At 41.5% G+C, this 72089-nt stretch overlaps 3 protein-coding genes across 13 annotated transcripts in view; 1 reads left to right on the top strand and 2 right to left on the bottom strand.

Annotated features, from left to right (window-relative positions):
- Positions 1-902, bottom strand: part of LOC103697822 (squamosa promoter-binding protein 1) — a 2601-nt gene extending 1699 nt beyond the window's left edge. The window contains 3 exon segments of the mRNA XM_017840754.3: positions 388-400; positions 403-539; positions 541-902. Coding sequence (XP_017696243.3) covers positions 388-400; positions 403-539; positions 541-731 — 341 coding nt within the window. The 5' untranslated portion in view covers positions 732-902.
- Positions 903-6293: 5391 nt separating this feature from the next.
- On the bottom strand, positions 6294-28038 carry LOC103714895. 11 transcript variants are annotated; one of them, XM_039131829.1, is made up of 10 exons: positions 27186-28036; positions 26535-26989; positions 12499-12686; positions 11406-11472; positions 11280-11314; positions 10944-11032; positions 7720-10197; positions 7558-7618; positions 7180-7405; positions 6294-7104 (listed from the first exon to the last, which is right to left on the bottom strand). In XM_039131829.1, the coding sequence occupies exons 1-6, from the start codon at positions 27937-27939 to the stop codon at positions 11023-11025; spliced, it is 1509 nt and encodes a 502-aa protein (XP_038987757.1). In that variant the 5' UTR covers positions 27940-28036; the 3' UTR covers positions 6294-7104; positions 7180-7405; positions 7558-7618; positions 7720-10197; positions 10944-11022. The 11 variants fall into 11 exon arrangements, with proteins under 11 accessions (XP_038987757.1, XP_038987752.1, XP_038987755.1 ...); XM_039131824.1 differs by having other exon boundaries at positions 7180-7618; XM_039131827.1 differs by having other exon boundaries at positions 7558-10197.
- A 16175-nt stretch (positions 28039-44213) lies between these two features.
- Positions 44214-50052, top strand: LOC103714909 (auxin-responsive protein IAA10-like). Its single transcript, XM_039132136.1, has 6 exons — positions 44214-44286; positions 46640-47255; positions 48048-48376; positions 48708-48810; positions 49106-49167; positions 49525-50052. The coding sequence occupies exons 1-6, from the start codon at positions 44214-44216 to the stop codon at positions 49563-49565; spliced, it is 1224 nt and encodes a 407-aa protein (XP_038988064.1). The 3' UTR covers positions 49566-50052.
- The last annotated feature ends 22037 nt before the right edge of the window (positions 50053-72089 follow it).

Genomic DNA, 72089 nt, shown 5'->3' on the forward strand with positions numbered 1-72089 from the left:
CAGCTAAGCATCAGCCAAAAGGAGAAAACTTGGGGACCAAGTAATATCTAAGAGCTCCAGATTACCGCTCTTTCCTGCTTCCTGATCATCCTTTTCTCAATCTTCCATCCTGCCCTTCAGGAAACGATTTTATTTTTATTTTTTTTAAAAAAGAAAACAAGAAGAAGACAACTTGGAAAGCAATCATGAAAGCTATTGAAATCATCTGTGCATTAAAATTCCCCTCAAGATCAATTATAGTTCACAGTGATGCGTCTGTTTCTTTTGTATTTGTTTTATGTATGGCTAGATAGAAAAGTTGGCAGCCAATGAAATTGATAGAGTTAGAAGAGGAAACGAGGGGGAAAGAGGGCCGGCGGGCGAGAGGCAGCGCCGAAGAGAGAGGACCTGCTGCATTGCTGCAGAACCTTTGGCGGAGGCCGGCGACGATGACGACGGGGGCCTTGGAGTGGGCCTCGCACACCTTGTGTCGCCGGTGGTACCGCTTGGCCTCCGTCAGATCGGCGGTGCACTTCTCCGCCTGGCAGCACGGCTGCGAATGTTCCCCCGCCACCCGATCCCCGCGGGCCGGCGGAGGAAGGAGGAGGGGGCCGCCTCTTCCTGTCCTCCTCCTCCACGGCCGCGACCTCCTCCTCCTCCTCCTCGTCGCCATCGTCGCCCACAGCCGCCGCGTCCTTCCGGGCCTTCTCCATCCCGCTCCGCTTGGGCTCCGCCGGTGCCCGTCGCTCCATGGGGGCGCGGAACTCGTCGGGCGGAGGGGGAGGGAAAGGGGAGGGGGTCGTAGAGAGGACGGCTGGGGGGTAAACAAAAGCCGAAATTGTGAAAAGGAAAGGGGAAGACAGGCCGCGGTTTTGTGAGGACCCACAACCGCTCCTTCGCCATCCCTGCCCATATCTTTTCCCTCTTCTTGTCAGTTGATCGCTCGGTAGAGACCGACGCGGTAACCAAGCACCAAAAAGGTAACCGTTAAGGTTCCTTAACGCCGTTATCTAATTTGCAAGGTCATACAGCAGAATAATAGTGAATTGGGTTGTCCCTTTTTTTTATTTTTCTAAAAATTTTTAATAAAGTGAAAGCTCTAGATTCTTAAACAAGAAAATGGTAACAGTGATTTTATGTTATGGTCTACACGGTAGACACATAAGAATCAGACAATATGAACAATATGTAATACTTATCTTAATAAATTGTATACAAGTGTTATTTATAATAATGTGGAATAGGATAATAAAGTTTGGTATTTTATTTAAACAACAAAAAGAAAATCAGATGGCTCACTAAATCACTTCCAATTCATTAACCCAATACAAAAAGTTAGGGATTGGATAAGTAGTCAGTAAGATCTCAAGGACATTGCCAATCCTTTCATACATCATGCCAATTTTGGATTTCCACATCATTCTGGTACATTGAGCACCAATAAGTGGTTGGTGGTGTTACAATACACGAGTCTTAATTGTATTGCATATGATATACCCAAAAGTTTATCATTACAGTAACCATTAAAATGTTATAACAGCTATTGCTATGCATTGGTCGTAGCTTATAAACATTTTGTGGTGACTGATTGGATAAAAATCTGACTTCCACCGAGAATTATACAGACAAACTAATTATCTTTTAATTTTCGCATAAAAATATCAATGCGGAGGTTGGGTTGGGGGGTGGGTTGCGGTCGTGTGACTAAACGCCCGCGCGAGGACATTACTGACTCAAACTCTGCCACTCAACCACCGACACGTGACTTTACTCTGCCACTCAACCACCGACACGTTGACTTTACATGCATCGTACACGTGCTCACTCTTTTAATGCATTCCGCACCTCCCTCTGATGCTCTCCGTGCTCTCTCTCCGCTCCACTTTTTGACGTCGTCAGAGCCATGCCATCCACTTAGAATTTAGAAGTTGTTTTTTTTTTTTAATCCAAAATGGACGAACCCAGCATCGTCGATGGGTCCCACGAAGATCGAAAGTGGCAGCGATTTTTTCCTTATTCTCGCAAAATAGGGCCGGAATTTGTTTGATCCATCGATCCTTTTGATGGACCATGTCTGCCGTAAATTATCCAAATCCAAGCTCTTTTGCCCCAATCGACCAGATCTAGTGCTTCAAAGAGATGATGACAATAGTAATAAACTGACCAGCAAATCCTAGAATATCTGATCAGATTCTGATGACTTCATCTATAGCGACCAGAAAATATATATCTATCTATTTTCGCCAAAATCCGACCCGATAAAGATAAGGTTAGGCTGATTGGTGAACTATGGTTGGTCGGTGTCTGGCATGCTTGGAATGAGAGGTTTTGTCCATAGTAGAAAATCCAACCTGCGAACAGAAAGAAAAAACATCGAAGGTAGCTTAGAATTGATTTGGCGGGGACCCTCCAATACTTCAATTACGGCATTACTTTTGTGAAACAATGGACATCTGAGATGAGTGTGTAGAGTGGAGTAGAGAGAGAAATAAGCCTATCTAGAGATCTCCAATTTCTTTAAATATAGAAGTGTGGGTATGAAGTCATTTTCCAAAAAGAATGGATATGTTGTAACCATCAGATATGTAATAACAGCCGAGACGTGCAATAACTATCTAACCATGCTGAATGAATTGTAACCATCTCGTAACCTGCCTCATAAGTATATAGGACAGCAACCACCATTCTTAATGAGTTTTAGCGGTTTTTAATCTATTAATCGATCGATCTGGTCGACTGACCTGGCTGATAACGCTATAGACCAACAAATTTAGGTCACACCAATATCTATCTAAATTGATTGGAGAAAAAAAAAATTACTATCCTTATATTTAATTTATTTATGAAAATTGGGTCAAATTAAAATATGTTATGCCCCTTGAAAACAGGCTCGGATCAGTCAGCCCGCTGGTTTGTTTTCGGTCAGCTATTTTTCCCATTGCCACAACTTTAGCGGGGTGAGGTGAGGGGTGCAAGCAATGGTGGAGGCGCGGTAGGAATACAAGGCACATGCGCACCTTCGTACTAGGTCAAGCGGTCTCTATCCCATGTTTCTGTCGCTCTTTGTACCTCCCGCTTTAAATGGGTTTCAATAGGCTGGCTGCTGCATTGCACGTGATCCGAGGGGGATCCGAAGCCGCCATCCCAACCACCCCAACCGCAAAGATCTCTCTCTTCGCCCCTTGGTTGTTACTTCTTGGTGCGTAGGCTTAGGCAATGTTGATCATTGGGTTCCATTATATATAGATTTGAAAATATTTTAAGTTTTTTTATTTATTTATTGTATAGGTTTTAAATTAACTATTGCATGATTCAATAGTGGATTTACCTAAAAGACAATTCCTATCCTATTTTTATCGCCAACCAGTTGTCGCTAGAAAGTGAAGGGTGCATGGAGAACGTCATCGACATGGTCATGAGATTCCAAACACTAATATAGTAGAACAATTTTTGCGAACAAGAATAATAAATATATGGTTAGTGCCCAATTGATCATAGTGAAGGATCAAATGCATTTGATGGTGATCCCCTATTTGCAAATGCAGTAAAGTTGCTGAACTAATTCATTTACCATTTGCAAATGTAGTAAAGTTGCTGAACTAATTCATTTGATGGTGATCCCCTATCAATTAACTTTTTTCACTCTTTTCCTGCTCATGTTTCAGGTTGTAATTCACTACAATTAGATGAAGTGCATACGGGGTTTCAGAAATAAAATGGCAATAATTTTGCATAGAGCTTCTTATTTGTGTTGGCCCTGCTGGTGCCATTCACTACAAATGAATTGGAACTTATCTCAAACTGTTTAAATGTAACATTCTTTGAACAGTTATGTAGTTCAAGGCTTCCAAGGGGTAAAGTGTTCGAAGTACCCATAAAGGTGGATAAAGTTAAAAAGATGATGAATTGTGCATATGGCCATTGGGACATGCTCATGGGAAAAAATAACATCAAGTACATATCATATTTCAATTGAGGCTGCTCAAGTTATGGGATGGATTTGTAAACATGTTGGATGGGTCCCACTTGAAAATATGATGGTATCAACCATTGGAAATGGGTATGCATGTATGGTTCTTCACCACCCAACCATCACAAACATTGTGCCTACCAAAAATGGAGAATCAAAATCACTTGTTTAAGCAACCTCTCTTTTAATTTTCTTATTATCTACGAATCCACTTAATCCATCTCGTTATTATTAAATGGCTGGTCGGTGACCCAGCAGTCCTGCGCTCAACTTGTGGCCCAAAATGAGCCACCCAGCAGTGCCCAAGAAATGCTACATATATTTCTATTACTAAATCATGTGCTGAAATTGTGCTTGACCAAATCTGAAATACCAGAGACTGCCCCAGTGGAAATCAAACCACCTTAGCGGAGAAAGCAACAACCAATAGAATTTTTATAATCCTCTCTTTCCAAAAGAAAGAACGTGATTTTTTTTTTTTCGAGCGATGGACTTCTAATCTGATTAGAATAGAAAACAAGGGGCCTAAGCACGGCAGATGCCATACACTTGAGTGGCAAAGAAAAGCGAGACTTCACCTATTTTTCAGGTTTGTTTGGACATATATACATTTCCACGAAAGATCAAGTTGGTGAGGGATGGCCCCAAATAGCGGGCAATGTGACGTTCAAGAATGGGTGATGGGATTTTGGCTCGAGAGCCTATTATAATCTAGCAGCGCCTATTCAGGAAAAAAGAGATTTGGAAAACTGGATCGTATATCAATTTGGAGTTCAGCGTTAAACATTGTAAATTATATAATTATTTAAACGAAAGTCTAAACCTCAGTTTTGAATCAAAATCTAGTGAACTAGAGTTGTTCACAAACTGAACCTCATGACAGAATGATGGCATCAGAGAGCACAATTTATAAAGTCAAAATGGCTTCGTTAGTTTTCCGTAATAATTATTGACCCTTTAGTAATGTTAGATGAGTAATAATTATTGACCCTTCAGTAATATCAAAATTCCTTCTTAATCTTTCACATCTAAAGGTTCCCATAGAGTGGACCGGAGTAAGAAAGGTTTTTAACTCAATTTAAAACAGGTTGTTGTAAAATATTTTGCCAGTTAGACGTTGATCTTGAGATTTACATAGAAAAGCTATTATATGCCAAACTTCTTAACCTGTGGGCTCAAGTTTGTTCTGAGCCCTTGTATATTGCGGTAGAAAAGGCTTATAGGCAATACAGCATATAATAGAGACTACAGAATGTGTTCCACAATAAAGAATAGCCCTTTTTTTTTTTGCTTAAAAAAAAGGGAAGGGGGGAGGAAGGGACAAGCCCATCCCAGCGTAGCAGCCCCCACCCCGCCAGGAGAATGTTCGATGCGAGCAGAAATGACCGTGTGTTGAGCACCCCGACTGGTTTTTACACATACCCTCCCCTCCCGTGGGCCCGGCTCGGTTACTCCTCTGGGTTCCGGCACGAATACCACGTATGAGTACGTCATACCTAGCACCACCGAGGCTACTAGCAGTGCGATATGCTCTTTCAGACCCCGTGTCCGAGCAGGGAGCATCCAATCTCCACAATTTAATCGACGCCCGTGCGTTTCGAACTCGAAACCATTTGGTTGGAAGTAAGGCCACGCTTCCACTAGGCTACCACCTCAGTGGTATAAAGAATAGCCCTTTCCCTGTAAACTTATCCCCTCAAATGATAGCCAAGGTAAAAAAAAAAAAAAAACTAATGCCAATGAACATAATTTGCTGGAGTATATTCTATTTAAGGAAATATTGTATGGCTGGTATATAAGAAATATCAAAGGAATTTTGAAATAAGCATTCAGGACATTATAGACATCCACATGAACATGACTCATAATTTTTTTTTGTCTTACACTTTATTCTTTGTCATCATTTTTTATCTCATATTTTGTTCTTTGTCATCATTAATTAGAATTTTTTTGGGAAGTTTCACCTCTTTTCATTATTTTGCAACTATTTCGGATGACAAGGAATAATAAAATCATCACAAAAAGTACAATCCTGTAAGCCAATGCTTTTACCATATTTATGTGTCTGCCAAATAGAACAGTAGAATAAATTTTATTTTTAGCTTATACATTGGAATTTTTAAATTTTTAGCTTATACAAAAGCTGAATTTTTAAATTTTGACTTCTATTCCTTCCCTTCACCATTGGAATGAGGTTTAGATGGAACCAGGTTAATAGCACGACACTGCTGCTTGCATTGGCACCAATTGCCCCATGAAATTAATGGACCTAAATGTTCATCTCTCCTAAATTTCAGAGTTCGCATCAGTAAACAAGATTGATGATAAAGACATCTAGCTGCAATTCACAAAGACTTGGTCACAAGTTGCTCATTTATTGTATGAATTGCAAGTCACGATACAGATTGTTTGCATCATATTTTCCATGACTGACAATAAAACAACGAGGACTACTCATGCAAGAGCAAGTTGATTAGTAACACTTTCAGTGTATTACTGTAACGCCAAGTTTTTATTTAAATTTTTCTTGAAGCACTCCGAAGCAGCAAACAAGGAATCTTCCTTCCCAAATGGCCTTCCTGCACGCCCACCTTCATCTCCCTGATCCTTGCCCTCACCCTCCCGCCTTCCTCATCATCCCCCATCAAGCACTTCACCCCACCTCTCCAACTCATCCGAGCTCACAAATCCTCCATTCCAATGATCCAATCTCAGTTCCAATGCCACATCATTCCCCTTGACATCTCAAATGCATACAGATGCCTCTCAGCTTTAAGTGGCCACGCAGCATTGGCACCCCAAACCACGAACTCTCCAGGCAAGAGTTCCAACCACAATGGGTCGCAAATCCCCTGCTGCCTTGTGAGCTAATACCTCATCAAGGCTGGCATTGGTTGGCGTCGGCAGGTGAATCTTTGATGGAGTGCGCATGGCAAGGCCTGCATGAACTGGTGCCCACTCCGTTTCAGTCCAAAAGCCATCTCCCTCACTTGTGGAGCATTAAAAGCAGCCCAAGCTTCCAAAGCACAAGAACATGACTGACCCTGTTGGCTGCCTGTCAAGCCATTCAATGCACTCGTGCTGCTCCAGGCCAGCCTTGTTGGACCCAGGTGCTAGCAGCGGTCCTACTGGGAAGATTGGCAGTGTAGATTTATCTGCAAAACAATGGCCATCTGTCAAGGACACAGGTGTTCACGGCTCCAACTAGGCAGAAGTGTTCACTATTATACCTTTGGTCTTCCCACACCAGCGGCCATGCTTGACGCATATGGTGTAACCTTCGTCATTCTTGTCTCTCAAGACCAGTGGAATGGAGTTGGGTAGCAGCAGCAGGAGGCGTGGGACATGGACATCCCCTGTTTTGCTCCTTGCTTGTGATGAGAATCAGATGGAGGATACAGAGACAGCATGAGGTTGAGCATGGCTAAATTTGAGGTGAAGATGTAAGATGGGATGCTGCGCTTATCAACACATCAATCATTGTGGTGCAGAAAAACTCAAGGACAAAAGCAACCACTGGAACAGATGATGGGGGGAGATGTGGCAGGAGACAGCACACTCGAGTAGAGGCTTGCGAGCCTCGATGAAGTGAGTAATATACACCTCACCTTTTTTATTCTGCATGTGGAACGTTCAGCCGAGGGAGCCCCTCAAAGCAAATGCCCAAGCCTGAGGAGACGACGGACTCAATTTAGCTGGTGTGGTGGATGACCAAGCAGCGACAAGATGATGAATTATTGAAACAGTGATGGGGAAGTAACAATCTAGACCTTCTACAAGTCGTTTGACTAGCTCAATAGTGGAGATCAAATGCCCAATTCCAAGGCTTCGGCAAGAAGATGTCTCCTACTTTTTCCAGACTTCCAATAAGAGTTATTGATTTGTAGATCAGAATGCTGGCAATCATCAGAATTAGCAGGTTCAACTTGAATGGCTCAAATAAAGATGCCATAACCAAACCTCAAGGTTAACCGATCCATGTGGCTGGGTGGGATGAGGACGCAAGACAGTTCAACACAGTTTGACAAAAGAAGTGCCGGCATAGCCCTGAAAACGGACATTCTAGAAGGGAATAAGAGAGGAAGACAACGCTTTTGGAGCTGTGCTTCTGGAGTCTTCAGCTGAGATGCCCTGTAAAATGAGACTAAATATCCAGAAAGTCTCAGGGAGGCAATAGAAGATATATCATGCCGCCAGCTTCAGTGGTTTAAAGACAAACAATAGAGGACAGGAAAAAACAGAATATGAAAGCATTACACCATCCTGCCAAGCATCAGGTTCTACAAATACATGTAGACCTCAAAACAGATGCCTTGAGGTTCATGCACAATTATTAGTGAAGAGCTCTGTTAGAAGCATGACTAGATAAACCAAGTTTGTCAAGGCTATAAAAGATTTATGTCCACCAATCTGTGACTTGAGAAGGTTTCGTTCTTGAACAAACACATCCTTCTAAGTCAAAGTGTCAATGAATTTGGGGCAAATATTTTACCAGACACTTTACATTTGGTGTGTTTGGTGAACCCTAACATGAGACTGACAAAGGGAACAGATGATGTATTATCAACTTTTCATCAACTAGCCCCGCAAGTCAGCCATGGTGATGAAAATTTGCAAGCCACATCAGCAGTCCTCTTAGCATGTCCCTTTTTTGGGTTTTGCTAGCATTGCTCTCTCTCATAACATAGAGAGAGAGAGAGAGAGAGAGAGAGAGAGTTGGTAGAGGTAAGGTGCTCCCAAGAGGATACTAAGATGATCCTCTCACCTTCAAAATCAATGATAAACCATCTAAATTGAAAATCCAAACCAGTAAGTATGATCTATACTACAAAAATGCCTAGAAACCAAAATTTTTATATTTTGGTTCTCTAATCTATGCATAAAGTTTGTACAAAATGAATAATATTAATTGCACTAGCATAGTAACACAAAAATTGACAAAACCACTTTATGGATCATGATCTACACATCTTAAAACATGGGTAAATTTAAATTTACTTGGTTTTGATGATTAGAATATAGTAAACATGGTATCAATATATCATGTTATCAAAACCTTCCAATTTGATATCTACTTGATGATTAAGTTAGTGACCATTAAAAACATGAATTTTGGTTTTTATACATTTATTATAATGTAGATGATATTCAATGTTTTAAATCTTCAGTTTAGGTAGTCTATCATTGACTTGAAGACAAGAGGACCATATCAACTATCCTCTCGATAGGATCTAAAATCAAACGAGTTCTGCATCAAAACTACAGCTTAGGAAATAAAAAGCATTGAGTACTTGCAACTTTGTCATATAGTCTGATGACACTCAAAAGTAGACAACACTCAAAAGTAGACAGAAAGGAGGTAGGCTTCTACTTAGACTTTAGAAGAAACATATTATAGTGGGCGGGAGGCTAAAGGTTCTAGGATTGATGATTGCAACTTCAGTCAGGAATTGATCCTTAAATATGGCAAATTGATAATTCAACAACAATAAAAAAATGATGGCACATTGACCAACAAGGCCACTTAGTTTCTTAGATAGGCAATGCTAAACACCATATAGTTTGATGACACTCAAAAGCAGATGGAAATGAGGCAGGTTCCGAGCCTGACTTTAGAAGAACCATATGAATTTTCTTTCTTTTTTTTGGCGGGTGGGGGGGCCTAGATCACTGATTGTAACTTCAGTTGGGATACGAGTCTTCAAAATGGCACAATGATAGCATCCCAAAAGATTAGGCAATGCATGACCAATAACGCAAAAAGTTATAAGGGAAATCATGTATAGGGGATAGGGGATGCTAGCTGCTATGATAGGGAGGTAATCATGTATAAAATCATTGTGGGATGGAGCAGCAATCACAGCAAAAACACTGGTGGGTACATGAGGCATTGCAACAAAGGCTTGAATAATAAACAAAAAGTTTGTGCATTCAAGACAGGGTGGACAATCAATAGCAAAAAATGCAGTAAGGCCCTGTTTGGATGAAGCGCTTGATGTCCTTGGATAGTTGGTCAAAAGTGGGAGATCCCTTGCTAAAGAATCCAATGAAGGAACCATATAAGGACAGGGAAAGGTTTTCATCCCCATTATTCCTAGATTTTGGATAAGGATATCTGCTTCCAATGTGACTTCTCCAATCCAGAAAAACCACGATCGTAGGTTTGCTGGTGCTCCCCGTTGGCTCCCTCCCTTTGCCTCTCTGGAGGAAGACTCCCCATGATCAGAACTGTCAGCAGACAGTGGCTTCTGCCATCCAAGCAGGGCTAAAGAAATTTCAGCAGTAATAATGGGTGGCAGAGCATAAATGTAATAAGACCAAGAAAAAGTGACACCTAGAAAGGATTCAAATTACTTATATTGGACATAATTAAGCAACTGAAAATGATAATTTGTAGGCAGAGGATTAAATGCGATGCAGAGACGATTTATGTAAGTATTTACCCTATTTCAAGAAAGGCAAAACCAGCATCAGCATGCAAACACTAGGAAAACAACAAAGGTAGAAATACCAAATAGAGGAAAGAATGACAAGCTATTTCAGTGGTGAGTATGAGCTGTCAATAACCATACCAAATGGTGGAATCACTCAGTTCTTCAAAACATGGGAGGTGATGAAATAGAGATCTATAGACCAAAAAAGGGACAGATAAACATGAATTTGTGGCCCATCCTCTGGTTGAAAGGATCATCAAGCACTTTTCATGACCCAAGAGGATAATCTTTGGATGGTGGTCCTTGGATGATCAAATTACGGATATGAACCCTTTCAATAGGAAGTCCATCTGCCTATGAAACAGAAGCAGAAAACAAGAAATGCCCCTTAAGCCAAACAAAAGGGGGTAACCAATTAGGGTGTGCATGCTGATTGGGGAGAAATTAACAATGCAATACAAAATGCTAACACTCCCAAAAGAAGTAGCATAATAAGAACTTCAGGAGAAAACAAATAAACTGGGCTTTTGGTAGCCCATGTTTAAAGAGTTAGAACTTACATGATTAAGGATGTCCATGCTGCCCTCAGAAAAAAGAGCTCAATAAAAACCTGACTTCCATTACCCCTTTCCACTCCAACTATACGCACCTATCATTCAGGGGAAAAAAGCAGTTGATAAAATTATAAGGGAAAAAGCCAAAAAAGGAGATATTCTAATCCAAAAAAATAATAGAAGATATTGAAACCATGAATTGATTACATCAAATACAAGATTTGTGAGGAGAGAGGGGGCAGAAAAACAGAAAAATATGATTGCTTGGAAAGCACTAGAATGATGAGCAGCACATATGTATTAGGAAACTTGAATAATATATAGAAAAGTGCAGATTATTGCCTCATCATATTTCTCCATTTATCCTTCAAATCAACCTGTTCAATGAAACAATGAATTGTTACTATTGATATCCACTAATAGAGAACAAAAACCAGGTTAAGGCTGATAATACGAATGCATTGATACCTCTGTTCTGTTTTTGAAAATTTCAGGATGGCAACTCTTAATGAATTTCCAGTTCCCTACTCCATGCCTTCACATTGTATTGGAAATATACATTAGGAAGCATATCCACATTGCTCAAAGTATTCAAATTGAAAATAACTCAAAGATCATATAGAAGTTTGAGACTGGAGTTATCAACAAAAGTTAAGGTTGAAAACTTCATATAGAACTTTATGCAACAATTTTTTTGTGATTATTCTTAAGCAAAAATTCCATCCTCTCCATATTAACATCAGTTGGATACTTATTAGATCAAGGAAGGCTGAACCAATCCGAACCAAGTGGTTCAAACTGTACCGAGCCAAACCGATCAAGAATCAGAATGGCTTAGGCAATCAGGTTCAGCCCTGTTTAGTCTTTCAAAAGCCCCCAAGACCTTTGTTCGGTCTTTTAAACGCTCTCAAGACCCAATTCAGAATTTTAAAGGCTCCCGAGCTTCGTCGCACATCCCGAGCGCCTCGCCCCCAACCTTCCCACTAAAACCCTAGAAGAAGGTCCTCTCTCCCTCTCTAACTCTCCCTCTCTCCCTAAAGTGCTGCGCGATCTCAAGCCCCCTTGTCTTCATTGGTTAGCTACTGCCTCTGGTATGGCAGATGCCATGACTGGGAAAAGCGAGATCCCGAGCTCTCCCTAGAAGAAGGTCCTCTCTCCCAACCTTCCCACTAAAACCCTAGAAAAAGGTTCTCTCTCCCTCTCCGGCTCTCCCTCTCTCTCTCTCCCCCCACTAAAACCCTGCGCGATCTCAAGCCCTCTTGTCTTCATTGGTTGGCTGCTGCCTCTGGTATGGCGGATGCCATGACTAGGAAAAGCGAGATCCCAAGCCCCTCGTCCTTCATTGCTTGGCTAGGATGGCTATGCCGAGGCTCTGGAGGTGCTTGGAACTCGGATGGGAGGTGCTCTTTAACCCTCCTCTCCATGTTTCAGTACGTTCTGGACGAAATGGTATTGACCCATCTCGTACTGTACCGGTCGCCGACCGGTACAAGCCCCAATACCGATTCGGCAGACCTTGTATCAGATGATTATCTCAAAGCAAAAAATATCAATTTCATACCTCTCAACAGCCTTCCTCAAAGTCTCCTCTTCCAGCGAACTCCATTTCCTTTTTCTTCTACGTATGATGAATGTTTTATTATCTTCCAGCGGTAAAGATAATTTTCTTCTCTTTGAGCTTGGGGACTGAAGTTTATTTGATGGATTAGCTGAATTTTCGGATGGAGATAGAATGGAATCTTCATCCCACTGCAGAAAAAGAAACAGGAAGAGAGAAACAATATCTTTGAATGAAAGTTGACTATAAAATAAACGCTGGTCACGTGATAAAATTGCATTGATGTATGCATGCTCTAGGTTCCCAAGGATTAATGATGCACCTATTTTACAAATTTCTTCTCTAATGTTACCAAATGAAAAAAGAAATCCATGTATCAAATAAGCAATATATTAAGAGGGAAAAAAGTCAATTAACATTACTCAAAAGAATGCATGTGTTTTTTCCAAACTACCATATTTTCCTTCAAGAATTTCAATTTTATTTTTTTTAATTAGGCCAAATGTACGTCACTCATGTTGAATAGATTGTTCATATTACAGTGAGGAAGCCAAAGACTTGCATGTCACAAAATTGGTACATGATGTAGAAAAACAATCAACAAAGAGAGTAAGAAATGACTATAATATGAAAAGCAAAAATGAATCCTCATGTTAGTTTCCATAATAAGAAGCACCATTATTCTAAATCTCCATGGGAACAGAATCATATATTCATTTGCTGTCCAAGTTACTCCAATCCTAACGAACAACAATTTCAACTACCAACTCTTTTTCCAAAAATTTGGATTGGTGAACCCTTCCTTCTTCACCAGTTTTTTCAAATTGAGGGCTTTTTGGTCAACATAAGCATATTCTAAGTACTTTCTTGCACAATCCATTTGAGTGGTCTTAGGTCCATCGCTTCACAACTGTTTGACACAAATTTAAGAACCAGTCCAATGTTACATCCCTTTTAGAATTTCATTGGACATGGTTGTATCATGCTAATCAAGTTTCCATCACTATGCTCGTACATTGGCATGATTTCTATGCTTCTTCTTATGTTTCCATTCTCCACTATGCCCTATGTCTAACTTGATATTCTACCATCCTTGTGAACTTGGACCTTCTCTATTCCCCACATTGTGAAAGACAGCCTTACCAGCCATACAGTTATTGTATAAAGTGTTAGATCTCAAAGGCATTTGTGTCACATAAGAACTTAGAGATACACCAACCCATTTTATCAATCTCTCTGTGTTGACATATACCAATTCAGTGTTCAAGCCTATGCATGTATCCCAAATTGACAAAATCTTGTAACATGAGGCCTCCACTTGATATGGATATCAATAATTTGTTTATTAGTGATAGCCATAAAGTGGTATGACTTGGTATCAATTCATGGTATAAGCCAGTCATGACTAAAATTCAATCATTTTTCCTGCAAGTATCAGCATTTGATATTGGTCTTTAATACATGATCTTAAAACTCCAATGCCTCCTCTAAGTACAACTAGTACTTCTCAGGATACTCTGGCATGTGCTTTCTCCAAGTCATTAAAGAAAATGTGTAGGATCATAATCTTCTTTCTATCTTTCATCCAGCTGCCTAAGAAAGCATAGCTTCCACTAAAGAACTACGTGACAAATCAAATGTGCACATAATGGAAAAGGTTATATATGTGATTGACTTTATAAAATTAGTAAAGCTATTCACCCAGCAGAAGTGGAGTGAAAGTACACGATCATTTCTAGCGCACAATTTGAGATCCACTTCTTAGTCCATATGATAGATTATGGTAAGTAGCAATTTATGAAGTCTGCTGAACTATGATGAGGCTAAGCATATAAATCTCAAGAGTCTTATCTGTATGATGCATGCGTTCCATGTATAAATCAATCAACACTTATTCTTGGTAAGAAGATTATTAATTATTAATTATAATAAGATGACCCAATTATATCAATGAAAAGGGCAAGTTCCTACATAATCATGCATTCAAAAGAAAAAAAACAATTTTGTGTAACATTAGACTAACAGAATCCAAGATATTTGCTATCACATCATATCTTTATGGCTAATCATTGACCAAAGCATTAGAACATCATTGTTACCTGAAGAAAATTGCAATCCACAACTTACAATTTGTGGAGTGATTGGTTATACCCCTATTTGATTTTGATGAGCTCAAAACATTTGTGTATATTTCATGTTGTACTAATGAATTCAATCTAGTGTTTCAGGCAAATATATGTGAATTTATCTTTAAGAGTATCGAGCTTTTGTTCAAAGTCATTTGGCTAAGTGTTGAACACAATTAAGCCAAAGTCTGAAGCTCGAGTCGACTCCGAAAGATTGCAAGTCGACTTTAAGTGTTTCAGAGGTTTTGGCACAAGCTCGAGTCGACTCCGGTACACTACGAGTCGACTCCGACTGAGAACAGACAGAAGGACAGAAAGATGAATTTCAGACCCTGTCACTAAGTCGACTCCGACGATTTCGAGCCGACTCCGATGCTTGCCGAGTCGACTCCCGACGGTTTCGAGTCGACTCCAAGGAGTAACAGACAGAAAGACAGAGAAGTGTTTTCTAGACCCTGTTACCGAGTCGACTCCAGAAGGATTCGAGTCGACTTCAACGTTTGGCGAGTCGACTCCTAAACATGCAAGAGTCGACTCTCAGAGGAAAGCAGACTGAAAGGCAGAAAACCAAACAAAGTGACTCTGTGAACGAGTCGACTCCGAGAATACGAGAGTCGACCCCAAGTCAGCCAAGTCGACCCCAACAAAGTGCGAGTCGACTCCGAGGCAGTTCAACTCGAAAGACAGAGGATCAGTTTTCGGGCTCTGAGAGCCGAGTCGACTCCAAGATAATCCGAGTCGACTCCGAGGCAATTCAACTCGAAAGACAAAGGATTAGTTTTCGGGCTCTGAGAGCCGAGTCGACTCCAAGATGATCCGAGTCGACTCGAGAAAGAAATGCAGAAAAATAGATATCTGGAATCCTGAGAACGAGTCGTCTCCAAAATGCCAAGTCATCTCCAGATCTTGGCAAGTCGACTCCAGGTTTGGCCCGAGTCGACACCAAGACGGGACAGCACTTTAATTCAAATCCTGAACAGTGGGCGAGTCGTCTCCAGTAAAGCATGAGTCGACTCCAGCAACAGCCGAGTCGACTCCAGATCGAGCGAGTCGACTCTGACCCCAACGGATACATTGTCAGGAGGTGCAGACTGTGCAGAACGGCCACAAATCAGTGTCTAACGGCTATTTTTCAAGGGGGATTGCTTAAATAGCCAGAGTGAACAGTAGTAGACATGAAGAGAGTTACTCCATCTGTGCATTAAGTGTTTTCCAACTACCAAGAGTCTATTGAGAGAAAAGACAAGCAAAAAAAGGAAGAAACGCAGTCAATACATTCCTAGAAGTCTTTCCTTCGCATTCAAGGCTCTTCCTCTGACATCAGATCTTCAGTGCACTCAAAGAGGAGACTCAGAGTTCGAGAAGCCCTTTCTTCCTCTTCCAAAATCTGTTTGAGGGCTTCTAACTTTACTCTATTCATATTGATTCATATTTGCTTGTTAAGAAGCTTTCTTTATATCTTTTCCTAAACTGTTTTCTTACTTGATTCAATCAGGGGATTGAATCAAGGATTGTAAGGTTTGTTGGTGAGCCGAAGTTAAAACCAACGGTGTAAGGGTTCAATTGTGATCCCGGAAAAACAATCGGGTGGTTCTAGTCGGTGAGCCTGTGAAAACCGACCGAGTTCGTTGTGATCTCGCGAAAACAACAAGTTGGGTTGTGAACTTGTAAAACAACCGGCTGTAATCCAAGGAATCATAGTGAACTCCCAAGTGAAGCTTGGGGAGTGGACGTAGGAGTAAGGGTTAGCTCCGAACCACTATAAACTGGTTTGTGTTTGTATTGGTTGCTGTCCTCTCTCTCTCTTCATTCACTTCATCTAGTAACTTAACTAATTTGCTTGCAATAGATTTAGTTAATTACTAATCATAGTTTTTAATTGGTCGAGAATTAATCCAAACCCAATTCACCCCCCCTCTTGGGTTGTCTTCTTGGGCAACAAGTGATATCAGAGCCGGAGCTCTTATATTAAAAGAGTAAAAGATCAAAATGACAACCCCTTTTGGATATTCTCTTAGTGAGGGGCAATCTACCAATAGGTCTCCATTCTTCAATGGAACTAACTACACCTATTGGAAGGCTAGGATGAGGATATTTATCCAAGCCCAAGACTATGATGTTTGGAGCATCATAGTTAATAGACCATATATTCCTTCTATTTATGTAGATAACATTACTATACCCAAGCTTGAAAAAGATTGGGATGACAATGATAGAAGGAAGGCACAACTAAATGCCAAAACAATGAATGTACTTTATTGTGCCTTAGACCATAATGAATTCAATAGAATCTCTACTTGCAATTCTGCAAAAGAGATATGGGACAGACTTGAAGTGACCCACGAGGGCACGAATCAAGTCAAGGAATCCAAAATAAACATGCTAGTTCATAAGTATGAACCATTTAAAATGAAATCTAATGAAACTATCACTTGCATATTTACTAGATTTACTGATATTGTCAATGGCCTAAAAAGCCTTGGCAAAAGTTATACTAACAGTGACCTTGTCAGAAAAGTTCTTCGATCTTTACCAAGGTCATGGGAAGCCAAGGTAACGGTGATCCAAGAAGCCAAAAACTTGAACAAGCTGGCACTCGAGGAGCTCCTTGGATCCTTGATGACACATGAGCTCACAATGAAGCAACACAGTGAAGAAGAGTCCTCCCACAAGAAAAAGGTAATTGCCCTTAAGTCTACTTCTTCTAACAAGGATCCCTCTTTCAGTAGCAGCAGTGAAGAAGAAGACAATGAGGGAGATGAAGATGAGGCTCTTCTCGTGCGAAAGTTCAGAAAATTCATCAACCGAAAGAAGTCCTTTCATCAGAGGAGAGGTTCCTCAAGTTCCTAGAACAAGGACAAAGGTAAGAAAAGGAAAAGTGAGGGAATCGGTTGCTATGAATGCAAGAAGCCGGAACATTTCAGAATCGACTGTCCCTTGCTGAAGAAGGGCAGCAAATACAAGAAGAAAGCTATTGTCTCCACTTTGACAAACTCCGATCAATCATCATCATCATCGGATGAGGAACAAGAGGAAAAAGCAAATTTTTATTTCATGGCAAATGATAATGAGGTAATATCTGAAACACATTTAGATTTTACCTTTGATGAATTATATGATGCTTTTAATGAACTAATTGATGAATATAAGACAATAAACCTTAAAAATAAAGAATTGAAACTAACTAATCAATCTTACACTCATAAGTACGATAAATTAATTAAGGACAAGGACTCTATCATCAAAGAAAACTTAGAACTTAAAACAAGCAACCAATTGCTAACTCAAAAAACTAATACCTTAATTAAAGATAACGAAAGACTAACTAAGAAAGTTTCAGAACTTAAAAACAGTAACCAAACTATAAAAGATAATCTTACAAAAGACTTAAACTTACTAAAAACAGAAAAACTGAAGTTAACAAAAGAACTTGAAAAATACAAACCTATTGTAGAAAAGTTTACATATAGTTCTGAAAAATTGGAGATGATTCTTAATAGTCAACGAGCTGTGTTTAATAGAGCTGGTTTAGGGTATAAGCCTAAGAATAAGCAAAAGTTTCTTAAAAACTTTTTTGTAAAAGCTGGAGAAAGTAAAACTAAAAATATAACCTATTTTTGCTGTGGAAAAGTAGGATATAAAGCTAATGTATGTGACCATAGAAAAATAGAAGCTAAAAGAAAAATTAAAAAGGTTTGGGTTCCAAAAGGAACCAACATAGCTAACCTTGAAGGACCCAAGAAAACTTGGGTACCTAAAACTGTATGATTTCCTTGTGTAGGAGTGTCTTGCAGCCAAGGTCGACAAAAACTGTTGTTACTTGGATAGTGGCTACTCAAGACACATGACGGGTGACAAGAAGCAATTTTTCACCCTAGAGCCTAAAAAGGAAGGTGCTGTGACTTTTGGAGACGATAACCAAGGTCACATCATTGGCATAGGTAAAGTACAAATCACCTCTTCAACCTTCGTTGATAATGTACGATTTATAGATGGTCTTAAGCATAACTTACTTAGCGTTAGTCAATTATGTGATAGAGGTTTTGATGTTCTGTTTAAGCCATCTCTATGCATCATAACCAACTCAATTGACAATAGCTTAGTATTCAAAGGAATAAGACGTGGCAATGTTTATGTAGTAGATCTTGAAGATCTCGCCAATAATAGCCGTTGCCTAGTAGCTAGTGATTCTAAAGTCAATGATGCAAGTTGGTTATGGCACCGTAAATTAGGTCATGCAAGTATGGATACAATATCAAAATTAGTTAAAAGAGATTCTGTGATTGGTTTGCCAAAGCTAAAATTTGAGAAAAATAAAACTTGCGAAGCATGTCAATATGGCAAACAATCTAGAAGTTCCTTTAAATCCATAAATTGTGTCTCTACTGCTAGACCCCTTGAACTACTTCACATGGATCTTTTTGGACCAACTAGAACCACAAGCCTTGGTGGAAACAAGTATGGTCTTGTCATTGTAGATGATTTTTCTAGATACACATGGGTCATGTTTTTAGCTCATAAAGATGAAGCATTTTCAGTATTTAAGAAATTCCATAAGAAAGTAACTAACTCAAGAAATGCTTCAGTTATAGCTATTAGGAGTGATCATGGAACGGAATTTGAAAATCATCTATTTGATGAATTCTGTAGTAAAAAGGGAATAACTCATAATTTCTCTGCACCTAGGACACCACAACAAAATGGAGTTGTGGAAAGAAAGAATAGAACCCTAGAGGAAATGGCTAGAACCATGTTGTGTGAAAGTAACCTCCCTAAGTATTTTTGGGAAGAAGCCATTAACACATCATGTCCTATATTAAATAGAGTTTTATTGAGACCAATTATAAAGAAAACACCTTATGAACTTTGGAAAGATAGAAAGCCCAAAGTAAACTATTTTCATGTTTTTGGGTGTAGGTGTTTCATTCATAATAATGGCAAAGATAACTTAGGCAAATTTGATTCCAAATCTGATGAAGGTATCTTTTTGGGATATTCTACATCAAGTAAAGCTTATAGAGTGTTCAACAAAAGAACCCTTGTTATTGAAGAGTCTATACATGTTGTTTTTGATGATACTAATGATGTCTCTTCTAGCAAGAGAGTAGCTCTTGATGATGATGCAGGGATACTTGAGGAAAAGATGAATGACATGATATTACAAGAAAATGAACCGAAGCAGATTGGAGATACATCAACAAACCAAGAGGTAATTATTGATCATGGATTTACTAAGGCTTGGAGGTATGCTGATGGTCATCCTAAAGAATTAATCTTAGATGATCCATCTCAACCTGTTGAACTAGAGCCTCTCTTAGGAACTTAAATAATCATCTTGCATTTGTTTCACATTTAGAACCTAAAAACATAGAAGAAGCTGAAAGTGATGTAAATTGGATAAATGCTATGTAAAAGGAACTTAACCAATTTACAAGAAATAAAGTATGAAACTTAGTTGAAAGACCCACTGAATACTCAATAATAGGAACTAAATGGATATACAAAAATAAACTTGATGAAAATAGAATTGTGATTAGAACAAGGCTAGACTAGCAGCAAAGGGCTATAATCAAGAAGAAGGTATAGATTTTGATGAGACTTTTGCTCCTGTAGCTAGACTTGAGATAATTAGATTGTTACTAGCATTTGCATGCAATAAAGATTTCAAATTATTCCAAATGGATGTAAAAAGTGCCTTCTTGAATGGGTATATTAATGAGGAAGTTTATGTAGAACAACCTCCTGATTTTGAGAATCATCAATACCCCAATCATGTTTATAAATTAAACAAAGCACTTTATGGTCTAAAACAAGCCCCTAGAGCATGGTATGAAAGACTTAGCAAATTTCTATTAGACCATGAATTTTCTAGAGGAAATGTTGATACAACTCTATTTTTGAAAAAGAAAAACAAAAATATGTTGGTAGTGCAGATTTATGTAGATGATATTATTTTCGGTGCTACTAACAATCATCTTTGCGAAGAGCTTGCTGAGTTAATGCAGAGTGAATTTGAGATGAGCATGATGGGAGAATTGAACTACTTCCTCGGACTTCAAATCAAACAATCCAAGAAAAGGATTTTCATCAATCAAGCTAAATACATCAAGGAAATGCTAAAGAAGTTTGATATGGATGGAAATAAGTCAATTGGCACCCCCATGAGCTCATCATGCAAACTAGACAAAGATGAATCAGTTAAATTAGTAGATCAAAAACTGTATAGAGATATGATAGGATCTTTACTATATCCTACAGCAAGTAGACCTGATATTATGTTTAGTGTATGCATGTGTGCTAGATATCAATCTAATCCTAAGGAATCACACCTAATTGCAGTTAAGAGAATTTTTAAATATCTCATAGGAACAAAAAACATAGGTCTATAGTACTCTAAAGAATCAAGCATAAATTTAATAGGGTACACTGATTCAGACTTCGCTGGTTGTAAACTTGATAGAAAAAGCACCAGCGGATCTTGTCAATTTTTAGGAGAAAACCTAATTTCATGGTTTAGCAAGAAACAAAACTCGGTTGCACTATCTACGACTGAAGCCGAATATGTTGCTGTCGGGAGTTGCTGTGCTTAAATTTTATGGATCAAACAACAACTTGAAGATTATGGCATTAAACAAAATAAGATTCCCATAAATTGTGATAATACAAGTGTCATAAATCTAACTAAAAATCTAATTCAACACTAAAGAACTAAACATATTGAGATAAGACATCACTTCATAAGAGATCATGTGTTAAATGGTGATGTAATGCTTAAATTTGTTTGCACTGATGATCAACTTGCTGACATCTTCACAAAACCCTTGAGTGAAGATCGATTTTGTATTCTTAGAAAAGGGTTAGGAGTGATTGATCTATTCTTGTGATACTCCCCTATAATTCATTGATTTTGATGATTAGCTTATATTGGATATAGGATTTCTTGTCTATGGTCATCAAATCATTCCTTAAGTTATAAAGATTCCCATATCTCTCTCCTTTGGCACGGAATTAACTGAGTTCTTTGGTCATGTGCCAGAGTTCGAGTCGACTCGAATATATTTTAGAGTCGGCTCATGGGCGAGTCGACTCGCGCATATTTAGGAGTCAACTCGAGGTCGAGTTGACTCGAGACTTACCAGAGTCGACTCGAGGTCGAAAATCCGACTTTTAACCCTAAGCGGAATCTTTTTTCTCTTCACTTCTATTTTCAGCCGCCACTGTTCAAAAGCCCTAGAGTCATCTCCTACCTCATCCCCGACCTAGTTTTGGCCTATTCTCTCGAGTTTTCTTCCATTTTTCTTGTCCATCCCTCGGGTTTTAGGTCAAAATGCCTAGGAAAGCCGTTGTCCCGAGCCGGAAGAGACCTCTCTCCGCGAGCGGTGCCGAGAGACGGTCCAAGGCGAGAAACGAACCCGTGAGGCCACCACCTCCGGTTCCTTCTCCGCCGAGGACGGTTCCCTCGCAACCGTGCGCTGGGAGGGTTGTCTCTACCGAGAGACAAGTCAACTTTGACTTCCTCTTCCAGGAAGGGTTCAACCTAGGGCATCACCTTAGAGCCCAAAGTTTAGAATATTTTTGCTCTCTTGACCTCCCTACCTACCCAGGGTTAGAAAATTTTATGGGGCCGTCACAAGGGGTGGCGGTGGTGTCTAAGGGGTAGTAGCCAATGTCCCCATTTTCATTTCCGAAGATCTCATTGCTAGGATCCTCCACCTGTCACGCAATGGGATCGCTCCCACACATCCCGCAGATAGGACAGAGGCCCTTACGGCCATTTTAGGGAGACCACCCCAATCCCCCATCGAGGAGGTGTCTGCAAATCAGCTTTCGGCTGAAATGCGACTCCTCCTGAACATCATATCTAGGACTCTTTTTCCTAAGACTGGTCGGTTTGACTTTGTCTCCGAAAAGGACCTAGCATTGATGTTCTACATCCTACATGACATTCTCATAAACTTCCCAAAGCTAATCTATAGGTATCTCTGTGAACCCTTAGATAAGCCTAGGCTAAGCCTTCCCTATGGTATGCTCTTTACTCTTATCTTTAGGGAGTTAGAGGTACCTGTCCCTGAAAAAGAACCCACACGCTCCCTTAGGTTCACTGATCACATGGGTGAGGGGACTCTCCACAGAATGTTCCATAAAGTCGAAAATGTTTGGGTTAGAAAAACATCTTCATCCACACCATCCGACCCTACCACTCATCCCTCACCTAGTCCTGATCATGACCAGGACCACTACGCAGCTCCTCCCACTTTTCCTTCCACTTCTGGTCCTTCATTCCCATCTACTTCTGCTGGACCATCTACCGCGCCACCATCTCAGCAACCTTTAGAAGTCCGGATCAGCACTGAGCAGCTCCGAAAGATGAGACAGGAGATTGTGAGGGAGCTGAGAGATGATTTATTGAGAGAGCTCCGAGGTCCACTGAGTGCTCCCTCCTCTGATGTCGTTCCCTCCTTAGCAGCCGTGTCCAAGATGGTAGCAGACGTAAAGGATGATACGAGGAAGATGCGAGATAGCATCAGAAACGAGCTAGGTAGCCAGAGTCAGAGTGCAGAAAGGCTAGCAAATGCCTTGATCTCCAAACTTGACACCCTCCAAGAAAGTGTGACCCAGCTCACTTCGATACAGTCTAGGGCCACCTCGGAGATCATCGAACAACTAGGGAACGTCTCTGAGGGGATAAGCTTGGTCATCAAACATACTAGACTGAGTACGGGAGCCACATCCTCCACTACAAAGAAACCCTAGTGTATTTTTTTTATGATGTACAGTCCCTTGAGGACTTTTTCTGTTATGTAATCACACTTGTACTCAAATTTGACTTTAATACAATGAGTAGAAATTTCCTTTCAAAACTATGCAATTTGAGTTCTTATACTTTTCTGTGTTTTGTGCCTTTTTGCTATGATGACAAAAAGGGGGAGAAAATATGATGAATTGAAATGTAAAGGGAATCACTAAAAAGAAAATCCTTAAAGCAAAAAGTAATTTGTTCTTAGTGGATTCGATACCTCGAGGCTCATTATCTCTCTGTTGGGGCTCCTCAAGGAGTAATCTCCAGAATCTATTAAGAGATATTCGGAGATTAGTTGAATCATACTCAAAAATAAATTGACAGATTTTTCCTCTGAAAGTAAGAATTTAAGCTCAAAAGCTTCAAGAAAACAAATTTATTAAACACATATAAGCCAAACAATTGATTACATAATATGAAGGCTTATATAATTGCAAATGAAAGGGGAAGCTCTAATTTCAGGATTTACTGATTCATACCCTTCAATTTTGGATAAATTAAATGACTAGACATTTGAATTCATTTCAAAACTTTACTATAAATCACCTTTTGGTTGAGCAACTCATTTTACAAATACTCAATATTTTGTCATCATCAAAAAGGGAGAGATTGTGGAGTGATTGGTTATACCCCTATTTGATTTTGATGAGCTCAAAGCATTTGAGTATATTTCATGTTGTACTAATGAATTCAATCTAGTGTTTCAGGCAAATATATGTGAATTTATCTTTAAGAGCATCGAGCTTTTATTCAAAGTTATTTGGCTAAGTGTTGAACACAATTAAGCCAAAGTCTAAAGCTCGAGTCGACTCCAGAAGATTGCGAGTCGACTCTAAGTGTTTCAGAGGTTCTGGCACAAGCTCGAGTCGGCTCCGGTATCCTATGAGTTGACTCCGACTGAGAACAGACAGAAGGACAGAAAGATGAATTTCAGACCCTGTCACCGAGTCGACTCCAACGATTTCGAGCCGACTCCGATGCTTGCCGAGTCGACTCCCGACGGTTCCGAGTCGACTCCAAGGAGTAACAGACAGAAAGACAGAGAAGTGTTTTCTAGATCCTATTACCGAGTCGACTCCAACGTTTGGCGAGTCGACTTCTAAATATGCAAGAGTCGACTCTCAGAGGAAAGCAGACTGAAAGGCAGAAAACCAAACAAAGTGACTCTGTGAACGAGTCGACTCCGAGAATACGAGAGTCGACCCCAAGTCAGCCGAGTCGACCCCAACAAAGTGCGAGTCGACTCCGAGACAGTTCAACTCGAAAGACAGAGGATCAGTTTTCAGGCTCTGAGAGCTGAGTCGACTCCAAGATAATCCGAGTCGACTCCGAGGCAATTCAACTCGAAAGACAGAGGATCAGTTTTTGGACTCTGAGAGCCGAGTCGACTCCAAGATGATCCGAGTCGACTCGAGAAAGAAATGCAGAAAAATAGATCTCTGAAATTCTGAGAACGAGTCGTCTCCAAAATGCCAAGTCATCTCCAGATCTTGGCGAGTCGACTCCAGGTTTGGCCCGAGTCGACTCCAGGACGGGACAGCACTTTAATTCAAATCCTGAACAGTGGACGAGTCGTCTCCAGTAAAGCATGAGTCGACTCCAGATCGAGCAAGTCGACTCCGACCCCAACGGATACATTGTTAGGAGGTGCAGACTGTGCAGAACAGCCACAAATCAGTGTCTAACGGCTATTTTTCAAGGGGGACTGCTTAAATAGCCAGAGTGAACAGTAGTAGACATAAAGAGAGTTACTCCATCTGTGCATTAAGTGTTTTCCAACTACCAAGAGTCTATTGAGAGAAAAGACAAGCAAAAGAAGGAAAAAAACGCAGTCAATACATTCCTAGAAGTCTTCCCTTCGCATTCAAGGCTCTTCCTCTGACATCAGATCTTCAGTGCACTCAAAAAGGAGACTCAGAGTTCGAGAAGCCCTTTCTTCCTCTTCCAAAATCTGTTTGAGGGCTTCTAACTTTACTCTATTCATATTGATTCATATTTGCTTGTTAAGAAGCTTTCCTTGTATCTTTTCCCAAACTGTTTTCTTACTTGATTCAATCAGGGAATTGAATCAAGGGTTGTAAGGTTTGTTGGTGAGCCGAAGTTAAAACCAACGGTGTAAGGGTTTGATTGTGATCCCGGAAAAACAATCGGGTGGTTCTAGTCGGTGAGCCTGTGAAAACCGACCGAGTTCGTTGTAATTTCGCGAAAACAACAAGTTGGGTTGGGAACTTGTAAAACAACCGGCTGTAATCCAAGGGATTATAGTGACTCCCAAGTGAAGCTTGGGGAGTGGACGTAGGAGCAAGGGTTAGCTCCGAACCACTATAAACTGATTTGTGTTTGTATTGGCTGCTGTCCTCTCTCTCTCTCTCTTCATTCACTTCATCTAGTAACTTAACTAATTTGCTTGCAATAGATTTAGTTAATTACTAATCATAGTTTTTAATTGGTCGAGAATTAATCCAAACCCAATTCACCCCCCCTCTTGGGTTGTCCTCTTGGGCAACACAATTGAGAATGCATTCAGACCACCAGCCAGTTCATCCCGTTTGACCTTGATTTCTGACTGCTGACTCCCTCTCCCCCTTTCCTTCCTCTAACACCCAACCTGCTCCCATTCCGCACATTTCATCCTTTCTCAACCAGGACTCACACCCATGCAATGGATATCCACATTTCCCAAGTCCTTGCCTGGGCTGCAGGACCTAAACAATCTGCTCAAAGCCATCAAGTTCGAAGCTTTTTTTTGGGAAAAACTTCAACTTAACTGGGAGAAAACCTATGCACTCCCAAATACTAGACAGACCGAAAAATCCAATCAGGCTTACAAACATTGATATCAGGAGATCGGTTTTTCATTAATAGAGTTCTATGTCATCTAAAACTTATAAAACCAGCTTACAGGAGATCTAACAATATAGGATACTTTAACATATATCAGACATGTCAATTAATGTGATCTACTGCAAACAGAAAACTAGAATCAAGAAGTAAAGCTAGCTGAAGATGATTCCATAACAACTGGGGCCACCCACACAAAAATAGGGTCATTTATGCAGTATAAAATTCATTCAGAAACATAATGGTCAGCATAAAAGGTTCGAAATCATTACTTCAAATTTACGGGCAGTTGGGTTCCAATCCATTAAACTTGGCTTCTGTGCTCCAGCGTGATCCATGCTATCCCTAGTATATGAACAGGTGCCAGGATTGCCATCTTTGGTACCCCTGTCAATAGAAGACAAGAATGTCCTTTCTCTGTTCTCTTCCCCATGCTTCAAATAAGATGGATCTTGATCCGTAAGATTTGGCTGAGACATTGCATCATGATCATTTTCAGGCCCCTTACCAGCACCGTCATTGACAGAAAACACAGGATTTAAGTACATTTGATTTTGGTTTTCTTTCATATTATCTATTTTAGCAGGTAAAACACTTGATCTAAACACATACTTCATTTTCATAACTTCAGTGGCGGCGGCAGGCAAGCATTCAAATTTGTCAGTAGAGCATCCGCCTTGTTCAGGTGCATCCTTACTCCTACCCAGCACACTCCCCTCAAGCTTCTCTATCAAATAAAATTACCAGTATTTATTTAAAAAGAATCCTCACAATTCAGTAAAATTCATGGAGCAGAATTCATGGAGCATGGCGAGTATGAAAATAGTTAACACGATATGTCTCAAAAGTTCTAAGCAAATTGGCAACGAACTAATTTTGGGAGCTACTCAACGAATTACTTCGAGGCAAAACAGTAAACTAACCTAATTCCAGCAATCCAGATGATTTTGCTCTATCACCATCAGGTAGACCGTCGCATCTCCCATCTTCGACCCGACCGGCTAATAAATTTCGCAACATCACATCCAATTCCCCCACAGAGCCATCACTCCCAGTTCCTAAGCTCCTCCTCCAGTCCTCGCTGATTGCTTCCGCTACGCGCTCTAGATAAGGAGGCCCCATCTCCTTCTCAGCCTCCTCCAAGTAAACCCTAACCGCGTCCAAAGCCGCCATCTTCGTATCCCTCCCCATGAGATCGACCCTCACGATGGGGTTGACGACGGCCTCCTCCATCTCCTTCCTCGCCTCCCTCAGCGTCGCCGAGACCAGGCCGGCGGCCTCCGACCGCTCGAGGTCGGCCACCCGGCAGCTCCAGATCCGGTTGACGGCATCGAAAAAGTTCCCGCCGCGGTCGTCCTCGGAGCGCCTCCGGAGTAACCGGGTGGTGCACTCGACGGCGACGGCCGCGTAGGCGGCGGCCAGGGAGTCGGAGGGGGCGTCGGCGCCGGCGGATCGGTCGAGCTCTTCGATGAGCTCGAGGGAGAGGAGAGTGCGGTCGGAGAGGGAGCGGAGGGAGAGGTCGGAGGAGAGGCGGCGGAGAAGAAGGGTTTTTTTGAGTCGAGGAGGGAGGGGGGAGGGGAGGGGGAGGGCGAAGAGAAGCTCGTTCGCCAGCCAGTCTTCGACGGGCCGGCGGAGGACAAACTCGAGGATCCACGAGGCTATGCGCGGGCCGAGCATCGAAGAAGGCGACAGGTGGGCTGCGGGTATGAAGGAGAGGCGAGGGAGAAGAGAAAAGAGAGAAGAGGTTCGTGATTTAAACGGAGAGAAGGTCCGCCGTCCCTTTGAAGCCAGAAGTCCACAGTTAAATTCATAAGAGATAACATAAGAAGGGACTGATGGTTAATTTTTAACGTACGGACTACGAAGGGCAAAATTGTTGTAGATCCCTGCGCGTATTACATAATTAATACTTGCGATTTACAGAATTAATACTTCAAGTTCAGATGTGAGAGGTGACAACTTATTCCGCCAATCAGATATCCGATCCGATCCTATCTTAATAGAACAGATTTTATCAACCCATACCGGATGGGTGGGTATAAGTAATAGTAAAATCCACACCGAATCTAATTTGGATAATATAACTTTTCACAAATTCACTTTCTAAGACAAAAAAAAAAGGTATACACAAAATTGATTTTTATAATTTTATCAAGCTCAGTCCATCTAACTTGCTCCATTTTGCCTTGAGGCAAGTACGAGATAGGCATAGGTAATAGTCTACCTAACCCATACCTGACTTGTTGTCATCCCTATGGGATGTAGGGTAGAGGCATATAATTTGGCTCAAGAGTTGAAAAGCCATGCTATACTTTTGTAGGCAAAAAATAGCTTTATGATTTATAATTTGGCTCGAGAGTTGAAAAGACATGTTATACTTTCTATTCCTAATGAAGCATATCACCGTTGAAATGTTAAGAAATCAAAATTATTTATTTTAGTGATCTTTAATCTACAAATGAATAGGTGCAAATATATATTGTTAGAATGATATGAAATCATGTTTCCTATAAACCAATTGTTATCTAGTAATTATCAATCTATACATATTTCAACATATATAGATCATAATCAATAAAAAGAATTCTCAATTTAAATACTTTATCATGTGCTTTACAATGCTAGTACAATGGAAGCCATTCATTTTTATATCCATATGATCCATAGGATAGAGACCACTAAAACATATAAATTATAATCAATAATATGAATCCACAATTTGATTGCTCTATTATCGATTTAGAAATCCAAAGGAGTAGATTTCATCTCCTCTTAAGAAGAGAATAATCTCTATCCTTTTTTTTTAACCTATGCTTGCCCATTGTTTAGTTAAGGAGTCTCACCTCCGCCCAATATTGAATGATAGAATTGGAGCAAAGACTAGAGAGGATTTGTCACACCCCGGACCCTGATCCATGACACGGCCGTGCCATTACCGACTATTGCCCACAATAGCACGCAGCCTGATACAAGAGTAACAGGTAGCCAATAGAATTCAAACTTTCATATATTAAAATATTGCAGTACAACCTTTAAGGCTGAATACAAAATACATAACTTCTATACTATTTAGATACACAAAAGTGTGTATGCTTCTCCAAAAAATAACAAAGCTCTGTTACAAAAGAAAAACACATCTGAAGGCGATTACTGGTGAGGATTTGAAAGAAAATGAAAATAAACGGGCATGAGCTATACGGCTCAGTAAGTAATTCTGCATAATTCTATCGGATCAACTAAAAGGCTAAACATCTTTAAACAGGGTATGAGAAGCTCACATGTATATTATGTAATAATTTCTATCATAATCACATATTTATACTGGATAATCAAGGCAGTATTCTAAGTCAACTCATATGCTAAACATGTTTAGTCAGGGTTTGAGAAGCTGACATGCATAATATCTAACAATTTATCATGGCAAAATATGTATGCTGGGTAAACAAAGTATTACTTTAAGTCAAACAATAATTTTCGTAAAATATACATATGAAACCGTGCCCCCGGCATGCCATGGTTCATTCTCTCGGATGCTACTGCGAAGTCATTCTCGGCCATTGGCGGGGCCAGCTCAGTTATTAGTCAGCCACTGGCGGGGCCGGCTCAGTCATTCTCGGCCACTAGCAAGGCCAGCTCAGTTGCATTCGATCAGTAGCATCTTTGAGCCTATTTATAGTGTCTCTTGGCTAAATAGGATTTTGCTATACTAACTTGCATGCATGATTTAAAATGTCAGCATAATCATGGTGCATACATGGTCATAATTTATGAAATCATAACATATCATCCATGAAGTATGTACTTGAATAACACTTAGGAAATATAAATAAACATGATATGATCCATAACAGGATTAGAACAAGTTACTTACAATAGCTGGTTAACCGCTTCTTTAGGTCCAGATGACGGATCTCTGATTCCTAAGACCACATTACAAGAGTCAATTCATTCTACCATGGACTTGTTTGGATCTCAATCAAGGATCTTAGCCCAATTTAATTTGCCTAATTCGAAGCCTTTGGAGTTCAATTAAAGTAATTTGGGTCTACAAGGTCTAATTGGGCCTTTAATAAAAGGGTTGGGTCTGATTTATGGTTAGGTCCATCCTTTTCTAGCCAATTTGACCTTCTGCCAATTTAATTAGGCTTGATCTGAGCCTGATTTAGGACTAATTGGGCTTGCTGGAATCAACATAATATGAACAGGATTCGGACCCAGCTCAATTGAGCTTAATTGGGTTCGGGTTTAGCCCAATTGGCTTAATTGGGTTCGCTCAGACCCAGTTAGGCTCAGACTCGATGCTATTTGGGCTTAATCAGACTCACTTCATTCAATTGGGCTCGGTTCACCTCTTTATTGGGTTTTCCCGAACCCATTTCAATTTATTTGGGCCTAACGGGTTTCAGACCCGAACTTGGATCCGACCCGTTAGGCAACCCGTTAAGGGTTCTTTCTGGGGTTTTCCGAGGCTTCGGCCTCTTTCGTCCGTGCCTCTCCCTCTCCCCCTTCCTCCGGTTCCCTTCCTCTTCTCCTTGCCGCCTTCCGGCTCCTCCCTATCCTCTCGCAGGCGACCGGGGAGATGAAGCTCCCCCGATCCACCGGCCAGGGCGGTGCTCCCCCCTTGGGGCAACGGCGGCGGGAGACCGGCCCCTTTCCCCTTCTTCGAAGTGATGCTGGAGAAGGGGAGGAGAGCCGGGAGGTGGGATCGAGGCCGGATCTCCTCCGGGGGTCCTCACCGGCTCCGACCATAGCGAGGTAAGGCCGTGGTCCGAGGTAAGTATCTATCTTTTTTTTTTTTGTTATTCTTCCTCTTCCGTTTACCCTCTTCTCCCTTTTTCCCTTTTTTTTTGTTCTTCTTCCTCTTCCATTTACCCTCTTCTCCCTTTTTCCTCTTTTTTTTTATAGAAACCGCGCCACCACCTCTTCGCCGGTGCAGAGGTGGGGCTCGGCTGAGGCTGGCGGCCTTGAGGCCGCGTCTGTCACCGGCTCGGCCAGACCCAGCGGCCCTTGGCTAGGGCATCCGCAGCCGGAGGAGCGGCTGCAGTGCCCTGTCACCCGCAGGCCGAGTCCAGTTGGGCTCGGCCCGGGTGGACATCGGGCCTGGGCTTGGGCCGTCCTCAGGCCAGCCTGCGGCCTGTGAGTCTGACCCGCAGCCCGTGGGTTCGGCCCGTGGCCCTTCTCCTGTCTCCCCCAGTGCCGGTCTTCCTTCCTGTGCCGGTCTCCTCCCCTCTGTTTCATTGATGAAACAGAGAGGAGAACACCCCACAGAGGGGTTTCTCCATCCTTTTTCCCTACCTAAAACCCTGCTCACAGGGGCCCTTACCTTGATTTGGTTGGCTGGAGTTGGGCAGTACCTCCTCCTCAGCAAGCTCCCTCCTTCCTCTCCTAGGGCTGTAAGGTCCCTTCCGCCTCCAGCTCCAAGGCTCAGCTCTCTGGTGCAGTAAATCCAGAGGGTTAGAGGTTTAGGAGGGTATATCAAAATCGAGGGTTAGCAAATTTTAGGGGTTATAAATATTTGGCTTAGGACTTGACCCCAAGGAGAGGTGGCATCCTCTCCTTCCTCACTGCTCCAGGAACCACCAGATGCCCCCCCCTCTTCAGGCCAGCTCAATGCTTAGCTACCGAGGGGGAGGAGGTGGCGGGCTCCCGTTTTGCATGTCTGTGGGGGTCTCTCTGTTGGCCAGCTGGTGGTCCTATCCTTTCAGCCCTCAGGTGGGAGATGGCAGTCCTCCATGGCTGCTCTTCTTGGGCCAGCGTAGCTCGCTAACCCCCCTGGCCCAATACCCTTCAACTGGGCCCTACAGTATTGGGCCCGGTCTGTATTAGGCCCGGATATTACATCCTTCCCCCCTTAAATAAATTTCGTCCTCGAAATTAAACATACCTCGGTTCTCGAAAAGCTGAGGGTAACACTGACACATCTCTTCCTCCAGTTCCCAGGTAGCTTTCCTTTCAGTGTGATTGGTCCACTGAACTTTAACGTAGGGAATGGTGCGCCTTCGGAGGACTTGCTCTTTTTTGTCAATGATGCACAGGGGAGCCTCCTCATATGTTAAATCTTTATTCAATTGCAGAGGTTCATGTGGCACCACATGGCTGGGATCCGGAATGTACCTCCGTAGCAGAGAGACATGGAAGACGTTGTGTACACCTGATAGCTCTGGAGGCAGGGCCAACTTGTAGGCAACCTTGCCTATTCTGGCAAGAACCTCGAATGGGCCGATGTAGCGAGGGCTTAACTTGTCGTGTCTTCTGAATCGGGTAATACCCTTCGATGGAGAAATTTTTAGGAAGACAAAGTTCCCCCCAAAAATTCCAAGGCCCTTCTTCCTCTGTCAGCCCATCTTTTCTGTCTGTCCTGAGGCAGCCTGAAGCCTTTGCTTAATCAGAAGTACTTTGTCTCTGGTGTACTGGACCAGTTCGGGCCCCAATAATCTCCACTCCCCGACATCATCCCAATGTAGGGGGGATCGGCATTTTCTCCCATAGAGAGCTTCATATGGAGCCATCTGAATGCTGGAATGGTAACTATTGTTATATGCAAACTCTACCAGAGGTATATGACTATCCCAGTTTCCACCTAGATCCACAGTACATACCCTCAACATGTCTTCCAGAGTTTGGATTGTCCGCTCTGACTGGCCGTCAATCTGAGGGTGATATGCTGTATTGAGTCTCAATTCGGTACCCATAGCCTTCTGAAAGCTTTCCCAGAATCTGAATACAAATCGGGGGTCGCGATCAGAAATAATGCTCACTGGCACTCCGTGCAGGCATACAATCTCATCAATATATAATTGGGCTAGCTTGTCCAATGGGGTACCAATCCTGAAAGGTAGGAAGTGAGCCGATTTTGTGAGGCGGTCAACAATCACCCACACTGCATCATTCTTCCTTACTATTTTGGGGAGCCCTGTAACAAAGTCCATAGTAATATGCTCCCATTTCCATTCTGAGATTTCTATTGGTTCTAGTAACCCTGCCGGCCTCTAGTGCTCTGCTTTTACTAGCTGATAGGTCAGACATCGAGCCACAAACTCAGCTATCTCTCTCTTCATCCCCTTCCACCAGTAATGTACCCGAAGGTCCTTGTACATCTTAGTACTGCCAGGGTGGATAGAGAAACGGGATTGGTGGGCCTCTTCCAGGATCTCCTTTAGGTCAGCATCAGCTGGAACATACAACCGGTGGCCGAACCTCAGGGTGCCATCTGGGTGGATCTGAAGTTCGAGTCGCAACCCTTTCTTCACTTCGTCCTTGAGCTGGCAGGTGTGCACATTAGACTGCTGAGCGACTTTTATTCTGTCGATCAATGTTGGTTGCACACTCAAAATGGCCAGTATACTTCTTGCGGTTCGTGTAACCACCTCAACCTGCAGTTTGTTAAGATCCCTCTGAATCTGTGGTTGAGTGGTGAGTAATGCGGCGGAGCCCACTACTGTCTTCCTACTTAGAGCATCAGCCACCACGTTGGCCTTTCCTGGGTGGTACTTAATGCTTAAGTCATAATCCTTCAAGAGCTCTAACCACCTCCTTTGCCTCATATTCAATTCTTTCTAGGTGAATATATATTTTAGGCTCTTGTGGTCAGTGTACACTTCACAGTGCTCGCCATATAAATAATGTCTCCAAAGTTTCAAGGCGAAAACCACTGCGGCTAGCTCTAGGTCATGGGTCGGGTAATTCTATTCATAGGGTTTTAGCTGTCTTGAGGCATAGGCTACTACCTTGCCGTCTTGCATCAATACATAGCCTAGCCCGTTCTTGGAGGCATCACTATAGATAGTAAATTCTCCAGTTGAGGACGACAATGTTAAAATTGGAGCAGATACTAACCTTTGTTTAAGCTTCTGAAAACTTTTCTCACAATTGTCGTCCTAGATAAACTTGGCCCGCTTCTTAATCAAATGGGTCAAGGGAGTAGCTATTTTGGAGAATCCTTTTACAAATCGTCGGTAATACCCGGCTAATCCCAAGAAGCTTCTAATTTTTTTGACGTTGGTGGGACGAGGCCAATCCACCATCGCTTCTATCTTCTTGGGGTCCACTGACACTTCTTCCTTGGAGACCACATGACCAAGAAACGCCACACTGTCCAACCAGAACTCACATTTGCTCAGCTTGGCGTATAGTCTTTTTTCTCGAAGGGTCTGTAGTACCACTCTCAAATGGTCTTCATGCTCTTTTCTGCTCCTTGAGTAGATTAGAATGTCGTCGATAAAAACTATCACGAACTGATCCAAATGCTGCCAAAAGACTCTATTCATTAAGTCCATAAATGTAGCCGGAGCATTGGTTAGTCTAAAAGGCATAATCAGAAATTCATAATGCCCGTACCTGGTTCGAAATGCAGTCTTTGGCACATCATCAGCTTTGATCTTCAACTGATGGTAACCGGACCGCAAATCTATCTTGGAGAAGACTTGGGCACCCTGCAGCTGATCAAACAGGTCATCGATCTGGAGCAGGGAATATTTGTTCTTTATTGTTATCTTGTTCAATTTCTGGTAATCGATGCATAGCCGCATACTCCCGTCTTTCTTTTTCACAAACAAGATAGGAGCTCCCCATGGCGACGCACTGGGCTAGATAAACTTTTTGTCCAGAAGTTCTTGTAGTTGTATCTTCAATTCCCTTAACTCAGCAGGAGCCATCTGATAAGGAGCCTTGGAGACTGGCCCCTCTCTTGGTGCGAGATCGATAGTGAATTCGATCTCTCGGTGTGGGGGTAATCCCGGTAATTCATCCGAAAACATCCGGGTATTCCCTGACTACTGGAATGTTTTCCAGTTTGATCTCTTCTTGGGTATCCGTTACACAGGCCAGATAGGCCGTACACCCTTTTCGCAGAGCCTTTCCGGCTTTCAAAGCGGAAATGAAATGCAGTGTAGGATTACCTCACAGGGGTGTGTCTTCCTGAAAGAAGAATTCTTGCTCTCCAGGTATCCGAAATACCACTCTTTTATGGTAACAATCAATATGGGCGTCGTACTGAGACATCCAGTCCATGCCTAAGATAATGTCGAAGTCTTGTACATTAAGCTGCAGAAGATTTGTCTCTAATTCTCTTTCACCTATCTGAATTATGCAGTCTTTATATTTAGTGTCAATAATTACGATTTTCTGAAGGGGTGTAGCAACATGCCATGGTTCTTCTAATTTCTCGGACATGCAGTGTAATTGTCTGAAAAAGCTAACTGATACGAAAGAACGTGTAGAACCAGAGTCAAATAGAGTGAAGGCAAGAGCCGAGTTGACTGGAAGTGTACCTGTCACCACTTGATCACTAGCACTGGCATCCTGACGAGTCAGTGCGAAAACCCGAGGGTTACCCCTTGATCTCTGGTCCTCCGGTGCAGAACGTCTGGGCTCATCCCTCTTCCGTCTCGGGCAGTCGCGTGCGATGTGTCCTATCTACCCGCAAAAATAACAAGCCCTGATCTTCTTCAAGCAGGTCCCGCCGTGGTTTTTGCCATAGGTGGGGCAACTTCTGCTCTATCTCTTCTTAGGCACAGGCTCCTTACTGCCTCCGGGCCCACTACTCTGCCCTCCCAATGACCGGATCCTCTTCAGGTCATCCCTCTCTCTCCCGGACCGTATCAGGTCAGTCTCAACCTTCAAGGCTCGGTCCAACACATCTCTGTAGCTAGAGAATAGGTGGGAGGATATCCAGGACCGAATCCCGTACCTTAGTCCCTGCTCCAACCTGTTTACCTTACTTCTCTCCTCCTCCATGAACTGGGGGCAAAATCGTCCCAGCTTGTTGAATCTGTTTGCATACTCCAGAGCGGACATCTGGTCGGACTGGGTCAGTGTCAAAAATTCGTTCTGCTTCATCTGGTTGACTGAATTCAAAAAATACTGGGTGTGCAACAATCTCTTGAAGTCCCTCCAGGTGAGTCCATCGACGGCATAAGCCATCTCCATGGCCGTCCACTAGTACTCGGCGTTTCCTTTCAGCATAGAGATCGCCAGTCGGACCATCACCTCATCGGGGAAATGGAGAGCTCGAAACATCTTCTCCATCTCCCGGATCCACGCTTCTGCCGCCATGGGATCGGATTCACCCTCAAAGGTCGGTGGGTTCAGTCGGCGAAATCTCTCGTAGTAGGAATCTGCCGGTTGTATAGCAGCCATTTGCATTTGCTGCTGTTGTTGTAGCAGCTGCGCCATCAGCTGATATACCCCGGCAAGGTCTGCCTGACCCGCCACAGACCGTGGAGAATCCTGGAGAATCCTGGGGGACTGACTGCTCGCTAGGCTCCGGGGAGGGTGGTCTCATATCGTCGTCCATGTCTTCTGATGATCGCCTAGCTGTCAAAATTTAAAGTAAGATTATAATAAACTAGTATATTATGATAATCTCTATGGGCTGCAATATTCTTAACTACCCATTGCCCCAGATATTTTATGGTTATTTTCTTGTTTATCCTAAGGCCCTGATACCACAAGATGTCACGTTCCGGATCCAAATCCGTGATACGGCTGTGCCATTGCCGACTATCGCCCACAATAGCACGCAGCCTCATACAAGGGTAACAGGTAGCCAATAGAATTCAAACTTTCATATATTAATATTGCAGTACAACCTTTAAGGCTGAATACAAAATACAAAACTTCTATACTATTTAGATATACAAAAGTGTGTATGCTTCTCCAAAAAATAACAAAGCTCTGTTACAAAAGAAAAACACATCTGAAGGCGATTACTGGTGAGGATCTGAAAGAAAATGAAAATAAACGGGCATGAGCTACACGGCTCATTAAGTAATTCTGCATAATCCTATCGGATCAACTAAAAGGCTAAACATCTTTAAACAGGGTTTGAGAAGCTCACATGTATATTATGTAATAATTTCTATCATAATCACATATTTATACTGGATAATCAAGGCAGTATTCTAAGTCAACTCATATGCTAAACATGTTTAGTCAGGGTTTGAGAAGCTGACATGCATAATATCTAACAATTTATCATGGCAAAATATGTATGCTGGGTAAACAAAGCATTACTTTAAGTCAAACAATAATTTTCGTAAAATATACATATGAAACCGCGCCCCCGGCATGCCATGGTCCATTCTCTCGGATGCTACTGCGAAGTCATTCTCAGCCACTGGCGGGGCCAGCTCAGTTATTAGTCAGCCACTGGCGGGGCCGGCTCAGTCATTCTCGACTACTAGCAAGGCCAACTCAGTTGCATTCGATCAGTAGCATCTTTGAGCCTATTTATAGTGCCTCTTGGCTAAATAGGATTTTGCTATACTAACTTGCATACATGATTTAAAATATCAGCATAATCATGGTGCATACATGGTCATAATTTATGAAATCATAACATATCATCCATGAAGTATGTACTTGAATAACACTTAGGAAATATAAATAAACATGATATGATCTATAACAATATTAGAACAAGTTACTTACAATAGCTGGTTAACCGCTTCCTTGGGTCCAGATGACGGATCTCTGATTCCTAAGACCACATTACAAGAGTCAGTTCATTCTACCATGGACTTGTTTGGATCCCAATCAAGGATCTTAGCCCAATTTAATTTGCCTAATTCGAAGCCTTTGGAGGTCAATTAAAGTAATTTGGGTCTACAAGGTCTAATTGGGCCTTTAATAAAAGTGTTGGGTCTGATTTATGGTTAGGTCCACCCTTTCTAGCCAATTTGGCCTTCTGCCAATTTAATTGGGCTTGATTTGAGCCTGATTTAGAACTAATTGGGCCTGCTGGAATCAACATGATATGAACAGGGTTCGGACCCAGCTCAATTGAGCTTAATTGGGTTTGGGTTTAGCCCAATTGGCTTAATTGGGTTCGCTCAGACCCAGTTAGGCTCAGACCCGATGCTATTTGGGCTTAATCAGACTCACTTCATTCAATTGGGCTCGGTTCACCTCTTTATTGGGTTTTCCCGAACCCATTTCAATTTATTTGGGCCTAATGGGTTTCGGACCCGAACTTGGATCCGACCCGTTAGGCAACCCGTTAAGGGTTCTTTCTGGGGTTTTCCTGAGGCTTCGGCCTCTTTCGTCCGTGCCTCTCCCTCTCCCCCTTCCTCCGGTTCCCTTTCTCTTCTCCTCGCCGCCTTTCGGCTCCTCCCTCTCCTCTCGCTGGCGACCGGGGAGATGAAGCTCCCTCGATCCACCGGCCAGGGCGGTGCTCCCCCCTCAGGGCAGCGGCGGCGGGAGACCGGCCCCTTTCCCCTCTTCTCCCTTCCCCCCTTTTTTTTTGTTCTTCTTCCTCTTCCGTTTACCCTCCTCCCTTTTCCCCCTTTTTTTATAGAAACCGCGCCACCACCTCTTCGCCAGCGCAGAGGTGGGGCTTGGCTGAGGCTGGCGGCCTTGAGGCCGCGTCTGTCGCCGGCTCGGCCAGACCCAGCGGCCCTTGGCTGCCCCTTAGCCTTAGGGCAGCCGCGGCCAGCGGCTGCGGTGCCCTGTCACCCGCAGGCCGAGTCCAGTTGGGCTTGGCCCGAGTGGACATCGGGCCTGGGCTTGGGCCATCCTCAGGCCGGCCTGCGGCCTGTGAGTCCGGCCCGCAGCCCGTGGATCCGGCCCGTGGCTCTTCTCCTGTCTCCCCCAGTGCCGGTCTTCTTCCTTTGTGCCGGTCTTCCTTCCTGTGCCGGTCTCCTCCCCTCTGTTTCATTAATGAAACAGAGAGGAGAACACCCCACAGAAGGGTTTCTCCATCCTTTTTCCCTACCTAAAACCCTGTTCACCGGGGCCCTTACCTTGATTTGGTTGGCTGGAGTTGGGCAGTACCTCCTCCTCAGCAAGCTCCCTCCTTCCTCTCCTAGGGCTGTAAGGTCCCTTCTGCCTCCAGCTCCAAGGCTCAGCTCTCTGGTGCAGTAAATCCAGAGGATTAGAGGTTTAGGAGGGTATATCAAAATCGGGGGTTAGCAAATTTTAGGGGTTATAAATATTTGGCTTAGGACTTGACCCCAAGGAGAGGTGGCATCCTCTCCTTCCTCACTGCTCCGGGAGCCACCAGCTACCCCCCCCTCTTCAGGCCAACTCAATGCTCAACTACCGAGGGGGAGGAGGTGGCGGGCTCCCATTTTGCATGTCTGTGGGGGTCTCTCCGTTGGCCAGCTGGTGGTCCTATCCTTTCAGCCCTCAGGCGGGAGATGACAGTCCTCCATGGCTACTCTTCATGGGCCAGCGTAGCCCACTAACCCCCCCGGGCCCAATACTCTTCAACTGGGCCCTACTGTATTGGGCCCGGTCTGTATTGGGCCCAGATATTACAGGATTTGAGCTCTCCTTCAACATTCAAATCCAAGTGGCTGAAAGTATAGCAGAGAGGTGGGATGCATGGTAAACATGAGAAAATCATAGCTCTGTTTTCTTTTTCGTTATTTCAGATTGGGAAATGTGGTGATTTAGCATTTTAAGCAAGTCTTAACACACCATGACAAGCTGATACATTTCCTACTTCTTTTTATTCTAGTAAGACGATATGTTTTCTTTTGATCATGATAGGATCACAACAGACCATTGCTTGATTAAAAACTTGGAAATTAAGGGCTAAGATTTATGGTCCAAAACAGACACCATATATAGATAAGGTACCAAGCAGAATACTTTACAACGTTATGGTAGCCACTGTTTGCCAAAGAACAAAGTCACTTTTGCTGAAGATTCTTAAACAAGAATCTGCTTTTTGATAGTCAACTTTTGTTAAATTTTTTAAATAGTTTTCTTGAGTCCATGGGAGACAAAAAGATCTACAAAAATAGAGGTTGTACAATTATAAATTCCCAAAATGGAATAAATGAACACAATTTAGTTGTTTTGCATGAGTACAACATAGATGTGATGGATTAAAAACTTACATATTTGAGTGAACAGAATGTAAGACTTGTACACATAAAGAAGCTACATTTAGTAAAATGTAGTCATAGGTGCAACCTCTAAACATTTCATATGCATTATGTTGTCGTACCTTTCCGATTATTTTCAGTTGCATAAAAGTAGAGAAACAAAAGAAATTTTATGCATGCAACCAAGATGGTTACTTTCCCCAACATTGAATACTTTACAGGCAACTCATTATGCATGTACATCTGGAATTGGTGTACACTCTCCTGTGAGTTTTATGAATCGAAGCATCGTACTAGCTTATGGAGAATCCCAACTTGGCCAGGATATCAGCACAGGAGCTTACTTCCCGTCAGCTATACATGACTCGATGGTCTTCCATATAGGCAATTAGATCCGGACACAACCCCTTATCCCTCAGTAGATGAAACACTACTAGAGCTCACCATCCATTTCCACTTTTCATACACCCCAATACCATTTCATTCCAACAGACGATATCTCTTTATAGCATTCTATCAAAAAGCCCCTAAGAAATATGAAACTCACCAACCTTGTTGCAGGAAACAAGAAGAGAACTCCCCAAGAGAGTGTCAGCAAGCTCCAACAACATAAACATGGATGGATCTCCCGAGCCTCTCATCTCCGAACCCTGTAGCACACCAGAAGCAACATTGAGAGTGTCGGCAAAGTGGGTTTCATGCCTCTAAGAACCCATCCAGGAAAACAGAGACAATTTACAAGCATAGCATCGCATTCCACGCACCAAAATATCTCTCTTTCAGGAATTCATTCAAACAGCTTGCGAGCATACTTGACATGTCCATGTATTCACAGAGTACATCCTCTAAGGCAGTGGCGATGTCTCTCCAGGGTCAAAGTCCAAGTCTCCCAGTTTACTTGGATGAATTTATAATACCGTATGGACGACCAGAGCACTCTCGAAGCTTGGCATGGAACACCGGTCCTTGACGAGTCTGGATCCTCCACCATGCGTGATTTGCACGGCAAAGATAACAGTTAATTACTACCAGAACAATATTAGAAGTATGCCCTACAAGCCAATTTGGCTAACACATTATTATATTGTGGAGCATAAATTTATACTTGGCCTAATTATGAATTTATTAAGTTGGGCATTCTTTTTATTCATGTTCTTATGTGTCCATGAATCGTCCAAAAAATTAATAAGATGATGACGCATATTCTCAAGAGTTAAAAATTTGAGATATGTGTCATTGGTAATTAATTCCTAAATTGCTCCTGATCGATGGACCATCACGAGGACGGTGATCGATCCGCTGAGATTAGTGCACAGATCACTTTTTTTGATGGACGAGTCTTGAGTCCACAGTATGGGGACACTGAAGTGATTGTGCAAATGCTTATTAGAGGACGGTGACCATAGTAAGTAATTACTTGGATGTTTATCCACTCGTCAATGACTTACTTGATGCTGTAGTTGTATGACTGGTCCTTTGACCTGTAATGCCTGGCTATTCACAATGAGGTTGCTATAGTTTAACGAGCACATAAACATGGGCCCTATCCATTTGGATCCTTGTGGTGCAGATTCGTTGCAGTAGGTTCATTGTAGGAGTAGGGGTGCATCTAGATAGAATCTATCGATCTTGATAAATTAGGAGAGATCCTACATGATTTATGAGACTGAGTTCGTAAATTCTTGACTAAGGTAGTTTTTGGAAAAAGAGTTTTTCAATCTCGAACTGGAGTCGAATAAATTTTACATATGACAGATGATGGGGTTTGACGAGTTATCCATGACCTCCATCCAGTCAAGATCCACGATAGAGGGACTATATCATACATTAACTGCACCTAGATGTTCATCTATTTCATTTTGCTGGGTAGCCACTACATGCTGCTAGATGTCACTGGTGGATTGTGAGATTCAAAGGCATTTACTTGGTGATCAGTGAACCCAAATGAGAAGAGTTGGAATTGTTCCAACCCATTGAAAGGAGTTTCAATGATATTGTGATAGGGATCACAATTTATCTCACTACCAGACAGAATAGAACTTATTGGGTCACACGCATTAGAGGTATTGACCGATCCGATGGTTGAATTGTGATTTGGAATCACAATAGTTCATTATTATCAATTTGATTGATAATTGGTTTAACTCACTAAGAGTTAGTGAGTAGAAGAAAGAATAATTGCAATTAGATTGCAATTTAATTAAATCAATTGGACTTAATTAATTGGGTTTGATCTTATTAAATAAGAGTCATATTTGGAGTAGGACTCTTAGAGTCTTAATTAGATTAGGATTTCAAATTATTAGAATCCTAATTGGATTAGGATTCCTAAAGTCCTAATTGAATTAGGACTGAAATTATATGAGTCCTAATTGGATTAGGACTCCTAGATGCCTAATTAATTTTTGGTCTAATAGATAAAGGTGACTCCTAATTGGATTAGGATTGAAGAGTTCAATTGAGTCATGATCTAATTGGGTCCTAATCAGATTAGGACCCTTATGGATAAACATGAGGCCACCTAATCTCTTTTTTTGAAAGGAATTAGACACCCATAAAGAGGCCCCACACCCCACTTCATTTAACGAAGTGGAGAGTGGGGCATGAGAAAAAAAGGAGGAGGGGCGTACGCCCCTCCCCTTAGTTTTTACGTGAGAAGAGAATAGGAGGGGCGTCCTAGAGATAGACTTGGAGCTCCTAAAAGTTAGGAGCTCCACACGTCTTGAAAGAAAAAAAAAAAAAGGGGACGGCCCCCTAGGGCTTTTCTTCTCTTCTTTCAGCTGTAAGGCCCCTTATACTCTTGGGTTTCAGCCGCAAACAAAAAAAAGGGAGGGAGGCGTGTGGTTTTTCCCTTCTTCCTTCTTCCACCGCAAGAAAAAGAATCAAAGGGAAAGGGCAGCAAGAAGGGTGAATCCTTTTTCTCCCTTCTAGTCCTTCCTCCTCTCTAAGGCAAGCAAGAGTTGATTCATTAGAGATGACTTCAGCCATCAAAACATATTTCTGCAAGGGAGCTAGCACCCTAGGGAGATTAGAGAGTTTGGATTGATCCTCTACCTCGTTTGGATACCCGTAGAGGTCGGACGCGTGTGCGGCTTCAAGCAAACCTCCAACAAATCCACGATCATCAGATTGCGGTGAATATCAACCCACACAAGGTGAAAATCTGATCTTCCTAATCTTATGAAAAAGTTTTAATCCTAATCTATCTATGAACATCGGTTTTAAAATACGTTCATGCTTTTTTGATGCGATCTCGCGCATTCCTCTTCTGCTGCATTTTGATTTTTCTGCGGCATGCGCGGGATTCCAAAAGTTTTGCATGTCCATACCTAATTGTTTACTTGAGAATATACCGAGTATTATTGCATGTGCAATCTAACAAAAGTTTTGCATGTCCGGGCATGCAATACAAACGAAGAAAAGAAGAACGTATGCTTCAAAATTTTACTATAAATTTTGGAGTGCAATAGATACCAAACACTAGAAAAGAACAACATACAAAATAGAGAGATTGGCTGAAGAAAGAATCAAGAACAATACATATATCTAGATGCTCTCCAACTTAGGGCTCGTTTGGTTCGTGGGAAACATTTTTCCTCATAGGAATATGATTCTTGGAAAGCAGATTCCTGAGAAGAGGATGTCTGGAAAGTACTTTTGGCATATTTGGTTGACTATGAGAAAATGACAGATTTTCAGAGTACTTATGTTTGGTTGACCATCTACTATTCTAGGTAAGTTATATGTAATTCCTATTATACACTTAATAAAAATTGGGTTTTTAATGCTTTGGATCAAATAAGGATAGCTGAAGAGCCTTTTTGGAAAAAATAAAAATGTTTCAATTTTTGGCTCACGGAAAAGTAACTTTTCCATGTTTCTCATGGAAAAGTCAACGTGGAAATCATATTCCCATCAGAATACAACTTTTTCGTCTTTCTTCTTTAAAAACTCCAACCAAACAATAAGCATCTCTTTACTTTTCCGTTGACTACACTTTCTCTCCTCTTTTTTCTGCAAACCAAACGAGCTCTTAAGGTTACAAGAATATGAAAAACACAATTGTGAGATACGGGGCTGAAGTCGGCAGCCCCAGCCGACTTCAGCCCCGATCCTGATATGGGAGGAACCGGAGAGGATTGCCATCCTCTCCGGCTCCTCCGGGGGACCAAAAGGGGCAAGGACGCCGCGGGTAATCCGCGGCGCCCCCCTAGCCAATCCGCGGCCAATTCACGGTCGCGGATCTCGCCCGACTGCCGCGATTTTTGTGGCGGAGGGCCGTTATGGTGGGGACGATAAAAACCCCACCCTTTCTTCCCTAGGGCATCACCGAACCCCCCTCCTCTCCTCCTTCTCCTCCCTCTTCTTCCTCTGCTCTTGCCTCCCAAGTGGTTGGCGGGCCGCCGGATCCACCACCATCACCACCCGTGCCCTCCCCTATTTTGGGATCCACTTCCCTTTTGGAAAGCGTCGCCGTCGCCGTCGCCACCGCTTGATCGCCGGATTGAGCAGCCTCGACCGAGATCCCACTGCCTCTGCCACCGCCGGTAAGCCCTCCTCTTTTGCCCTTGATTCCATGCCAAATAGAAAGCTTCCCTTTCTTTGTTTTGGCCTCATGAATCGAGACCATCTCGGTTGAATCTTGACCCCGGCCACCGCAACGGCCGCCAGCCGCCACTGCGGCCGGCTGGCCGTCGACCGAGGGGTGGCCTCTGGCCACCCCGCCGCCCCCTTCCTCTTCCGCTCTCCCTCTCGGTCTTCCCCTGCCGTGGGGGGGATTGGGGGAGGAAGATGGCCCTACGGGCCGAACAGGGCCCAACATGGGCCGGTTCACTGTGGGCCCGGTTCACTGTGGGCCCAACATGGGCCCGGTTAAAAAAAAAAAATTCCGAAACTGAAACCCAGTTCAGATCTGAGCCCGGAACCCGAATCCGAACCCAAACCCGAAACCCGAAACCCGAACCCATTTGGCCACTAAATAAAATTTTGCAGATAAGCCCTTGACAGTATATTATTTCACAAAAAGGATCTTCTGTATTTTGTATTTGATCCCTATAGGAAAGACTTATTACGTAAAGGTCCCCAACAATATTTATTTAGTCACCTCACTCAAGTTTTATTATAGAACAGTACCCTATAATTAAGTATTAGTCCCTGCAATAAATTTTATTGTATACAGGTACAATTAGAAGCCAACATTGGGGGCCCTATTTAGCCGAGTCTATACGGGCCCATTGGGCCGTGTCCGATATGGGCCCTATCGGGCCATGCCCATTATGGGCCAACTCTGGACCCTGTTGGGCCGTGACCAATAGTATTATTTTTGGATTTTGCTTAGCTCTGAAATTAACAAGGAATTAATTAAATTTAAACAGGTGAACCTGATCCGTCTATCTGAAGTAGGAATTAAGCGAGAAGATGTAAGTAACTTAATACTCCAAGTGTGATTTCTAAATTATTTGATAAACTGATTATGTTTTGACATATATTTTGTATTCAGTAAAATGGGTCAGGCATGTTAAATTTTATTTGAAAATTTTGTTATATGCTCTGAAATCCGCAAAATATGACTGGATAATTTATGAAATCTATTTTTCTGTATATATGCATTCTCAGCATGGCTATGATCTGCTCTGTCCTGTTCTGGCCCCGCCAATGGGAATTATACGTTGGTCCTGTCGACTTGTAATCTGTGAGGAACCGGTTTCGACACCGTACCACCGGTGATTAGAATAGTGGTATTTGGACACCGTACCACCGGTGCTTAATAATAGTGGTGTTTGGCACCTTGTGCAACCCATGCCACTGGATTACGTGGCCGTAGCCCATTATGTTGAGATTCTGATATTATGTTTTCCGAAAAATAATAATAAGTTTTGAAAACAACAAATGATGTTACTTATGATTTATTCCAGATATTATCCTGCATTTGATCTGATATGTTCTGACCCCACTTTGGGGTATTTTGTTGCTTACTGGGCTAGTGTAGCTCATTATTTTATTTTCTTTAATTTTCAGATCCAGAAGCTTGATCGCACGGGATTGGGGAGTGCGTTAGATTTCCAATGAATTTTCAGTTTTTGGCATTTTAATTAATTTAGTTTTGACATTTGAATTTTGTTGGCAAATGTGATTTTGGAACTATGTAAGACTGCTTTTGAACAATTTAAATAATTATGTCAGTTTTGAATATTTGTATCTGCTTTGATATAATCCGATGCCTTGCACGCCTGTGCGGCCCGCCGTGTGGGCGTGCGGCGTCTGCCGCGCCTCGGGCTCGGGGCGTGACAATAATTGTGTTGTACTACACAATAGTTTACAGAAACGGCACCATTAGTCATGAATTGATTTGAAACCTGGTGTTAATGTTGAACCCGTTTGAGAGTGGATACACTACAGGAAAAGTCCGTTTTACCGACTCTTTTTTGCCGACGCTTTTCACAAGCATCGGCAATTTTTGGTCTAGCGTCAAAATTTGCCAGACTCTTGTAAAAAGCGTCGGCAAAAGACGACGCTAGTCGTGGGCCTAAGACGACGCTAAAAAGCGTCGTCGAAAGCCAACAAGCCCTCTTTCCGTTTTCTCGGCCACCGCCCTCCACCCTCAACCCAGAGATCGAAGAGAAAACGGAACCCCCTCCCCATTCCTCGTCCATTCCTCGTCTTCTCTCTCTCTCTCATCATCATCGCCCCCCCCTCCCTAACCCCCTCCACCACGGAGGAGGCGGTGGAGGACTACGTGGGGCTCTCGGAGGCCGCCTCCTCGCACCCCGCCACCGCGGAGGAGGCGGCGGAGGAGGGGAGGAGAGATGAGGACGAGGAGGACCTGGAGCTGGGGTTGAGCCTTGGGGCGGAGGAGGGGAGGAGAGATGAGGACGAGGAGGACCTGGAGCTGGGGTTGAGCCTTGGGGCGAAGAATGCCGCCCGCGGTGGTGGCGGCAAGGTGGCGGCTGCGCCGTGGGGGCAGTCTTGCAGGATTCTGACTGCCAATGACTTCCCTTCTCTGGTGTACCGTCCTTCGCCTAGGTCGTCCTCCACATCCTCCGTTTCCTCCTCCTCCTCCGCTGCTTTAGCCGGTGGAGCCGGCGGCGACGGCGTCGCCGGCACTAAGAGGGCCGCGGACGCCGTTGCTCCGGACGTCGTCGGATCCGATCGCCCACCCAGGTGAGCGTTAGACTCTCTTTATTTACTCTTATCGGATTTTTTTTTTTTAGCTTTTGCAAATGGGCTTTTCATGCAATGGGTTTCTTTGTTATTTTGGTTTATATTTCTCTCTGCTTCCTTTCTTCAAATATTTGTGGATTTTGTCTGGGTTTGATTTTTTTTCTTTTAATGTTGAAAAGGAAAACCGTCCCGGTTTATATTCTGCTATATGATATTGTCTACCTTTTCTTTTTTCTTTTTTGGTTTTTCTCCAAGCTTTTTGTTTATATTATATTCAATTTTATCTCTTTCTGATCTGGGTGATCCATGAAGTTGTTGGTGCTCAGGTTCTATCTAATTACTCTTATTTCTTATACTCTGCACTTGCTTATTCTTCCAATATTCTAATAACTAGGAACCCTTTTTTGTTGAAATATTTTTTTTTATTACCCACTTGAGTTTTCCTTCTCAGTAAAGTTTTCTTTCAATTTATTTACCCTACTTCCTTCCCAAATAAGGCAGCATTATTACTACTCCTAACTTATTGATACATTTTAACTCCATTTTGGGAGCTCAAGAAAAGGTATCTCTCTTCAACTTAATGATATTATGCTTCAAAAAAGAATGGGAAATGATGCATCAAGGCTAGTGATAGCATGACTATGCCAATCAAAAGAAAAGGGAGAGTAAAGGGAAAAAATAAATGAAAGATGAAGACATGGTAGGCATGAATTGTTGATATCTGGAGAATTCTTGGATTGCTATTTACTGTTTTTTTTTTCTTTGCTACAAATAATTTGCATCTGGGAGCAGTCAGGCAGTGGTGGGATGGCCACCTATAAGGGCATTCAGGATGAACAGCTTGTTTAACCAATCGAAAGACAACACCTCTGGGACTAATTCTGCCGCCCACAAGAAGACCAACAGCAGCAACACCAATATGAAGGAAGCCAATGGGATCGATGGTCGGGATAACAAAGGGAGGGCTGCTGGGTGCTCTCGCTTTGTTAAGGTGAACATGGATGGAGATCCTATTGGGAGGAAGGTGGATCTCAATGCTCATCGCTCTTATGAAACCCTTGCGCTCGCTCTGGAGCTCATGTTTCACAAACCCGCGATGGCCCTCAGTACCTGTTGCGTCTGTAAGCTCCAGCCTCCTAAATTCCCTTGGTTTTGCTTTAGCTGTAGTTAAATCGATCTCTTTATGGGTATGTTCACTAGAAATCATATTAGCTGAAATATTGTAAGATGCATAAGATTAATAAGTGGTTATAGAAACATGATACCTTTCACTGTTGATTGCATGGTTTCCATAGTCCTACTGTTGAAGAGGTAAAACTGCTTTGAAGCAGTCTACTTGTATGTACAAAATAAGGGCTGAAGTTATTTCTCTTATTATTATTATTATTATTATTATTATTTGATAATATTGGCATGGATGAAATTTTGATTTGGTCAAAGTGGATGATGCAGATGGTGTGAAGGCCTCAAAGTTGTGGGGGGGCTCCTATGAATTTGCTCTTACTTATGAAGACAAGGATGGGGACTTGATGCTGGTTGGAGATGTCCCTTGGGGGTAGGCATTCTTTCCATTCCATATTTACAACAAATGAGCTAGGATGGTATCGCAAGCAAATTGCTTAATGGCAGCCTTCTTGCACTTGATGTTGGTATGGTGGTGTCTCCAATGCCATTTCTGTAGAAAAAAAGTGCATAGGGTGCTTGGCTACGGTATTCATACATGACATAGATTTGCTTTTAGATCAATATTTCTGCAACTGCACAAGATGTTATTTCTTATTTTTCTACCTTACATTCACATGGTTGCATGGTATGCGGTACTCTAATTCTGATTTGTGTGTTAAATACAGGATGTTCTTGGACACTGTCAAGAGACTTAGAATTATGAGGACCTCCGATGCCCGTGGGCTTTGTAAGTGAGTTTCTGCAATCAACGTAGGAAAGTCGGTTGCAGGCTTTCTAGTATACTGATAATCATAACTAGGTTCATATCAATCCAGACCATTATATATGGCACTAGACTTTGATGCGCCTTTATCAATATTCTTCTATTCTGCCAACACTGAATATAAACATAATTAAGCATGGGGTATTCCAAAATGAACTAAATATCATGACCATGGCTCATCCAAGTGGAAGTTAACAAATCTGATGGGACCGACCAACATGCCCCTTTGCAGTTTTCCTTTAGAATTAGATCACAGTTGTGAAGTTTTGGGCGGAATGACTCGATGCTGATATCTTTAACTCTGATCTGATTTTGCTGCAGCTGCAAGGTTCCAATCCTCCAATAACTCTTACAAGCCTTGAAAGGAGATGAAAGAACAAGTGCTGTTGACTAAATAGAGAAAGAGAAAAAGGTAGAGAAATAGAGAAAGACAAGGTCGTTTCCTTTTTGCTTTTCTCTCGGGTCAAGCCAGGATCACAACCATCCATTTGTGTTTGATTTTGGCTTAATGACCCCTTCTGTTAGGTGGGTTGCTAAGTACACCAACCAATATGTTTTCAATTTCTCTGTAGCTCCATACACATGACCAGTAACTATATGTGAATGGTGCTTCCAATACTGTAAGTATTGCTGCCTGTTTTGCTTCAAGATTTGAGGGATAAGATGAGGTTTATCTGTTTCAACATATCCAAGTGAAATAGATGATTTTGGATGTTCACTGTTGTTTCTCGACTTGCAAAAATTTTCCCCAGTATTTTTGCTCTTGTATTTGGCAATTCCCAGCTGCTTTTATCCGACTCTGCTCGTGATGCAGGGCGTCCATGAATCTATAATGCATGTTTTTTGGTATCTTTGTGCGTGCTGCGAATGGATCTGGGAACATGGCTTTAGCTCTGTTTGAACCCTGCTGTACCTACCATCACCATGTTGGTGGAGAGGCATGTTCCTGAACTGTACCGGAGAATACGATCTCTGGAAATCTAAGATGTTTTTCGTACGCCTTTATCCCATCGTAATCAGGAAATGATGAAATCTTCTGCGTGCCTCTCATGGCAGAATTGTCTGATGGTGCAAGTTAAGGCTACCCGGGCAGTGTCTTCTCACGAACAGTTCTGGGTGAGAAATACTTTTTTACTCCAGCATCAGGTTTAGTTGTTATATTTTTTCATTGCATTGTAATGTAGGGATCAAATTATAGCTGCATCTTGGGCAGTGAACTCATGTATCAGCTGTTAAGACAGTGAACTATTATGACCAAAACAAATTGTATTATAAGCTTCTATAGAGCAATGAATTATCTACCTTGAAGCCTTTTTTTAATCTGATTTTGGTGTTTATTTTTTTTTGCTGGTGCCATTTTTTCGTATTTTTATTTTTTTTTAAAAATGGAAATCCCGACGCTTTAAAGCGTTGGTAAAAAAAGTGGTTGCACGCCTTCGCCGACGCTTTAAAGCGTCGGTAAACTATATGCCTACGCCGACGCAAAAAAGCGTCGGCCGTCGGAAAAACCGTTCCGACGCTTTAAAGCGTCGGCGAAAATCAAAACTGTATTGGGCTTTATCGACGCTTTAAAGTGTCGGGAAAGCCGTTTTTGCCGACGCTTACATTAGCGTCGGCAAATCTCTGTTTTTACCGACGCTTTCTCTTAGCGTCGGCAAAAACCGGACCCACGCCCAGCTGCCCGATGTCTGACCCGAATTCGCCGACGCTTATAAGCGTCGGTAGAGACAAAAAAAAGCGCCGGGAGTTATTCCTTCTTTTGTAGTGATACCTGTAGTATGAAGCCTGCAGTACCCATTCATAGAAAATCAAGGGCAGTGAGTCTAGAGAAGTCATAGTAAAGATGCCCGGGGGGATGTGTGGAGGGATGAAGTAATTTGTGGTTGAGACAACTCGGGTATCCATACCTATTCAAATCAAGGAAGCATCACCACCAATGCAGATGACCTTGATTTCATTTTCATGAGTCACAGGAAGCTTCTGATCATGCTCCGCACCTGTACTTCGTTGACTCTTTCCAGAAAATTCCTTCTATTCCTTCTGTATCTTCATTAGAAAATGCAACACTTTGCTTTCATCAAGAAAATGTTTGATGCAATCTACAAATCAACATCTTCTATTCTGCTCTTGTAAGTCATTATATGCTCCAAACAGTGCTCCAATCCAGGACTTTTTGTAGTCCCATTTTATCAACTTTTCTTCTGAGTTCAGTTGCGTCCTTCCATCTTCCAGTGTCCACAGGCATGTTTGACAAAAGAACATCCATGATGCGAAGGATCCAACTAAAACAGCTTTTTAGCTGCTGCCAGACCTACGTCCGAGTTTCCTTGAAGTCGGTATGGTCCCAATAATGCACCCCAAGCATGTACCCCTGGATTTATTGGCATTTTCCCCAAAGCTTCATATGCCTCACTAATTACTCCACCTCGGTCAAGAAGGTCAATGAAGGTTGAATAATGCTTTCTTTGTCACAAGAATGAGTAAGAACGAGTCATCAGATCAAATGAGGATGAGACAGCATGGCTACAGGCTGATATGAAGATGAAAAAATTGACCATATCGGGATTTAGGCCTATCTGCTGCATTTGGGAACAGAGTTTTCTGACCTCCTCTGCATGTCCATGCATGTCATAGCCCTGAAGCATGGAAATCCAATATACTACCTTCTTAGATCCATCTTACCAAGGTCCTGTTTGGGGAGCTGTTGGCAGTAGAGCTGTTGGAAGTAAAGCCATTGAAAGTAGAGCTGTCTGAAGTAGAGCTGTTATAAAAAGCTGTTTACTGTTTGGTAACTACATTCGTAAAGTGCTGTGGTACTTTGTTTTGTGTTTGGTAAACAAACTGAGAAAGCACTTTTGTATGACAAAATTACCATAAAGGACATTGCATAGTATTATACAACAGAACATAATAAAACATAACATAAATTAATATATAAATATACGATATAGTATAATATTATTGTAATATAAATTAATATTATGTTAATATAGCATAATAGTAATATAATTATTAGAGTAAATTAATATTTGGTAATATAACATGATATTAAATTATTTAACATAACATATTAATGTATTATGATATAATGTAATATATATTATATTTATAGTATAATACAATAATAAAAGTATAAAATATTATAATTATTAATATAAATTAATTTCTCATAATATAACATAATATTAAATTATTTAAAATAACATATTAATGTATTATAATGTAATGTAATATAATATAATATTTATAGTATAATACAATAATAAAGGTATAAAATATTATAATAATTAGTATAAATTATTTTTTATAATATAACATAATATTAAATTATTTAAAATAACATATTAATATTTCTCGCGGTCCAGGGGCTCTTCTTCGTGGTCCACGCTCGAGGAGGACCTCAGCGTGGGCCGCGAGGTTGATGATTAAAAAAAAAACAATAGATTGATTTTGGAAGGTACGGAGAAGGAATAAAAATTTTTTCTTCTAAAATGTGGTTCAAGAGATGCATACAAAAATTGAAAAGAAAAATACCTTTTCTTACGGAAGGGAGTCTGACGGCTAGGGTTCTTGGCTCCAGCAAATTTTTAGGTTTATAAAGGGACAAGCTATGTAATTATTATATTTTAATATGGGCATTTTTGTCAAAAATACAGCTTTCCGAAAAAGCTGAAACAGCTTCCTCCCAAAAGCTGTTTTCAGCTTCCCGCAAAAGCAGCTTTTTGAAAAATTTACCAAACACAGTTTTTCATGTAAAAGTACTTTTGGAGGCCCTCCAAAAGCTCCCCCAAATAGGGCCCAAATAGCAGTCTAGCGATTCTTAAGTCACTGCATTTTACATATACATCTAGTAGTGAAGTTCCAACAAATAGATCAGATTCATACCCAGCTTTAATTATGATTGCAAGAGGCCACACAATTTAATTCAATGAACCAATAACTGCACAGAACTGAAGAGTGCAGTGCAGGGTGATTGAGGCCCTATTTGGGAGAGCTTTTGGAGGGCCAAAAAACACTTTCTGACCCTCCAAAAGTACTTTTAGATAAAAAATGGTGTTTGGTAAAATTTTCAGAAAGCTGTTTCAGCTTTTGCGGAAAGCTGAAAACAGCTTTTGGGGAGAAGCTCCAATTTGGAGCTTTCCGAAAATGCTGTTTTCAATTTTGTCGAGAAGCTTTTTTTAGACCAAAATACCCCCATTTAAATCTTACTTTTTTCTCCAAAATCCTCGTCCCACCTCTTCCTCTCTCACCCATCCTCTTCCTCTCCCTCTCTATCTTCTTCTTCCTCTCAACGTCGCCGCCTCTGCTCCTTCTTCCTCTTCTTTTTTTTTCTTTTTTTTTTTGTTTTGGGAGCTCGTGGCTGCCCACGATGGCAGCCACCATGCTGGCCACCACCCATAGCCGGCGACCCTTCTATATTTCAATGAAATAAAATAATAAATAAATAAATAACTAAATAAAATAAATAAAAAAGAAAAATAATGAGTGAGTTGCAAATAATTTGATCTAAATAAATAAATAAAAAAATAAATAAATAAAAATATTAGTAATTATTTAACCAATTTTATCACCAAGCTAGAAAATTTGTTAGAGAGATTAATGGTCATTAGAAGGATGAAAAATGAATTTACACTAATAATTATAATATTTTATATATTTATTATTGTATTATACTATAAATATAATATTATATTACATTATATCATAATACATTGATATGTTATGTTAAATAATTTAATATTATATTAAATTATTATTCTATAATACATAATGTTATAATACTATATTATAACAATATTATATTACATTACATTAATATTATATTATATCATATATTTATGTATTAATACATATTATATTTTATTATACTCTGTTGTATAATACTAGTAATGTCCTTTATGGTCATTTTGTCACACAAAAGTACTTTCTCAGTTTGTTTACCAAATACATGTTAAAGTGCCACAGCATTTTAAAAATATAGTTACCAAACAGCAAACAGCTTTTTATAAACGCTCTGCTTCACACAGCTCTACTTCCAACAGCTCTACTTTCAAAAGCTCTACTTCTTGTTAGGGTTTCCCAGTGCCCTAGGGCGCAGCGGAAGATACGGGATTATAAAATTTTCTTATAAAACCCATTATATGAAACCCTAATAAGCCAAGATCACCTTAATAGTATAACCAAATAATGTAGAAAATATAATCTTGGTATAGAAGAATACCTATCACGCTATATCCAATATATCTGAAGATGTCCTAAGGTGCCCAAATGTTCACCCTCCGATGTTGATCCACACAGGAATGGGTTCAAGACTCTAGCTCCACCAAAACTTGATTCTAATTGTTCAATCCTTCCAAAGGATTTAATTGGCTGATTTTCCTTCACTTCCTTCTTCCTTTCTACCTCTAAAACATTCACTAGCCTTTTTGTCCTAAAGAAGACCCTCTTGTCTTGGGTTAGGACAAAAGAGAGAGGCTTGTAAGAAAGAAGGGATAAGGGAGAGAGAAGGAGAGGCTTTTTCTTGGATGATCTTTAGAACCCCAAGGCACCTCCTATTTATAAGAGATGGAGGGATGCATCATAAAGGGATGCATCCCATCCACACACCTCATCATGATGAGGCATGTGCCAAGAGATGCATCCCATCATGATGGGGTGCTAAGGAGAAGGGTGTATCAACTTCTTTCTCACATCTCCCTCTTAAATCCTGATGATCCAAGGGCCCAAATGCAGTGAACCAAAGCCAATGGTCCAGATCTAGGTGCCATCTAATGGTCCAGATCAAGACATCATCATCCAGGGTGCCATCCAATGGTCCAGAAGTAAGATGCCATCACCGATGGTCCAGATTCAGGCGCTGAGCAACGGTCCAGATCTTTCATCCAGAGAGCCATCCAGTGGTCCAGATTCAGGCGCTGAGCAACGGTCCAGATCTTTCATCCAGAGAGCCATCCAGTGGTCCAGATTCAGGCGCTAACCAGTGGACCAGATCCTTCATCCAGGAAGCCATCCAATGGTCCAGATGAAGGCGCCAACCAGTGGACCAGATCCTTCATCCAGGAAGCGATCCAATGGTCCAGAAGTGAAGGCCCTATCAAACCCAATCCAATTGGGTTTAACCAACTTAAAGAAAACATTAAACCTAATCAAATCAGGTCTAATTAAAGCCAAATGGGTTTCAACTCTTGGCTAACCCATATTAGGTCATGATCTAATCATATTAGATCAACCTAATCTAAGAATCATATTCGAATTTAATTCGAATCAGGAGCTAGGGTTTGCAACACGTGCTAGCATGTTCATCTTGCAAACATGATCTAATCCAATTAGACCCTTGATCAATTCCCTTGTGTGTGACCCATTGGGTTCCTTATCTTAGCCAGCAGTAGGTGCAGGTGCAAGTTGACCTAACCTGATTAGAATACCTCTAATCCAATTTAGGTTCAATTTAGTGCTAAACCTGACTTAGCAATCAGAACCTTTCTGATGCTTTGATCTAATCAAACTCTTTGATCCGATCAACCCACAAGACATGATTGACGTCTAGCAACGTATCATGTCTACCCGGAAGATGAGGAATGTATTGGACAAATCCAAACATACCCTTCAGTGGAAAGTTACTGTGCAATTCAATCCCTCAGTCATACTACATCCTGAATAAGTGCATGAGTATGGATCAATATCAAACTCAATCACTTATTCATGTCTCTCTCAATCTTTTATATGATAATTCAAACAATGAAACATTAGAAACTCTTTCTAATATTCATTTTGCTTTGATCAAAGGCTTCTTGAATCATCATAAGATTAGAGTAAGTAGGATGTTACCTTCTCTTACTAGAAGTGACTGATTCCTTGTTGACCTACTCACAACCTTCGTACAAAATCCACCATATCCAGAATACCCCGTACACAACGCAATGTCGTGAATGAGGGTAAACCAAAACATAGCTTCAAGTGCACAAGGTACCATGGTGATCTCAGGTCTAAGGATCACTTGCACAACTCCCACTATGAGAACCATCTTTTGATAATTAAGTAAGAATCCATAAGATGTTCTCATGGCTGGTCATTTCAGTGAACTCATTCCTCTAATGAGCACCCACATCTTTGTATTAGTGTCTCACACAAGTGATTATGAGATCAATCACCCTCTATATTGAGCATACATAAGATGTGCCAGTCTTTCTGGTAATATTGATCCCCGACTCAATATACCAATTTGACTGGAAATATTCTAAATTAGGATTTTAGGATTTTAGGTCTCACTGGTATGATCTCATCATAACCCTAAAACCAATGTCCTAATTTATGGGGTTCATCATCCAATAATAAAATAGATAAGCAGCAAATGATGAAACACAATGCCTTTATTGATATATATCGAGTGTCAAAGTACATGATTTGGAGGATTACAAAGAGAAACCCATCAAATGATTGGCTTATAGGGCATCTACTCTTTCAATCTCCCACTTGCACTAAAGCCAATCGCCCTTATATTTTAACCCCATACAATCGAGGTGACGATTGAATTGCTGCTGTGGTAGAGCTTTAGTAAATGGGTCTGCTATATTGTTCTTTGTGTCTACTCGTTCAATCTTGACGTCTTGTCTTTCGATTATCTCTCGAACAAGGTGGAAGCGTCTCAAAATGTGCTTGGATCTATGATGAGACCTTGGTTCCTTAGCTTGTGCAACTGCTCCAGTGTTATCGCAATAAACTGGGACTGGTCCGGCAATCTCAGGAACTACACCCAGCTCTGTGATGAACTTCTTCATCCAGACTGCTTCCTTAGCAGCTTCACTAACAGCTATGTATTCTGCCTCAGTAGTTGAGTCAGCTACAGTTTGCTGTTTGGAACTTTTCCAACTCACTGCTCCACCATTCAAAGTGAAGATATATCCAGAGATTGACTTGCTATCATCTGGATCAGATTGAAAGCTAGAATCTGAATAGCCTTCTAGTTTCAATTCTGATCCTCCATAAATTAGAAAAACATCTCTAGTCCTTCTCAAGTATTTGAGAATGCTTTTCACAATTTTCCAATGATCCTCCCCGGGATCTGCCTGAAATCTACTTACCATACCCAAGGCATAAGCTACATCAGGCCTGGTACATAACATAGCATACATGATCGACCCTACTGCCGAAGCATAGGGAATAGAACTCATTCTATTCCTCTCTTCAGTTGTCTTAGGAGACATCTTCCTAGAGAGTTGTATGCCATGTCCTATGGGTAAGAAACCTTTCTTACTTCCATCCATGTTGAACCTCTTCAGCACATTATCAATGTACCTAGACTGGGACAAACCTAGCATCCTTTTAGATCTATCTCTATAGATCCTTATACCAAGTATATAGGATGCTTCACCCAAGTCTTTCATGGAAAATTTCTTTGATAGCCAAGTCTTGACCGATTGCATCATTGGAACATCATTTCCAATGACCAATATATCGTCCACATATAATATCAAGAAGACAATAGCACTCCCACTAGTCTTCTTGTACACACAAGGTTCATCTATATTTTTAATGAAGCCAAACTCTTTGACTATCATGTCAAAATGGATGTTCCAACTTCTAGATGCCTGCTTTAATCCATAAATGGATTTCTTAAGCCTACATACTTGATTTGCTCTCCCTCTTGAGACAAATCCCTCTGGCTGTGTTATATAGACCTCTTCCTCAAGGTGACCATTAAGAAAGGCGGTTTTGACATCCATCTGCCATATCTCATAATCATAGTATGCAGCTATAGCAAGGATAATCCGAATAGATTTGAGCATAGCTACTGGCGAAAAAGTTTCATCATAATCAATGCCTTGTTTTTGCCTGAAACCTTTTGCCACTAGCCTGGCCTTGTAGGTTTCTACTTGGCCATCAGCTCCTATCTTCTTCTTGTATACCCATTTGCACCCTATTGGAATCACTCCCTCAGGTGCATCAACCAAAGTCCACACTTGGTTTGTATACATAGAATCTATCTCGGATTTCATGGCGTCCAACCATCTGTCAGAGTCCCTACTCTTGACAGCTTCCGAATAGGTCAGAGGGTCATCGTTATCAACGATGTGGGCTTCATCATTCTCAATGATAAATCCATACCTCTCAGGTGCATTTCGCACTCTTTCTGACCTTCGAAAAGGAGTAGTGTGTAGTGGCTGTACCTCTTCCATGGGTACATCTGGTTGAGGATTATTATGTGTCTCACCTTGTAGGTCTTGAACTTCATCAAGTTCAATTCTTCTATCCTTGCCCTTTTCTAAAAAAAACTCTTTTTCCAAGAAAGTGGCATGCCTAGCAACAAATACCTTTTGTTCGGTAGGATTATAGAAGATATATCCTAAACTGTCTTTAGGATAACCTACAAATATACATTTGTCCGATCTAGCACTTAGCTTATGTCCAAAATTTCTTTTGACATAAGCATGACAACCCCATATCTTAAGATACTTAAGATTAGGTTTTTTTCCTTTCCATATCTCATATGGAGTGCTAGATACAGACTTAGATGGTACTCTATTTAATACTAATGCAGCAGTTTCTAGGGCATGTCCCCAAAAGAAAATTGGAAGATTTGTGAAGCACATCATGGACCGTACCATATCTAATAAGGTACGATTCCTTCTTTCAGCTACACCATTTAATTGTGGCGTATATGGAGGTGTCCATTCAGAGAGTATACCCTTTAATTTAAGATAGTCTAAAAATTCACTAGAAAGGTATTCTCCTCCTCGATCAGATCGAAGGATTTTAATACACTTTCCAGTTTGTTTTTCGACCATACTTTGATACTCTTTAAATTTATCAAAGGCTTCGGATTTATGTTTCATTAGATACACAAAACCGAACCTTGATAAGTCATCAGTAAATGTGATGAAGTAAGAGTATCCATCTCTAGCTTGAGTTGACATAGGACCGCACACATCAGTGTGTACGAGTTCTAACAACTCACTTGCCCTTTCTCCATGTCCCGAGAATGGAGACTTGGTCATTTTACCCATAAGACAAGATTCACAAGTTCCTAATGATTCAAAATCATAAGGATCAAAGAATTTATCTTTATACAACTTATGTAACCTTGTCTCACTAATATGACCTAATCGGTAATGCCAGAGGAGGGTATTATTAATATTTTCTCTTTTTCTTTTATTATCTTTGCCAATATGAAACATAACATTATTAAGATATAATACTAAAAGACCATTTTCCATAGTGCCATGACAATAATACTCATTAGATAAAGAAATAGAGCAACCATTGCTCTTTCCATTTATTTCGAATCCTTTCTTAAGCAACAAAGGAATTGAAATTACATTTCTAATGATTTTTGGCATAAAATAACAGTCTTCTAGCTTCAAGAACTTTCCGGAGGGTAGCTCCAGTATGTAGGTGCCAACAGCTTCAGCCTGGATGGATTCTCCTCCAGCGCCATATAGCTCGAAGTCACCTTTCTTCAATCTTCTAATTTTCTGCAGTCCATGCAAAGATTTGCATATGTGAGAACCACAACCGGTATCCAATACCCATGAATTAGAATCAGAAGAACTTAATGTCATATTGGCATGTAATAAAGACATACCTTTTGATGCAACACTTGCATCAGGCTTCACACTTGCAAGAAAGCTCTTGCAGTTCCTTTTCCAATGCCCCATCTTGCCACAGTGGAAACAGGTACCGGGTCCAGAGATTTTCTTTCCCTTCTTCTTTTTGATGCGACTCTTAGGGTTTAGTTTTTTCTTTGAACCCTTGTTGCCCGACTTCTTCTTTGAGCTCTCACCAACAAGAAGGATCGGACCCTTGTCCTTCTTGATGTGAGACTCTGCTGTTTTCAGCATATTTAGAAGCTCAGGCAGGGAGGAATTCAGTTTGTTCATGTGATAATTCACGACAAACTGCGAGAATGAGTCGGGTAGTGATTGCAGGATCAAATCCTGACTGAGCTCACTGTCCATAGCAAAACCAAGTTGACTTAATCGAGTGATTAAGTCTATAACCTTTAAACAGTGGTCTTGCACAGACGATCCCTCGATCATTCTAGCACGGAACAACTGTTTAGATATCTCATATCTAGCAGTTCTGCTCTGCTCACCATATAGCTCCTTTAAGTTAAGGAGTATGGAGTGAGTATCCATGCTATCATGCTGCCTCTGCAATTCATTATTCATAGAAGCAAGCATGATACATTTGACAGTCAAACTGTCATTTTTTCACATACGATATGTGGCCAATTCCTCCTCAGTTGCATCTTCCCCTGCTGACCCTAGGTCAGGGGTTTCAAGAATGTAGGAAAGTTTTTCTTGTGTGAGAACAATCTTTAAATTTCTCAACCAATCCATATAGTTGGGACCAGTCAATTTGTTTGTATCTAAGATACCTCTAAGTGAGAGTGAAGATGCCATTTTTGCAGAATTAATCTATAATTACAAAGAACACTAATATAAGCAGACCAATCATGATGACATGTATTCAATCAGACAAGGACTTCTATCTAATTGTTACTCCCACTATTTTTATCGAATGTCATAACCCTCAAATATGATGAACGAGAAAATACTAATTTTCTTAGTGGGGTTGAGATCCAAATTCCTTATAAAAGACCTTGTGGGAATCACAACAAGCCCTTATAAGTTCAAAGGTAGGAAACTCTTTCCAATTGCATCCCATGCAATTCCCAACTTTATTCTGTCCTCTAGCACACATATAGTCTTGTGGGAATCACAACAAACTATTGTGTCTAGTTAAGTCAAACCCTTCATTTTTATACAGTCATATTTGAATAATGCTGCCCTTGTGGGAATCACAACAAGGCAACATATTAAAATATGCCATATGCATCATATGCACCAAGATATTACAATATCAATCCCTAATACTAGCCTTGTGGGAATCACAACAAGCTAGCGTAGATATTGACATAATAATATCTAAGCATGAAGGAAGGACCTTTATAGTGTTATATCAGCAATTAGCTTTTCCATGGAGGTCAATCAAATAGTTGGCCAGGTAAGCAGATGGGAGGCTCTCCTTACTTAGTAAGGTCCTAATTAAATAACCACCTGTAGCCTCTTTCCTAGACACCAACTTAGTCAATTGATTCAGAATGGCTCAGCTTAAAGCAATTAACACTACGACTTAATTATGAATTTAGTGAGGGCTTTCAAATAGTAGTATCTTACTAACATTAAGCTCAACCATAAAAGACAATCAAATAATTGGCCAGGAAAGCAGGTGGGAGGCACCCCTCACTCAGAGAGTGAGGTCCTAATTAAGTAACCACCTGTGGCTTCCTTCCTAGACACCAACTGAGTCGATTGTTCCAGAATGGGTCAGCCCAAAATTTTCATACTACTATATTGGTCTCATTGCACATTCTATAATTTAGTACTAGCAATTATACTGTGCTACAACATGAATATAACACTATCTCATAGCATAAACTAATCATGCATACAAACAACCTAGCTATCTCATAGCATCAAGATAATAGCATGTATTATCATTTGGTTAAACTGATTAAGGGTGGCTCTGATACCACTGTTAGGGTTTCCCAGTGCCCTAGGGCGCAGCGGAAGATACGGGATTATAAAATTTTCTTATAAAACCCATTATATGAAACCCTAATAAGCCAAGATCACCTTAATAGTATAACCAAATAATGTAGAAAATATAATCTTGGTATAGAAGAATACCTATCACGCTATATCCAATATATCTGAAGATGTCCTAAGGTGCCCAAATGTTCACCCTCCGATGTTGATCCACACAGGAATGGGTTCAAGACTCTAGCTCCACCAAAACTTGATTCTAATTGTTCAATCCTTCCAAAGGATTTAATTGGCTGATTTTCCTTCACTTCCTTCTTCCTTTCTACCTCTAAAACATTCACTAGCCTTTTTGTCCTAAAGAAGACCCTCTTGTCTTGGGTTAGGACAAAAGAGAGAGGCTTGTAAGAAAGAAGGGATAAGGGAGAGAGAAGGAGAGGCTTTTTCTTGGATGATCTTTAGAACCCCAAGGCACCTCCTATTTATAAGAGATGGAGGGATGCATCATAAAGGGATGCATCCCATCCACACACCTCATCATGATGAGGCATGTGCCAAGAGATGCATCCCATCATGATGGGGTGCTAAGGAGAAGGGTGTATCAACTTCTTTCTCACATCTCCCTCTTAAATCCTGATGATCCAAGGGCCCAAATGCAGTGAACCAAAGCCAATGGTCCAGATCTAGGTGCCATCTAATGGTCCAGATCAAGACATCATCATCCAGGGTGCCATCCAATGGTCCAGAAGTAAGATGCCATCACCGATGGTCCAGATTCAGGCGCTGAGCAACGGTCCAGATCTTTCATCCAGAGAGCCATCCAGTGGTCCAGATTCAGGCGCTGAGCAACGGTCCAGATCTTTCATCCAGAGAGCCATCCAGTGGTCCAGATTCAGGCGCTAACCAGTGGACCAGATCCTTCATCCAGGAAGCCATCCAATGGTCCAGATGAAGGCGCCAACCAGTGGACCAGATCCTTCATCCAGGAAGCGATCCAATGGTCCAGAAGTGAAGGCCCTATCAAACCCAATCCAATTGGGTTTAACCAACTTAAAGAAAACATTAAACCTAATCAAATCAGGTCTAATTAAAGCCAAATGGGTTTCAACTCTTGGCTAACCCATATTAGGTCATGATCTAATCATATTAGATCAACCTAATCTAAGAATCATATTCGAATTTAATTCGAATCAGGAGCTAGGGTTTGCAACACGTGCTAGCATGTTCATCTTGCAAACATGATCTAATCCAATTAGACCCTTGATCAATTCCCTTGTGTGTGACCCATTGGGTTCCTTATCTTAGCCAGCAGTAGGTGCAGGTGCAAGTTGACCTAACCTGATTAGAATACCTCTAATCCAATTTAGGTTCAATTTAGTGCTAAACCTGACTTAGCAATCAGAACCTTTCTGATGCTTTGATCTAATCAAACTCTTTGATCCGATCAACCCACAAGACATGATTGACGTCTAGCAACGTATCATGTCTACCCGGAAGATGAGGAATGTATTGGACAAATCCAAACATACCCTTCAGTGGAAAGTTACTGTGCAATTCAATCCCTCAGTCATACTACATCCTGAATAAGTGCATGAGTATGGATCAATATCAAACTCAATCACTTATTCATGTCTCTCTCAATCTTTTATATGATAATTCAAACAATGAAACATTAGAAACTCTTTCTAATATTCATTTTGCTTTGATCAAAGGCTTCTTGAATCATCATAAGATTAGAGTAAGTAGGATGTTACCTTCTCTTACTAGAAGTGACTGATTCCTTGTTGACCTACTCACAACCTTCGTACAAAATCCACCATATCCAGAATACCCCGTACACAACGCAATGTCGTGAATGAGGGTAAACCAAAACATAGCTTCAAGTGCACAAGGTACCATGGTGATCTCAGGTCTAAGGATCACTTGCACAACTCCCACTATGAGAACCATCTTTTGATAATTAAGTAAGAATCCATAAGATGTTCTCATGGCTGGTCATTTCAGTGAACTCATTCCTCTAATGAGCACCCACATCTTTGTATTAGTGTCTCACACAAGTGATTATGAGATCAATCACCCTCTATATTGAGCATACATAAGATGTGCCAGTCTTTCTGGTAATATTGATCCCCGACTCAATATACCAATTTGACTGGAAATATTCTAAATTAGGATTTTAGGATTTTAGGTCTCACTGGTATGATCTCATCATAACCCTAAAACCAATGTCCTAATTTATGGGGTTCATCATCCAATAATAAAATAGATAAGCAGCAAATGATGAAACACAATGCCTTTATTGATATATATCGAGTGTCAAAGTACATGATTTGGAGGATTACAAAGAGAAACCCATCAAATGATTGGCTTATAGGGCATCTACTCTTTCACTTCTAACAGCTCCCCTAAACAGGGCCTGAGTCTGGTGCCACGTTGTTTAGCTTAATCACATGAAAAACCCATATAGCCTCATCCACAAGGCCATGATGATCGAATACTTCACAATCAAGGTCAGGTAGCTGTGCTGACTTTGCATGTTATATTGAACACCATGCTTGCCTTGACAAAATCACCAAATCTTGCATGCATGGCTATAAGGGAATTAGTAACAAAATCATCACTAGTGAGACCTGCTTCAGTTTCAAATTGTGTTTGTAGTTCCTTTTATATCATCTCTGAGTAATGGCTTCTATAACTCCCAAAACAGTTGTTGCATCTGGCATGGAACCCTCATGCTGCTGCATAAGATGGGAAAGCTGCAGTGACGCCATAGGAAAGCCATTCTCATGACAAACATGTATCACCATGTTGAACAATGGCATCTTTGAGAACAAACAGCAAGCCACATTTAAAAGTGCACACCCGAAGTACAGTTTTATTAATGATGTGGCAATAAAAACATCAGACTCAAAATTACTCCTGATTACCCAGCCATGAAGAGCTTTACCCCATAAAAATTCAATTGCTGGTATAAACAGACTGTGTATTCACAACAGTGACAGCATCTAACGTGCATGCCCTGTTTAGCATACAGCGAAGGAGTACAGCAAACTCCTTTCAGATACCACACAGTCTAAGATTCTGCAGACAAACTCAAGTTCAGGGCAATCGCCATAAGCAGTAACGAGGCAACTAGAGACAAAGCATGTCCAGAATTAAATCCCATAACTATAATTAGGCAATGGAGACATATAACATGTTTTATGCACCCTCCTAATATTCTGACAGCTTGCAAAAAACACTCACTGACAATTCAGAATTTACTTCGAGCTCAACAAATCACATGCACTGAATCAAGGCCAGAGCTTTCACAGGGCATATGATCTGAACATAGCCATTCACTAGAATATTCCAAGAGACGACATTTCTCTCTTGCATCCTATCAAACAAACATTGCCCCGACTCGCATCATTCCTCACTTGCAGTACATGAAAAGCAGAGTATCTCAGTGTAAACATCCATAGCGATTCCCAGCTTAACCAAAAGTGCATGGATCAACTGCCCATCATCAAAAGCATCTTCGCCTATCTGAGCCCATGCCTACAGTGCTGTCTTAAGGATCAAAAGATGTGAGAACCCGTGTGGGCGTGTGTTTAATCCCACATCGGTTATTCGCTGGATAGATCTTGGGTACTTATATAGGATCAAGGAACCCAAATAATACCTTTCGGCTAACCATTTTGGGTGAGGTCATAGGTTGTTACAGGTGGTATCAGAGCAAACTCGGCCCATAGCCTATGTGGGCTAAGAAACACTGTAGCTGGGTTCATGGAGGCTGACCATGGACCTATCGTGCTGTTTGTGATTAGGTTTGAACGAATTTGAATCCTTAGTCTGACGAGGACATTAGGGCTTGAACGGAGGAAGTATGTGAGGACCTGTGCAGGCGTCTGTAGAGTCCCACATCGGTTATTCGTCGAGAAAATCTTGGTACTTATATAGGATCAAGGAACCTAAATAATACCTTCTGGCTAGCCATTTTGGGTGAGATCCTGAGTTGTTACAAATGGTATCAGAGTGGACCCAGTCCATAACCTATATGGACTAGATGGCACTGCAGTACGGATCTATTGAGGCTGACCACGGATCGATCGTGGTGTTTGTGATTAGATTTGAATAGATTTGAACCCTTAACTTGATAAAGACGTTAGGGCTTGAACAGGGAAAGTATGTGAGGATCCGTACGGACATGTGTTTAGTCCCACATCGGTTATTTGCTGGGTAGATCTTGGGTATTTATACAGGATCAAGGAATCCAAATAATACCTTCTGGCTAGCAATTTTGGGTGAGATCATGTATTGTTACAAAAGATTCGGACACAACCCCTTATCCCTCAGCAGATGAAACACTACTAGAGCTCACCATCCATTTTCACTTTTCATACACCCCAATATCATTTCATTCCAACAGACAATATCTCTTTATAGCATTCTATCAAAAAGCCCCTAAGAAATATGAAACTCACCAACCTTGTTGCAGGAAACAAGAAGAGAACTCCCCAAGAGAGTGTCAGCAAGCTCCAACAACATAAGCATGGATGGATCTCCCGAGCCTCTCATCTCCGAACCCTGTAGCACATCAGAAGCAACATTGAGAGTGTCGGCAAAGTGGGTTTCATGCCTCAAGAACCGATCCAAGAAAACAGAGACAATTTACAAGCATAGCATCGCATTCCACTTACCAACATATCTCTCTTTGAGGAATTCATTCAAACAGCTTGCGAGCATACTTTGTCATAGAATCCTCTCAACCGTAGTATCACTTCTGTTCCTATCTATTCCCATTGGATAAAGTTCACTGATAAGCTTCTGTTAACTGAAGTTGTTTCATTGAACTAACTCTGAACTTATCCTTCTCACTTTCAGTTCACAACTGATCCTATATATTGTAATCTTCATCGTTTGTAAACTTTGAGAGTTGAATAATAAAATCCTCTTCGCAGTTTCTTTATGGTATCAGAGCCTTTTTCGTTCTCACAAACATCAAAGGATCTCTGGCTTCTCTCCATGGCAGATTCCAGCACCTCTATTCATCATGTCTTGCACACTCCCATTCCTCCCAGCAACACGGTGCTGCTAGTCGCTGTGAATGCTTCCTCATAGCTTCCTCTCAAACTCACACCGATGAACTTTCCTTCTTGGCGTGCTCAGTTTGTCTCTCTTCTTGTTGGGTATGATCTAATGGGATATATTGATGGTACAATCAAGCGTCCGTCTATCGTCTCCTTCTCTCACGACGATGCATCGGCTGCTGTTCAATCTTACTAGCTTCAGGATAAATTAATCCTTCATGCCATTCTTTCCTCCATTTCAAAATCAGTTATTCCACTTATTGCGATGTGTGAGACCTCCCATGAGGCATGGATGACCCTCACTCGCCTCTATGCAAACAAATCTCGCTCCCATGTCATGCAACTCAAGGAATCTCTATCTTTGGCGCAACGGGGATCATCATCTGTCATTGAGGGCTTGTTTGGTTCGCGGGAAGTATTTTCTCTCCTAGGAATATGATTCCTGGGAATCAGATTTCTAGGAAGAGGATACCTAGGAAAGTACTTTTGGCATGTTTGGTTAATGATGGGAAAGTGACAAATTTCCAAAGTGCTTATGTTTGGTTGACCATCCACTTTCCTAGGAAAGTTATGTATAATTTCTATTATGCCCTTAATAAAAATTAGGTCTTTAATGCCTCTTTAATACTTCTTTAATGCTGAAGGGTCTTTTTGGGGAAAAAAATAAAAAAGGAGTGATTCTCACCTCATGGGAAAGTAACTTTCCCATGTTTCTCATGGAAAAGACTTTCCCATGAAATGTGGGAATCATATTCCCATGGGAATACAACTTTTCCATCTTTCTCCTTTGAAAACTCCAACTAAACAAGAGGCATTTCATTACTTTCCCGTTGACCACACTTTCCCCCCTCCTTTTCCTGCGAACCAAACGAGCCCTGAGTATCTGCAACTAGTGAAGGGCGTTGCTGATGAGCTTGTTGCAATCGACGCACCCTTATCTTCTGATGATCTAACACTATATGTTCTTAATGGGCTTGGTTCCGATTCCAGAGACATTGTAGCTCCTATTCATGCCAGAGAGAAAGCCTTCTCTTTCGAAGAACTTCATGATCTTCTCGTTTCTCATGAGGCATATTTACAACGTCTTGATTCCACTGCCAATTCTTTGGTGGTTACAGCAAACACTGCCACAAAAAAGCCATTCTCCAACAAGCAGCCCCATCGTCAGCAAAATCGCAATGTCTACACAAGTTCTCAATGCTCCTTTCACTCAAAGCCAAACTGATCGAACATTGTTTGTCAATGGTGTAACAAGGTTGGTCATTCTGCCCAAATTATGCTTAAAGCAAAGGGAGGTGATGCAAACGCCAACTACATCGCCACCTCTGATGCTCAAAATCAGAAGAGATAGCTTATGGATTCGGCTACTTCTCATAATGTTACAACTGACCTGGCTAATATGACTATTCACTCTGAGTATGATGGCACTGACGAAGTCGTCATTGGTGATGGATTAGGTTTGCCTATCACTCATGTGGAATTTGTGCTTCTTCCTTCTTCCTCTTGCATATTTCGTCTCTTTGACACTTTGTGTGTTCCTGATATTAAGAAGAATCTTATTTCTATTCATGAATTTACCAAGACTAACAATATTTCTATTAAATTTTTCCCTTCCTGTTATTTGATCAAGGATCTGAAAACGGGAGTCCCGCTTCAAAGGGGTCGCTGTGAGGATGGTGTCTACCCACTGCAGTCTTTCTCTTGGACTACTGCATCTTCCGTTTTAGCGTGTGTTGGTGAGAGAACTTCGTTGGCTGGCTGGCATAAGCGTCTGGGTCATCCGAGTCCACGGATTGTTTCTAAAATCCTTTAGCTTTCTTCGCTTCTTGTTTCTGCTTCTCCAAAAATTGATAATATTTGTATTTCGAGTCGGTGCAATAAAGCTCACCAACTACCTTTTCGTAGTTCTTCTCTTGTTAGTTCACAACCCCTTGAGTTTCTTTACTCTGATGTATGGGGTCCTGCATCTTGTTCTTCAGTTGATGGTTTTCGTTACTATATTATCTTTATTGACCACTTTACCAAATACTTATGTTTATTCCCTATCGCTCGAAAGTCTGATGTTGCTGATATCTTTCTTCAACTTCGAGTTTTGTTAGAAAAACAGTTTGATAAGCCAGTTAAGAACCTGCATTCTGATAATGGTGGAGAGTTTTTAAAGCTCCAACCATACCTTGCCAAGCATGGTATTGGCTGGTTTACCATAGCTCCTCATACTCCCCAGTAAAACGGCACTTCCGAGCATCATCATCGTCACATTATCGAGACTGGTCTCACGCTTCTGCATCAGGCTTCAATGCCTCCAAAGTTTTGGTCATATGCTTTTCAAAAAGCCACCTTCCTCATCAACCAGATGCCAACTCATCTTCTGAATTTTCAGAGTCCTTTTCAAGCACTCTTTGGGCATCCTTCGAACTATCGTTTTCTTAAAACATTCTTCTGTTTATGTTTTCCATGGCTTAAGCCATATATCTCCAGTAAGTTGCAGCCCAAATCCAAGCCATGTGTCTTTCTTGGGTACTCCTCCAATCAGAGTGCCTATAAATGCTTGGATTTGTCTTTCCAGAGGCTCTACTTGTCCCGCCATGTTGTCTTCTCTGAGGAGATTATGCCATTTGCATCCCCGGCATCCTTCTCCCAGATAGTGCCAGACGGTGCCCCCAGCTCAATCTTAGACTCTTCATCGCCTGCTACTACTGCTGCAGGTATCCCCGAGGTTCCTCTAGTGGTTCGGTCCACTTCTCCATCTGTCTCCGGTTTGTTGCCTTTGGCTTCTTCCACACGTCCTGGTCTATCTTCTTCTTCTTCTCTTCCCTTGGAAACTCCCACCACCATTTCTGCTTCTCCATCTTCTTAGTCTTCTCCTCCTTCGCCACCCTTGCAGCCTCGTAGAACCATTGTTACCTGCTCAATGAATAACATTTTTAAGCCTAAACAATTTTATGCTACTTTCAAGCATCCCTTGCCTTCTTCCATGGAACCCACATGTGTCACGCAGGCCTTGAAAGATCCCAAATGGCAAGAGGCTATGCCTCTTGAGTTTAATGTTCTACTTTGTCACTGTACTTGGGAGTTGGTTCCTCCTTCTTCCTCCTAGAACTTACTTGGCTCTCGGTGGGTCTTTCGAATCAAACGGCTTCCGAATGGTGAGGTTGAGAAGTCTAAGGCTCACCTGGTTGCAAAGGGTTTTCATCAACATCCAGGTCTTGATTACAAGGAGACATTCAGTCCTATTGTTAAACCGGCAATAGTTCGCATCATTCTCTCTTTGGCTGTTTCACTAGGCTGGCTTTTACATCAACTGGATGTTGCCTTCTTGCATGGTACTCCATCATATTAGGCTTACATGGTTGTCATCTAAAGATATCGATTTATGGTCTGAAGCAAGCACCCTATGCCTGGTATCATGAGTTGCGTCGTTTTCTCTTGGGCTTGCGATTTATCAATTCCTGTTCTGATTCCTCTCTATTCATTTATAACTCAGACGGAATTATGTGTTATTTCTTGGTGTATGTTGATGACCTTATCATTACTGGAAATTAGCCTTAGGCCCTGTTTGGGGGAGCTGTTAGTAGTAGAGGTTTTGGAAGTAGAGTTGTTGGAAGTAGAGCTGTCTGACGCAGAGCGTTTATAAAAGGCTGTTTGCTGTTTGGTAACTACATTTCTAAAGTGCTGTGGCACTTTAATATATATTTGGTAAACAAACTAAGAAAGTACTTTTGTGTGACAAAATGACCATAAAGGACATTATCAGTATTATACAACAAAGCATAATAAAATTAATATGTATTAATACATAAATTTATAATATTAATGTAATGTAATATAATATTATTATAATATAGTATTATAACATTATGTATTATAGAATAATAATTTAATATAATATTAAATTATTTAACAAAATATATCAATGTATTATAATATAATGTAATATAATATTATATTTATAGTATAATACAATAATAAATATATAAAATATTATAATTATTAGTGTAAATTAATTTTTCATCCTTTTAATGACCATTTATCTCTAACAAATTTTCTAGCTAGGTGATTGTTGCCCAGAGATGGTCACCCAAGAGGGGGGTGAATTGGGTGTTTTAAAAATTTTTTGCCTAATTAAAAATAAAACACACAAATATATGAACTAAAATAAAGATAAAGAGATAAGAAGAGACAACCACAAACACACGGTTTTATAGTGGTTCGGAGCCTTCACTGCTCCTACATCCACTCCCCAAAGCGCCTTTGGGAATTTCCACTATAATCCAAGATTACAGTACGGTAGTTTTGCGAGTTCACTACCCAACTCGTTGTTTTACACCGGGCTCACAACAAACCCTAAAACCTCCAATTTCTCTTAGGCTTGGGACGCCTTTCCCTTGTTCCAAGTCCCTTGACTGGAACAAGCACCACAATAAAAGAGTTTACAAAAGGAAATAAAAGCTCTAAGAAGCAAATATAACAATTATGAATAATGTAACCCGGAAGAATCCTTTTGCCGTTGGAAGCGTGGGAAATGTTGATTCTTCCGAGGTGGAGCGCGTAGGGTTGAGTGTGAGCTTCGAATCCCGAGCGCACAAGAGTGGTTGAGCTTGAAATCGCTTGGGAGACTTGAGAATACTTGATTTCCTTCCTTGAATGCACTCACTCCCTTGAGCTTTTCTTTCTAACTTCTCTCTTGAATGATCTAGCTTTTTGGTTGGTGAAGAGTTGTTGAGAACCACTTAAGAGGTCCCTTTTTATAGCCCAAAAAGCAAATATAGCCGTTAGAAACAAAAAGAGAAGGATTTGAAATTCAAACCAAACCTGAAAAGCTGTCAGTCGCGTCCCAGGCGCTCCGGGGACGTCTCCGCTACAACGAGGGACGTCTCGCCTACAGGATTTTACTTTTTATGTTGTCTGGGGTCGACTCGGCACTTTACGGGGACGTCTCGGCTTGTCTGCACTTTTTGAGTGGGGACGACTCCGCTGCCTTGGGGACGACTCCGCTTCTTTGTCTCCGAAAGACATGTCCTCTGGAATTCCCTGAGAGAGTCGACTCCGCTCTTTCAGGGGACGTCTCGGCTCGTCTGCATTTTATGCATGGGGACGGCTCCACTGTCTCAGGGTCGACTCCGCTGCCTTATCACCGAAAAAAACCATTCTCTGGAAAACCCTGAGAGAGCCGTCTCGGCTATCTTGGGGACGACTCGGGAACTCTCCTTTTTACCTGCGGGGACGACTCGGCGTACAGTGGGGACGTCTCGCGCATATCTCTTGAAAA

Source organism: Phoenix dactylifera, chromosome 11 (genome assembly GCF_009389715.1).
Source record: "Phoenix dactylifera cultivar Barhee BC4 chromosome 11, palm_55x_up_171113_PBpolish2nd_filt_p, whole genome shotgun sequence".
In the NCBI taxonomy this organism is placed as follows: Eukaryota; Viridiplantae; Streptophyta; class Magnoliopsida; order Arecales; family Arecaceae; genus Phoenix; species Phoenix dactylifera.

Coding starts and splice junctions, on each gene's coding strand:
- LOC103714895 (XM_039131826.1), bottom strand. CDS start 27,939: ATGCTCGGCCCGCGCATAGCCTCGTGGATCCTCGAGTTTGTCCTCCGC. Junction 26,990..27,185: donor ATCTGGATTGCTGGAATTAG/GTTAGTTTACTG, acceptor TTTATTTGATAG/AGAAGCTTGAGGGGAGTGTG. Junction 11,315..11,405: donor TTTTCAAAAACAGAACAGAG/GTATCAATGCAT, acceptor TTCATTGAACAG/GTTGATTTGAAGGATAAATG.
- LOC103714909 (XM_039132136.1), top strand. CDS start 44,214: ATGGGAGGAACCGGAGAGGATTGCCATCCTCTCCGGCTCCTCCGGGGG. Junction 48,377..48,707: donor CCTCAGTACCTGTTGCGTCT/GTAAGCTCCAGC, acceptor TGGATGATGCAG/ATGGTGTGAAGGCCTCAAAG. Junction 48,811..49,105: donor GTTGGAGATGTCCCTTGGGG/GTAGGCATTCTT, acceptor TGTTAAATACAG/GATGTTCTTGGACACTGTCA.